This window comes from Spinacia oleracea, chromosome 4 (assembly GCF_020520425.1).
Source record: "Spinacia oleracea cultivar Varoflay chromosome 4, BTI_SOV_V1, whole genome shotgun sequence".
NCBI classification, from domain to species: Eukaryota; Viridiplantae; Streptophyta; class Magnoliopsida; order Caryophyllales; family Amaranthaceae; genus Spinacia; species Spinacia oleracea.
Genome location: NC_079490.1, coordinates 15,424,050 through 15,496,138, shown reverse-complemented (window position 1 = coordinate 15,496,138; position 72,089 = coordinate 15,424,050). Strand labels below are relative to the sequence as shown.

General features: G+C 37.4%; 3 protein-coding genes and 1 long non-coding RNA gene across 6 annotated transcripts in view; 3 read left to right on the top strand and 1 right to left on the bottom strand.

Annotated features, from left to right (window-relative positions):
- The window catches only part of LOC110775911 (uncharacterized), a 4,041-nt gene extending 2,945 nt beyond the window's left edge, over positions 1-1,096 (bottom strand). For 2 of the 3 annotated variants that reach the window (XM_021980507.2, XM_021980508.2), the window contains exon 1: positions 923-1,096. The gene's annotated coding sequence lies outside the window, so the exon portion shown is untranslated. The remainder of the gene's footprint in view (positions 1-922) is intronic. The other variant, XM_021980506.2, reaches the window with a different exon arrangement.
- A 10,027-nt stretch (positions 1,097-11,123) lies between these two features.
- On the top strand, positions 11,124-13,294 carry LOC110775916 (uncharacterized). Its single transcript, XM_021980514.2, has 2 exons — positions 11,124-11,195; positions 12,444-13,294. The coding sequence occupies exon 2, from the start codon at positions 12,449-12,451 to the stop codon at positions 13,292-13,294; it is 846 nt and encodes a 281-aa protein (XP_021836206.2). The 5' UTR covers positions 11,124-11,195; positions 12,444-12,448.
- A 32,485-nt stretch (positions 13,295-45,779) lies between these two features.
- Positions 45,780-49,793, top strand: LOC110797576 (uncharacterized). Its single transcript, XM_022002695.2, has one exon. It carries the CDS (start codon positions 45,780-45,782, stop codon positions 49,791-49,793), a length of 4,014 nt encoding a protein of 1,337 aa, XP_021858387.2.
- Positions 49,794-55,398: 5,605 nt separating this feature from the next.
- On the top strand, positions 55,399-57,097 carry LOC130459369 (uncharacterized). Its single transcript, XR_008918735.1, has 2 exons — positions 55,399-55,635; positions 55,728-57,097. It is a non-coding gene; the product is annotated as an uncharacterized lncRNA (long non-coding RNA).
- The last annotated feature ends 14,992 nt before the right edge of the window (positions 57,098-72,089 follow it).

Genomic DNA, 72,089 nt, shown 5'->3' with positions numbered 1-72,089 from the left:
CTCATTTCCTAGGAAGTGAAGTGTAACTTCCTAGGAAGTTCTACTTCCCCCAAAATGGGGGGAAGTTGCTTACCTAGTTCCTGTAGAACTTTCCATCGGAATTCTAACTTCCTAACTCAACCAAACAAAAACTCTCAATTCCTAGGAAGTTAAAACACATGGGAATTACAAATACAAGGGAAATATAACTTCCCATGTGTAACCAAACATCACCTTATTATTTTCTTTCAAAAGTTCCATGACCTATAATTTACAACAAAAACACAACCAAACATACAAAAACAAAAAACAAAGAAAGTTGAGAATAAACGCTTCCGTTGATTGTTAAAACTACTTAAGCTTCTGAAATTTGCAAATCCATTATACACCCAGCAAAATACAGCCTTGGTGTGTAATTGGCACTGTCAATAGCATAGTAACCAAATAACTAGAAACATAATTAAGGGAGATAAACCCCTCAAACTCCAAACTCTGTTTCATTCAATCACGGAATGCCGGATTATAGTTTATCTCCTGAAAAGAGCAATAATTAGAAATAGATCCCATTCTTATAACTAAAGCCTTCCAGAAATCATAAACCTTACAATCATGCCCGCCCCTGAGGCAGGGCAGGACGAGGAGAGCTGAACGGTGATTGTCAAAAAAAATGGAATCGTATTAATAAGGTCAAGTATACGAATTTCAAGTAGAATTTCTCATGAAAAACACCAAAACAAACCCAACAAAATATATTTAACAATTTGAAACACACCATATCAGAAAAATCGAAACATATCAAAAATTATATTACGAATTTCACAACAAAGGACAAAGCTAACAAAAAGACCTACAGGATTTATTTAACAATTTAGAAAATTACATCTTTGAATTAAGAGAAAAAAATCAACAGAAAAATCGATACAAAATACTTGTAGATAATTACCGAGAATAGCAGCAGAGGAGAGGTGGTTGGCAGAGGCGGCGCCGACTACAACTACAAGAGGCTGCTTTTGTTGTTAGGGTTTTAAGAGGAGGAGGTAGGAGATGAAGAGAACGAGTTTGAGGAGAGAGAAAACTATTATAACATGGACACTAATTTACTTTTATTTTTTAACAAAAATAAAAAAAAGATGCAGAGCTCCTAAAAATAATCTATTTTCCCAATATTGTTATTTGTGTTAAATATGGTATAGGACGGTGCATATAGTGAATGTCCTACAATCAATGGTAGCTCCCCATATTTGACAAATTAATGACAATTCATATTGTTTCATCTACAACCTTTTAAAAGTGTGGAGTTGAACTTCACTATTCATGCAATAGTCCCCTGACTATTTTACCCCCATCTATATCCCTTTACTACTCATTTGCCCTTTTTCCTAGATCATGCCACGTGCGTCCCTTTCTCCCTCTTCAGTGTTCACTGCTTCCCCTTTTTTTAGGGTTTTTCCCTTTCTTTCTCGCCCTCGATGCCTCCTTCACTGATCTTCCCTTCCCAGTTTCTTTTTCAACGCCATTCGTTTGATTCTCAAAGGTGAGTATCTCTCTTTTATTTTATTTGTGAAATCTTACTCCGAATTTTCAAAATGTAGATCTAATTGTGGAAGTAATTACCCTATTTCGTTGCTTTTTAGTTTAATTGGGTGTTTGAATTTGCAGGGTTTAATTGAGGGTTTGGAATCAAAGGATTTGATTAAGGTATACGGAAATTCATGAATCGGTGATCCATCTCTCCATTCGCGATCCATCTTTTTTATAATTCACAGTGATCTTGGTGAAATAAAAATGGGATCGTTGAAAAGCGAGGAAGAAATTGGAGTGATTAAAGCGAAAGAATCAAATGAAGCTATAATTTACATCAATGGTGTTCGGAAAGTAATTCCTGATGGTTTAGCTCACCTGACCCTCCTTCCTTTAATATCTTCGAGTTACTTTGATTATTATTATTTCTCCTTAATTTCTATTTTTAATTTGTGGTTTTATTTGTTTTTTATTTTACTGGGTTGAAAATATTGTTTTCTTATGAATTTTTTTGAGGCTAGGGTTTTCAATTTTAACCCCACTTGATGATTTTGCTGAATTGTGTGGCTACAAATTGAAAATTTGGAAATTGCCTATTTATTGATTTTGGATGAATTATTTAGGTTTTTATTTTTATTTGAGTTTGTAGAATTATGCTCTTTTGTTGAATTTTTGATTCGCCTTTCTTCTCCTGGAATCTGATAGAATTTGGAACTAGGGTTTGTTACTGTGTTTTAATTATTTCTGGTTTTTCCAATAACTTTTGTTCAGTTTGCAATGTTCCTACGGTAAATGTCAGTCTTGATGATGATTTGTTCTATTGAACTCCAATGAATTAAGTGATAATGACTTTACTGAACATTATTGAATATAGGAAGCCTGATGAAGTCATGATATTCTTTGATTAGTGGAGTAGTTCATTCTTACAAGTGAATGTCTGATTCCTCATTTAACTTGTTTCCGCCTCTTATTCGATTTTGAAGTTATAATACATTTACACTATCTCTGAATTTAATATAATACTGAATGGTTTAGTACGGAGTAGATCATGGTAGTGATGTCGGGTGCAAAATTATGGCATCTAAATTGTCCATGTACTCTGAATCGGTCAAGGACATGGCTGTAATATCTCTATCCTCGTTATTACTTTGATTTGAACTTGGAGTAATGATGCGGGATTCCATTGTACACCCTTAATTCAAGGTGAAAATGATCAATTGGGGACAAGTTGTCCTTCGGTATTGGGATGAATTTTTACCTTATTTTATTTAGAAGGCTGAGTTCAAGTGCAATAAAAACATTTTTTGTATTGGTCTATGCAAACATGACACAATTGATAGCATTCTTGTGATTTTGCTCTGTAATATACTTTTATCTTCTGATTAATAGCTCTTATGTTTGTTTACCTTTTTTTTCGCAGTGCCGAAATAGATGGAACTTATGGTGATTCAGAGGGCCCTAAGGAGAACAACTCAAAACAGAGGTATGCTTTAAGTTCTCTTTCGTGTTTTGTAGATTTAGCATCCTTAGATTTCTTTGATTGATTGTCTACAGTTGCTGATTTTTTGGAAAATAGTTCAACAGAGTTGATTGACTGGGAACACTATACAAAAAGTGCTAAGTTGTTGATAATGGATGGATTTACCTGCAGAACCTTTGTCCTTGGGTTGTGAGTGATTGTGGCTTTGTTGATTTGCAAGACATTAATAGTAGGATAATAATAAATTGAGTATCAAATTCCTTATTGAGGTAGGGGAGTGATATAAAGTTATACAAAATCCGGAGTATATTGCTTGCCCTGTATAGTATATTCAATTTGTTTTCCCTATGAACTCATTGTGTTTATCTACCGAGGGAATGTTGTTGTAGTGAGTTATTAACGGAGTGCTGCATCATATCCTGTTCCCGAGTCCTAAGCTTTCTTTTTACGCATTGTAGGGGGAGATCCTAATCATCTGCTCCATCTAGGTCCAAAGCTTGCAGGGAGAAGGCACACAGGGACCAACTTAATGACAAGTAGTTCTCTTTCCTTTCACCTATGTTGGTTATGTTAGATTTACCAGTTTCTACTGGTTAGAGATACAACTATATATTCTTGTTGATGTCTATGTTACATGCAGCTGGTGGTGCTGGTTGAGGTTGGGGAGTTTGAGTGATGATTTTAGAACCTGAAAATCCGGGGAAGGCCTTTTTCAAGTTGCGCCTGTAGCCTGTAGGAGTTTCTGGTGCTACTCACAATAGGGTGGAGGGTGCCAATGGTAAATATATTGCAATGGAGCCACGGAGGGAGGGAGTGGAGATAAGCTGGTGGCTTCTGAAGAGATTCTAACCTAACATCGGTTCCCGAAAAGGGTATACTATTTTTACTTTTGCAATTTCTATGCGTTCCTTTGTTTTTATGTTTATAATCTTCTGAGCTATATTTTGGTAAGGGTGCCTTCTTCTATTGTAAGATCTTTGGTCACTCTTTCATTGGTATATTTGTTTTCATTGAACATGTTATTTTATTATTTGGGTCATTAACTATGACTTCTTTTAGCTTAAGCTATCCTGAAAAAATAGTATAGGACTCATATCGAATGCCTTTACAAAACCTGAAAAAGAATATATTGCTGAATGCCTTTTTGCTGTCCCTCTCAACTCTCACCCCACCTCAATTTTTCAGAACTATGGGTTTTGAGTGTCTTTTTTTTAGTAAATCAGTGACAATGAGTTGGTATAGTGCTCGATTGTTTATTGTGCGGAGTGATTTGTAGTTTTTGGTGTTTGATATATCTTTCTGAATGATTGTAACGGGTTAGGTTTCTCACCAAAATATATCATCCCAACATCAATAACGTGAAGCAAAATCTTTCTTGTATTCTTTGTAATATAGGTCTCTAATTATGGTTATGTGCCAATCTCGATGGTTAGATTGTGCATTTGGTATCCTTTGAATGTAGAAACAATAGAATATTGGGCACCAAATGGAATATTCAATTCCGCGTTTTTGGAGGGGAAAAGTATGTTGGTTTTAAAGATATAATTAATGCATTATGTTTTGTGCCTCAGTGGCTTTTGAAAGGGTTAACCATCACATTTTTTTTATTCCCTTGACTTTCCTTTGGGGCTTGGGGTTTTGTGTGTGTTTTTCCATGAGTGGTTGCTATTTTGGTGAAGTTGCAAGATCCGTTTGCTTCTTTTTGTAAATAGTATCTATCTCTTTTTATCACGATTTTGAGGATAATATCTATCTATCTCTTTTTATCTCTTTTTGTGGGAATAGAATTATGCACTTCACAACATTCTTTTCATTAATTAGCGGTTTATTATGATTCATATTAGAGGTTGTTGCGGATGTGTAGGATCAACATCTTCATTAGGTAAAGGTCTTCGTGTGTTTGTGATTAAAGCAGCCGACCAATTAGGTTTTCTCCTTTTGTTATCTGTTAAAATCGTTACTTCCGTTGTTCCTTACATTTAACCATTCTCAGTTGATGTTTGTATAAAATAGTTGAATATGGTTGTATTGATCTGTAGTAATATTGGTGTGGCTGCTGTTAGCCTGATGCTTGTTAGTTAATTAAAAGGTGAGAAATTGGGCTTTTATTTATCTTCTCATGCGTGTTTCTCTACTCTTCTGCTAATTGATTTTGATTTTTTTATGGTGGTGGAAACTATGGGTGTTTCATGCAAGTATGTGTAGACTACTCAAACTATTTGCCTACGTATGTCTTAGTCTCAAAAACCATTTCAAAGGGTACGTGAGTAATTTGAATAAGTTTCGCTCCTCAAGAAAGACATTTGTGTAGCATCCATGTAGCGGAAATAGGGAAAGCCTTTGAATTTTAATGCATTGGGCTGTGGTTTTCTGTATCTAAGCTTTTATGCCTTTGAAATAGTTTAGATAGTGATGGAGCTCTTTCTGAGGTACTGCATTGGGCTGTGGTTTTCTGTATCTAAGCTTTTATGTCTTATCTCTTTTGTTTTAATGTTCATAATTAAATAAACAGGATTCAAGTTGCTTATATGCTGGTGAAAGTGAAACGGAGCTTCATTCTGAGTTGTTGCACTCACTGCTGGAGTGCTGGTTCAAATGTGACCCTTCTTGCTGACCAGGTGATCAGTCTATCAATATTGTGGATCATAGTTGCCTGTTGCCATTTTCCTTTTCTGTTAATTCCTCCTACTTGATATAGTTGCTTCCTTCATTTCTTGGTGCATGAATCCTTGGTGAAGTAAATTCAGACAAGGCATGGTGACAGTTTAGTGTTATTGTAGTGTTACATTAGAATTTCATGCCATAGCATATCCATGCATTTTTAGATGAATTGCACATAGTAGTTAGACCACTTCTCCGTATTTTTGTAATTTGTTACTTCTTCTACTCATTGGATTCCGTTTCTTTTCTTTGTCGTGGTTAACCATTCCTTTGTTATCTGACATTGCCGAAATCCATGTATCATATATTAAAGGTCGTCTTGGGACCATTAGGTTGGATTTAATTTCGTATCGAGTTTAATGATATAGGATATATTAGCGGGGTCCACATTTTGAACGGTTATATGGAGGTGAGAGATGAAAGTGGATGTTTGTGGAAGTTTATTTGTGAGCCTGACACCTTTCATTAGAAAAATTATAAGAGGCTCAGTGCTGTAAAAAAATCCTGAAAAAATACTAGAAATTTAGGAAAGAAACAGAAATTGTAAGTCTCATGTAGCGATAACCGTTAGGTGGATTGCCAAAAAAATTGGAACAAAAAGTGCTAATGTGTACGAGACTAAGGTTACTAAATGGGTATTTTAACAAAATCTCCTTGCCATGTAATAATTTCTGGACACTCTGGTGACTGGAGGACATATTTAATTAACTCCGGAGATCTATAGATATACGTTCTTTCGTGCCCTTTATCTACTTTTAAATTATGTCTTTGTCTTTTTGTGGGTTAATTTCAGGAACCTGATACAACTGATTAGAAAACTGATACTAACATAGGTTGCCCAATCTGTTATGACTTATGAACAACACAAGGTGGTGATTCGAGTTTATCAGTGTAGGTTATTCTGCTTATTTCTAGGTTATAATTAATGTAACATTATATCTCAAGTCTCTAATAGAAGATTTTCTTAACATTTAGGTTTCCTAAGGAAATTAGCATTAACATGACCATCTTAGACGAGCTGTACATAATGCACGTAGTCATTCCAATGCACCACCTTACGGTGCAATACCTGAAGAAAGATGTACTATAAAAATGGATCCAGTTTTAATCTTCTTGAATAGGTGAGATTTTTAACTTTTTTCTTCTGGATTGATCCATTTTTCAAAGAGAAAAAGTCTGAAATGAACTGTGGAGACCTGACAATAAAAAAACTTGAAGAAAACAAAGCTCCTGAAATAATAATTTGTTTATCCTTCACACCCCTCCTGAAATTAAGAAAACAAATTCCCATATAGGTGAAGTCCTGTGACATCACTGGATCATCCAACTGAGTAGTATCAACAAGAATTGATATATACACTTACTTACTTGTAAACTGTAACATTCCAGAATAACAAGGGATTTTAAAGCCCGAGCCGTGTTTTTAACTCAACACTTACTCACCTGTGGCAACGTGCTAGGAATCGGGATATTTATTACTCAGCCAACTCAATCCACTCAATTATAGAAAATTAGCATAGAAGAAAAAGGAAGAATAAGAACAAGAAAATGCAAAAGAATCAATCAGGGAAGAGTAGCAGGAGACATGAATGTATTAATGTCAAACAAAGTGACTAAGCACTAATAATATAAGCTTTGCCAACATTTGAGAGGTTGCTGCTCTCCTAGACTACAATTAGTGAATGCAACTTTTCTGAATAATGGACTATGCTGAATCAATGACGCCAGTAACATAGTTTTTCAGGTGCTATAAATGTTTGTGCTCATTACTTACAACTTTGCTGTTTTTATTGCAGTTTAAGGCGTATATTAATAAAATAAATTGTGTCTTTGTACAACACTCCTTTATGTCATATCTGTATGAGAGAGGTTGGTTCCAAAATTTTGGGCTTGGTGGTTACCTTGTCCATGATAGAGAGAACGAGAGATGATCTCATCACCTTTTATGTATTATTTTTCATGTTTTAGTCCTAGAAACTTTACTTTAATGTGTTCTGATTCTGTTGAGTTTATTTCATCATGCTTTAGCTTTGCAAGTTTTTGATACATGCAACATGCCTTTTTGTTTCTTCTATCTCTAGAAAGTAGTCTGTATCTTTGTGATACTCTTTGCTGAAGTTTGAAGAGTGTCTTATTGATGGCTTCAATATATTGATCTTGATCTCTTGGTTGCAGTTTGAAAATGGCCAAAAAAATACTTTTAAGTCTGTTTTAGGTGGAAACATTGTTGCTGCTAGCTACCGAAGTTGATTGTTTGAGGCTTTTTTCCAAGAGTGGGCTGGTTATTCCAAAAGAACCAGTTTTGTGATCTTATCTGACTTCCATTTTGCTGAAACAAGTCTAATATTAAGACGTGGGGTGTATTTTCACATGTACACAAACTCTAGCAGATGACCCTTTTGTTGTTGATCATATTTCCACATGTATGATGCATATTGTGAAAAGTTTGTTGTGGAGATGTTCTAAATTTGTTTAACCTTGTAGATATCACAATTTGAAATTCAAGCCTCCCTGACACAAATATGCCCTCGAAGTTATATCGTATCATACACAATAGCATGGTACGTATGCAATACAAGTATACAATGTTTAAAATGGTGAAATGGCTGGTGTACCTAAGTACACTAATCTATTTCAGAAGTGTTTTCTCTTGCGACTACGAGCATAAATTTTAACAAATTATACCTATAACCTTTTCACAATATTTGTTTTAATACCTTGCGGGACGGAACAACTATGAACGGGAAAAATGGGGTTTCTATTTCTTGGGTTGTATCTTGCATTATCTGACAGTTTTAGGTAAATGTTCGCTTTTCTGTCACCTTTCAGTTTGGAGTTTTTAGGTACTCTGCATGCTTCTTTTGCAGGTTTACATTTAAATCAAGGAAAAATGGATGTAAAGACAGTTCTAACTATGGGAGTTATGGAAGATGCTAGCATTTCCCTCCAGCCTGTCGAAGGTAACTATAACTTGCAATCGTATCATCAATTTACTTAATATAGTTTGGCTTTTTAAGAGATAAAACTGCTCAAGTTGCTTTGTGCTGCCATCTCCCGCTTATTTGCGGCTTCAACCCTAAATTTTATTGGTAGTCCAGTGATATGGTGGCTTCAATATATCAGACGGATTTAGGACAAGATACCTTTCTTCTCTTGAACCTAGGGCCTAAGCTTGAATGGAATCTTCAAGTTGCCTCAGAAGCTTGGCCATTTACTATCCTAGATTGTGACCAAATTACCAAATTGTTTGGCTTCTGTTATTACGTTATTTAGGTTTCCCAGTTGGTTCAACTCCGTCACTTGGTAGAAAACTAGAGATAGTGGTGATCATTGTGTAACAACATATACGATATTTGTTAGATGAGATGTTTCAAAATTGGAATCTGTCTAATTTCCATTTGTTTACTATGTTTCTTTTTCTTTAACACCCAAGATAAGATATTGTGATAATGCTCTATATAGTCTTCTAATTGACGAACGTTGGCCATAACTATTGATTTACTGTGGTTGTATTTACATTTGCAGTATAAGAAGTGGTCTGTTGTCAGGTCTGATCGGAAGGTACTATTCTGTTGCTTTGGAAATCACTTCAACCCCCCCCCCTCCCCCCTTATTGCCCATGTGATATTCATACGACATTCCTTCTCATTTAGTTAGTTCATACTATAATGAAATAGTTAATGCTTTACGTTCTGCAGGTTGGAGCGAAATGTGTGCCGTCTGATTAACAATATTTAAAGCCATGCTTTTGTAGGGTTCATTCAATAAGAAAGTTACCAGCCTTCTTTGTGTCAACTACCTCAACTGGTTGAGGTGTATCGCTCCCACTTGAGTCATTGATTGAGCTTTTTTTCCTGGTTCATGTTAGAGATTTCACTTACTGGAGATTTGAACAATATAGTTTCACTTCAGGGAGTGCTGACACCCTTCAATATCTGCGAGGTATATATAGGACTTGGTCCTTAAAAGTATTTGAAGTCCCAAGTTCTTCTTCTCACTTCATCTGGAGTTCTGGACACCAATCACTACCTTAATACAACTACATAGTTTGGCATGCATTCTGTCTGTTTTGCTTTTTATCTGGTCTTCCTGTTTTCTACAATCAACGTGAGCATAAACGCTTTGGTGATGAAATAAATCCCCATTATTTTAGTTAAGAGTAAAAGAAACTAAACAAATTAGGAGTGACATTTCCTACTGGATGTATGCGGCACACCAATTCCTAGATCCATTTGCTGTTTATTAGAGTTTTTAGTAATTGGCTGTGTGATTAGTCTTTGTTCTTCAAGTTATATAGCTGAATTTCTTCTTCTTTTACAACTTTTCATTAATGATCAGAAACCCAGAAAACATGTTGGTCCACTACTTCACTTGGCTTAATTGCTCGGTTAGGTTGCTAAAGAAATGAACCTGATGGTGTGGTTCTTCTTTTATTTGTTACCTGATTTTTATAATGGTAGGTTCTCTTATTAGGATATTAGGAGAGCTAAAGTGTGGGTTAGGAAGTTTGGAAAAGGGGCTTTATCACTTGCAATTCTCTGGACGGATGTCAATTTTCTAGATGGATGCCTCTGAATGTTGATCGCTTTGTGTGCTGCAGAACCCTACTCGATTCCTCTGAATTGGTCGCTCGTGTTTCCCTTGTCAGTGCAACATTCATCAGACCTGATGGCTAACTTTCTATGCTCTATGTTTTTTCTTTTCGGATAACATGTGTCTACGTTGGTACTCATGTATGTCTTGCTGCTAATTGTTGTTTATTCTCCATGGATATCAGATAAGCTGCTGCTAAGCCAGTCCTCACCTGTAGCTCGGCGAAGTAAACGGTTGAGAATAACTCAAGCCTTGTCACACACCAGTTCTCACATGTAATCCCATTTTATACACTTCTGTTTATTAGTGAAGCCTAGACCTGTCCTTATGAAACAAGACTATTCATCGGTTGTGCAATGCATAGTGAATCGTCTGCCAGTGGACCATCATATATAACCAGAATGGTTTGTCAACTCTTGTATTAAGAATGGGTATTGCCACTATAGGAGGCTTGCCAGTGGTAAGAGTTTTTTTTCCTGGCAGAGATGACATGGATATGTGTCAACAGATTGATATTACAAAAGGCAAGAAACCAGGAGGCTTGATACTACATTACTACAGGAGCCTGCCATTGCTTAATATTCTACTACTGTTATTTTGAATTTGTAGGTAGTATTAATTAGTTCATGTATTGTTCAAAGTTAGTTTGCAATCAAACATGTCCTCGTCTATTTCTATGTAATAATTATGCTCGGGATTTGCTTCGCGTTTTGGTAATTATTTTCCGTAACTTGGGGGACCGTGCGCGCTAGCGCACGGGCCAACAACTAGTTGTAGTAAAAGTCAAATGTGTCATACTTCAATAGTAACTAAGTTTCCCTATAAATACTTACATTCAAGTTGTAAATTTCACCGAGCAACTCAATACAAATATATATCTGAGTTTTGCTTATCTGTTAGTAAAATCATTCGGTTTCTTTCTATTACCTCACAACACGTTATCAGCACCAATTTTCCTCAGGTATATTTTTTACCTGTTACTCAAACATTTTATAAAATATAGTATATATTCTTAACAAAATATTTTGAGGAGTATGCTCTATAGTTGCCCATATTTGGGATCCTCTATATCAGAAACTCTAAACACCCGTTTTAATCATAAAAGAGAGTTCACATTGCTACCGGTATTATGATCAACTTGGTAAAAGGAGAATATGCTTGTGTACTACATTTATGACACTTGGTTGTTTTTTTTTCTCATTCATGCATAGTTGTATATATGCACTCTTACGTACTACCTGCATGCATAGTAATATTAGCCATGCATTATCATTACATATATATATACTATTCCTTTGCATGCCTACATGCATATAGCTAGACTACACTTAAAATAAAATAATTTTTTTTTTGGTAAAAACGATGTAGCCTTTATTTTCAGCTACATCTTTATTTTTGTTTTTCGAACCCACGATCTCTTAAACAGACTAGGGTTCTCGGACCATTACGGCTTGCATCCCGGGGATATCTTTTTACCATTTTAATTCTATATATCCATTATTTCTTTTCAAATCCACAGTGATATTTTTTTTGGTAGTAAGTAATAAAACTATTAACCTCTTTAGACTATAATATACCAGTTTACTGTAACAAATTGTATAATACAATCATGATTTATCCCCTATAAAAGGGGATTACCCGTCCCATTTTCACCACACAACATCTTATCCCCTTCTTACTTTTTATCCAAAACCACACAAAATTTTCCTCCTCCAATTTTCCGATCAAACATGTTTCCGGCCGGCAACCCCGACCCTCCACACGTCTTCACCTTCGAGTAAGATTTAAGAAAATTAAAACAATATTTTGTTTTAATGATGGCCTTAGTAGTCCTTCTTATGGCATTAATGATTTTCATAATTTTCAACAAATGAAGATCTCCATTTTTTTTGTTTATTTCCGGCAAGTAAGAACAAAATGCATAATTTTTTTTGTAGTACTTCATTCTCCATTTTGATGTATTAATTGCATTTTGTCGCATTTATAAATTTTTTTTAACCATATGTATAATATTATTATTAATGTTATCATTATTTTTTTTCGCTTTTAATTAACGTCATTACCATGAATTATTTGATTTATTTATGTGGGATTCATAATAATAAACTAAGGGGGAGAAGAAAACATAAAATTTTAATAGTTAATTATTATGAATATGATTAATTAATTATAATCTTGATTACTAAGTTTAATGATTATTTGATTGTAGTTAAAATGGGAGATTTGATGAAAAGACAATTCAATGTGCTAGACTTGTCTGGGCACAATTTTCTGGAATGGACTGTTGATGCACAGATGAACTTAAAGGCCCAAGGACTGGATCATACCATAAAAGATATAATGGTTCCAGGCACCACAGAAATCAAAACTGCCACCGAGCAGGAAAAGGCCAAAGCCACAGTCCTCTTAAGGCATCATTTACATGATAGCCTGAAAACTGAATATCTGATGGTGGAGAATCCCAAAGAGTTGTGGGATAGTCTTAAAGAAAGATATGGACACCATAAAAGGGTGCTCCTGCCAAAGGCTCAATTTGACTGGACTAATCTGAGGTTCCAGGATTTTAAATGTGTTAGTGAATATAATTCCACGTTATTCAAAATTGTATCATTGCTGAGATACTGTGATCAAGCGGTCACAGAAGATCAAATGATAGAGAAAACCCTCTCCACCTTTCATGCGAATAATATTCTATTGCAACAGCAATACCGAGAGAGGGGCTTTAAGAGATATTCTGAGCTGATTTCTCTATGGTTGGTTGCTGAACAGAATAATGATCTTCTGTTAAAGAACCATAATCTTAGACCAACTGGGTCTATGACATTCAATGAAGCGAATGCCGTTGAAAGCTCAAACCCACCTGAGGAAAATGTTGCGCATAGAGGTGGACGTGGAAGATTTAACCACCGCGGTAGAGGACGCGGAAACCACCGTGGCCGTGGTCGTGGTCGTGGCAGGGGTTATTTGGACCCTAGAAATAATAATCACAAAGGGCATCAACAGGGAAATCAAAAGCACAGCCCCTCAAAAGAGAAGACACATGTTTTAGATGTGGCATGACTGGCCATTGGGGGAAAACATGTCGTACTGCAAAACATTTGGTAGATCTGTACCAAGCCTCCATAAAAGGCAAAGGAAAAGTTGCCGAGGCAAATTATGTAGATGAGGAAAATCCCTTAGGGCCAAGCTTTGATGTATCTGATTTCTTCAATGATAACCCTGACAGTGGCAATGATCTGATATTTGGGGATAATAGTAACATATAAATACCCCATCTAAACTATGTCATGTATCGTTTTTATATATTTTCTTATGTATTTTTCAATTACCTTGTTATGAATTTCTAATTTTCATGAATAAAGTATTTTATTATAATCGTTTCTCTAAACTAATTGCATATTTATTTATGAAGATATGAATCTACCTGAAGTTGATTCCAAGTACCAATGTCTTCTGGACAGTGCAGCAACACATACTATCTTAAAGGATAGGAAGTATTTTTCAAAACTAACAATGTACCAAGAAAATGTCAATACAATTTCCGGGACAGAAAAGCTAATAGAAGGATCTGGAAAAGCTTGCATTGTGCTCACAAATGGAACAAAATTGACTATTAATGACGCTTTATATTCGAGTAAATCTCGAAGAAATCTCTTAAGTTTCAAAGATGTGCGTTAAAATGGATATCATCTAGAAACAATGACAGTGGATCAAAAAGAATATTTATGCCTCACAGCAGAAAAATGTGGCAAGAAACATATTTATGAGAAATTGCCAGCATACTCTTCAGGGCTATATCGTATGGATATACGGCCAATTGAAATAAATATGATATCTAACAAGAAGTTAGATAACAAGAATTTGCTTACATTATGGCATGACCGTTTCGGTCATCCTGGAACAGGAATAATGCACAAGATTGTAGCAAATTCAATCGGGCATTCAATAAGGAATGTTAAAATACCCCGATCAAATGAATTGACATGCTCTGCATGCTCGCTTGGCAAACTGATTATAAGGCCATCCAAAAACAAAATTGCCACTGAATCTCCATCATTTTTAGAAAGAATTCAGGGAGACATCTGCGGCCCAATTAATCCTGCAAGTGGACCATTCAGATATTTTATGGTATTGATCGATGCTTCAACACGATGGTCACATGTGAGTCTCTTGTCAAGTAGAAATGTTGCATTTGCAATTCTACTTGCCCAGATCACCAAATTACGAAATCAATTCCTAGACCACACAATAAAGAAAATAAGACTCGACAATGCTGGGGAATTTACATCCCAAACTTTTAACGATTATTGCATGTCGATTGGGATTGTTGTTGAACATCCAGTGGCTCATGTACATACACAAAATGGTCTCGCTGAGTCACTGATCAAGAGGCTACAATGGATTGCAAGACCATTGTTAATGCAATCAAAATTACCATCATCTGCTTGGGGCCATGCTATTTTACACGCGGCAGCATTAATAAGATTGAGACCGACAGCTTATCATGAGTTCTCACCTCTACAGTTGGTATATGGTCGAGAACCAAATGTCTCACATCTAAAAATATTTGGTTGTGCCGTGTATGTTCCCATTGCTCCACCCCAACGCACAAAAATGGGTCCACAAAGAAGGCTGGGAATTTATGTTGCGTATGAGTCCCCATCCATAATTAGATACCTTGAGCCAATGACTGGCGATTTATTTAAGGCAAGGTTTGCTGACTGTCATTTTAATGAGTCAGTATTCCCAGCCTTAGGGGGAGAGAAAGTGGACCCACGGAAAATGGAGATTGAAATCATATGGAACGCAACACAACTATCAATATTTGATCCACGAACAAATTCATGTGAACAAGAAGTCAAGAAAATTGTTCATTTACAAAGTGTTGCAAATCAATTGCCTGATGCATTCACGGATACAAAGAAAGTGACAAAGTCACATATTCCAGCAGAGAATGCACCTGCACCCATTGAAATTCCCACTGATAATAAGGCCATTGAAAATGAGTCTATGGCACGACGAAAACGTGGAAGGCCATTTGGTTCAAAAGATTCTAAGCCAAGAAAAGTAAAGAGGCCTGATGGAGTAACAAATGAAATCAATATTGATCCTACAAAAGAAGGTCATGAAAGACCAAATGAAGAGGAAAACATTGATAAAGATGATCCTCCTAAAGAGGAGGAAGAAAAACATAAAGAAGTCGATAACGATGAAATTTCAATGAACTATGTTTCAACCAAGAAACATTACAACCAGAAAAATGTTATCGTTGATCAAATATTTGCTTACTCCATTGCAATTGAATTGATATCTGATAATGATGACCCTGAACCAAAAACAGTGGATGAATGTCGTCGCAGACATTATTGGCCAAAATGGAAAGAGGCAATTCAGGCAGAATTGAAATCCCTTGAAAAACGAGAAGTTTTTGGGAAAATATCCACTACACCAAAGGGTGTAAAGCCTGTCGGACACAAATGGGTATTTGTGAGAAAAAGGAATGAGAACAATAAGGTTACAAGATACAAGGCAAGGCTAGTTGCCCAAGGTTTCTCTCAAATACCAGGGATTGATTATGAAGAGACATACTCTCCAGTAGTTGATGCTACTACACTAAGATTTCTGGTAAGTTTGACAGTTTCAAAAGAACTACAAATGCGATTAATGGACGTTGTGACCGCATATTTATATGGGTCACTTGACGCAGACATTTATATGAAAGTCCCTGAAGGACTAAAATTACCAGAAAACCACAAACCTAAAGAAATGCTTTCCATAAAGCTGAAAAGGTCACTTTATGGGCTAAAACAATCTGGAAGAATGTGGTATGATCGTCTTAGTGAATACCTTGGGAAAGAAGGATTCAAAAACAACCAAATCAGTCCCTGCGTTTTTATTAAGCGATCCCAGTCAGGATTCGCTATCATTGCAGTATATGTGGATGATTTAAATATCATTGGAACTCCACGAGAACTTGAACAAACTGCAAAATACTTGATGAAAGAATTTGAAATGAAAGATCTTGGAAAAACCAAATTTTGTCTTGGACTACAAATTGAGCACTTGAAAGAGGGAATTTTTGTCCATCAATCAAATTACACAGAAAGGGTACTAAAACGCTTTTACATGGACAAATCACATCCAATGAATTCCCCTATGATCGTTCGGTCTTTGAATATGAAAGATGATCCATTCAGACCTCGAGAAGAAAATGAAGAAATTCTTGGTCCTGAAGTACCATATCTAAGTGCAATTGGCGCTTTAATGTATTTAGCTAACAATACTAGACCCGATATTGCTTTTTCTGTGAACTTGTTAGCCAGGTATAGCCATTCGCCAACAAAGAGACATTGGAATGGAATAAGGCATCTATTCCGTTATCTACGAGGAAAACTAGATCTTGGTCTACTCTATCAGTCAAGAAAAGATGCCACCCTCATTGGATATGCAGATGCTGGATACTTATCAGATCCACAGAAGGCCAAGTCACAAACCGGATATTTGTTCACTTATGGAGGTACTGCAATATCCTGGAAATCGACAAAACAAACATTGACAGCTACATCATCAAACCATGCAGAATTGATTGCTCTTTATGAAGCTGGACGAGAATGTGTATGGCTCAGGTCAATGATCAGTAATATCCAAGAAGAATGTGGAATGAACTCGGTAACAGAAAATCCAACTGTCATCTACGAAGACAATACTGCATGCATCGCACAAGTAACTGAAGGATACATCAAAGGTGATCGAACAAAACACATATCCCCAAAGTTGTTCTTCACACACGATCTCCAGAAAGAAGGAAAGATAAACGTCCAACAAATTCAATCGTGTGACAATCTTGCTGATCTGTTTACCAAATCTCTTCCTTCAAAGAGGTTTGAGCAGTTGGTACATAAAATTGGAATGCGTCGTCTTCGTGAGCTATATTAATTTGAGGGGGAGTATTATATGCACTGCACTCTTTTTCCCTTCGATCAGGTTTTTATCCCACTGGGTTTTTCCTGACAAGGTTTTTAACGAGGCAGTATACAAATGCATATAATCACAAAACTAGTACATCATTAGGGATGGACATTCAAGGGGGAGTGTTAAATATGGTATAGGACGGTGCATATAGTGAATGTCCTACAATCAATGGTAGCTCCCCATATTTGACAAATCAATGACAATTCATATTGTTTCATTGTAGTAAAAGTCAAATGTGTCATACTTCAATAGTAACTAAGCTTCCCTATAAATACTTACATTCAAGTTATAAATTTCACCGAGCAACTCAATACAAATATATATCTGAGTTTTGCTTATCTGTTAGTAAAATCATTCGGTTTCTTTCTATTACGTCACAACAATTTGCAATTTTTTTTATTTTTTTATTTTTTTGGCAGAAATTACAAACAAGCAAAAGTTTACAAGAACCCACACTTCCTAGCTTGAGTAGCCAGACTGCCAGAGTATGGGCTTTTCTAATATTGTCCCTACTACATTTAACAATAGTACAATTCACAAAAGCGTTTGCTAGCCAAATGATTTCACTACAGATACTAGTCAATTCCAGTTTGCAGCTTGGGAAATCCTGTAGGGCTTTCACAATATTACTACAATATGTGAGTATTAGGATGGACGGTAGATTGATGGCAATGGCTTTTCTAACACCCTGAAGCACAACCTTGGCTTCCGTTTGTTCCGCAGATAAAGCTTGAACTCTCATTCCTCCACTTTCTATATCCCTGCCTTGGATACAAATATTCCAACCCACTGCTGACATGGCATAACTTTTCTTTCTAACCTTCTTCCAAGCCCCATCAACCATAACATTAGCATCATTACTGTTATAAGCCCCCTTTATACAGACCTTCTCCACACGTAAAAGATTGCTAGAATTTCCACTTTTTGCCTTTTCCTTACACCATGGCAGATTCCTAATACTAGCAGCTTCCATTGCTCTTTTCTCAAAACTTTGTTGCATAGCCATAATCTCTACTGGGTTAGGGGAAATATTTTTGAAAACAATAGCGTTTCTGTGTATCCAAATCGCCCATAGAACTGCAACAAATGATCTAACCCTCGGACTATCATGCCCATCCTCTTTCCAAAACAGGTTGAAGAAGTTCGTTATCCATTTAGGAGCATCTATATGATTGGAACTGTATACAGAGATTCCTAAAAAACAGGCTTTTCATATTCTGGAAACAATTGAACAGTCTCTAAATAAATGGTTATAGTTTTCCTCCATCTGATTGCAGAACAAGCATTTTGATTCAGTGCATATTCCTCTTCTTTGTATATTCACTTTGGTTGCAAGGGCATTGTGCATTATTTTCCATAAGAAGATTTTCCATTAGGAAATATTGTAGCTTTCCAAAGGTTCTTCCAAAACCTTATTGTTCTTGTTTCTTCCTTTGTCTGTGACATCACATCCCTGGACAGGATCAAATGATTATACACAGCTTTTACTGAAGCCTTACCTTTTCTATTTGACACCCATTGAAATTGGTCCTCCTTTTCTTCACTTGGTAGTTCTATGCTTGCTATGTCTTTGGCTGTTTCTAGAGAAAAGAACTACCAAACTCTATGCATATCCCACCTTCTGGTACCTGGTTTGAATAAGTCTTTTACGAATTCTTGTTGGTGGGTTAAATTTTGCCTTCTCTCCTTGAAATTACATTTTCCCGAGGGAAGCCATCTCTCATTCATAATTCTTGTGTTCCCTCTGAATATGGCTTTCCCAAAACCTTCCTTCGCAGCTTGAACACTTTTACACATTCCTCTAAATCCACATGAAGCTTGTCTAGGTATGGAGTCAGTAAGTGCCGCCTCAATAGGAGAGTTTTTGTATGCTCCATACATGACTTTATGTAACAAAGAAGATGGGGCATTATGTATTCTCATAGCTTGTTTCACCAGAAAGGCTTTATTGTACAGACCCACATTACGAAGACCAATCCCTCCTAATCCTTTTGGTAACTCCAATTTATCTCTTTTTATCCAGCATAATCCTTTTGTTTTAGGAATTCATTTCCACCAGGAATGCATTAAAATGGAGTCAATTTGCTTAGAAACCTTTTGTGGGAGCAGAAATACTGCCATAACATTAGCACACAGGGTTGCTAGAATAGCATTGATAAGAAGTAATGTTCCTGCCTGAGATAGACATAAAAATTTCCAAGATAAAATCCGCTTTTGTACCTTTTCTATCAATGGTAGTAAAGTTGTTGTGGAGCGCCCATCTACTCCCACATCACAACCTAAATACCTCCCCAACTTATTTGTGCATGGTGTTCCTAGAATTTTCTTTAATCTCTCCTTTTCCTCCATCGGTGTATTAGGGCTAAAAATTACATTTGATTTTTTGAAGTTAATTGCCTCACCAGATATATGACAGAAATTATCTATCGTTTCTCTTATCATCCTACGTGAATCTTCGGTTTCCTTAAAACAGAATAAAGAGTCATCAGCAAAAAAAACAAGTGTGATATGGAAGGTGCTGACCTTGCAATTTTCACTCCCCTGATCTTCTTTTCTCGCTCTAGTTTGCTGATCATATTGGAGAGGAATTCCATAACTAGAATAAATAGGTATGGGGAAATTGGATCCCCTTGTCTCAGACCACATTTTGGTTTCAATGGATGCGTCGGTTCACTATTCACCAGTATAGAGTAGGAAACCGTTGTTACACACTGCATTATCCAATGCCCCCAAGTAGGGGGAAATGCATTTTGTTTAATAGCCATTTGATAAATTCCCACCTAACACGATCATATGCTTTATTCATATCAATCTTGAGGACTGCATACCGGTCAAGGCCTTTCTTTTTCCTCTTGACATAGGTTAAAATTTCATGGGCCAAAAGGCAGTTGTCACCCATATACCTTTTCGGAACAAAAGCATTTTGTAACGGCCCTACCACGTCTTGGAGTATAGGCTTCAGTCTGTTCATCATGCATTTAGAAATAATCTTATATATAACATTACATAGACTGATTGGTCTTAACTGGGAGGCTTTCTCGGGGTTGTCCACCTTCGGATTAAGGGCTATAAGAGTTTGATTCCATTCTTTTAAGAGGTACCCCGTTCTAAAAAAATGTTGCACTGCATTCGTGACGTCTCTCCCTATCGTATCCCATGCCTTGTGGTAAAAAAGTGCTGGAATGCCATTTACACTTGGTGCCTTAAGACCGCCCATTTGAAAAATTGCTTGCTTGATTTCTTGTTCATCTATGTCCCTTTGCAGTTGATGGATGTGAGAATCTGACAATCTAACAATGGCAGAGTCATCAATATCTGGTGGAGTCAAAGAGGAAGTGGCATCCTCATTGGCCCTGAAGAGCTCCTTAAAGTGTTTAATAAGGACATCTTTAACTTGATCATTATCCGCAGTCCATTCTTCATCATTGATTTGAAGCATTCGTATCTCGTTTTTACTCTTACGAGCTTTAACACTTCTATAGAAAAACGGCATGTTAGTATCACCAAAGGCATGCCACTTACCTTTTGCAAGCTGCTTCCAGTATGACAACTTAAGCAGCAGTTGGTCCAGTGCTTCTTTCCGTTGATCCTTGTCCATCACCATGTCTTCATTGTCTTCTATACTCTCTTGTAAGTTTGCACACTTGCCCACAAAATCATCTCATACTATGTTGTTCATCATCCGGTATTCCCTACACCACTTGGAAAGACTATGGCGAACACGTTGTAACTTCCTTGAGCATCTATACATTGGAGACCCTTCTTGTGTGACTTGCCATTCTGTAGTCATCGGATTATTAGCTTCTTCCATCTTTAAACACCAACTTTCTAGCTTACCAACTCTTATCTTCTTCTTTTGCTCCACTTGGGTGTCCAAAATTATAGGCGAATGATCAGACACCAGAATTGGGAGGTTAAGAATGCTTGCTTCTGGATACAGGTTCATCCATTCTTCTGTAGCATATCCTCTATCAAGTTTTTCATAAACTCGATATTCACCTTCTCTATTATTACACCAAGTGAAACGTGCCCCTTTACATGATCGAGAGTTCAGTTAGTTGACATTCCATTCTCCATTTCATAAAGCTCTCCCTTCCTTGAATGTTTGTTGTTCCTCCTAACTTCTGACAGTGATATTCTACTTGATTAAAGTCTCCTATTAATAAAATTTTATTAGAATTCAATGAGTTGATGTTTCTTATACTTTCCCACACTACTTGTCTTTCTTCAATATAAGGGGAGCCATACACCAAAATAAAGATTTCATTCATTCTTTTGAGTACCGATTACATCTGCCACTTTACATTTTATAAAATTAGTGGACTTTTCAATAACAGTTAACTGCACAAAAGGTGACCAAAAAAGGCCTAAACTACCCGCATAATTAGTAGCTTCTACAAAATCAAACTTAAGCATAATTTAACGTTTTGGCCAGTCTACTAATAACTACATTATCAGCCTTAGTTTCATTCAAGAAGAAAATATGTGGAGCATACTTTCGGATGGACCAGCACAAAAAAGGAACTATAGAGCCATCCGCATCATTAACTCCTCTACAGTTCCATGCCATGATTTTCATTGTTCCCCTTGAGGCTGATCAGGCTCAGTCTCCAAGCCCTTTGACATTGAAGCAGAAACTGACGAGATCACCATACAATCCTTCTCCCCTGCAGCAGTTATCATTACACTCCTTGGTTGATCAATTATAAAACTTCCTTCATAGCAGTAGCAAAATCATTCATTACCTTTCTATACTCTTCACTCTGCATGACAGAAGAGCCAAAAACCTTACATCTCTTTGCAGCCACTGATGAGTCAGATGTCGAACTTGTAGCAAGATCCAATGGTCTCTTCCTTGCTGGTCGGCCTACCTTCTTTCGCTCATTAAAGCTTTCAGCAGCCGGTTCACGAATTTTGGTCGATGAGTTTTTCTTCCATTCCGCAGGCACCAGCTTCCCACTAGGAAAACCCTTCTTCAGTGCACAATATCTCCTTTCTTTCTTCCCCATCCTCTAAGAAATTGCCTCCTTACCGTTTCCCTCCATACTCTCAGATGTATCAGAGAAGTTGAGTGGTACTATAGAGTTCTTCCTTTGCTTATCTGCCTCCAAATTCACAATTTCAATTCCTCGAACTTCATCCTCCATGAGAGCATTGAAAATCTTAAGATTTTCAAATTCCTCTCGAGGGATATCCCTTGCTTGAGAGTGGTAAGAGCTTGAAGATCCAGATTGAATAGATGAATGGGATCCTGGAAGTGAAGGAAATAATGCCCTTGGTCCAAGTATGCATTCAATGTTAAGTCTAATAAATGCGGTTCAGTATTAATTAACAAGTTAATAATTCAGTGAGATCAAGTGAGCTGAATGCCTAGCTAGAGGCCGCTTCAGTTCAAGTGGAATTAATGATATTAATCCACAGCTTACTCTTGACTGAACCCGTAGGGTCACACAAATAGTACGTAAACGGATCAAGTATTTAATGGCATTAAATACTCCATCTATGGATATTCGGAATCGACGGATCTTGGTTTCAGTGGGAGCTGAGATCGTCACAGGCAAGAAATGAATACTCCGGAAACGATGATATTGCCGAAAACGGAAATATGGATCGTATCGAAAATATAAATATTATCCAAGTCGTAGATGTTGCCGGAAACGGAAACATGGTACGTATCGGAAAATATTATCGGAAATGGAAATATTGCCGGAATCGGAAATGGAAATATTGCCGGAATCGGAAATATTGCCGGAAACGGAAATATTGTCAGAATCGGAAATATTATCGGAATCGGAAAATAATTCCGGAAACGGAAATATTAAATATTTGTTCGAAACGGAAATTAATTCCGGAATCGGAAATATTAAATATTGTTCGTATCGGAAATGAATTCCGGAATCGAGAATTTAATCGGAAGGGTATCGTACGAATTAGCATCGGACGAGGCCTGCCAGACGAAGGCCCAGCACGAAGCCGGGCCATCGCCCAGCAAGCCAAGCGCAACAACCACACGCCAAGCATGCGACCAGGCCCAGCGCAAAAGCCAGGCCCAGCCGAAGCTTGGGCGCGCGCGGGGCTGCGACGAGTGGGCTGGCGCTGTGCGTGGGCCGCAAGGCCTGCGTGCGGTGCTAGCGTATTACTCGAAGTGTGTTACTCGAATCCTAAGGCTACCGGGATTCGTCATATGATTAAATCTAAAAGATTTAGTTTATTTAATTAGAGTCCTAGTAGGATTTGAAGGAAATAATGCCCTTGGTCCAAGTATGCATTCTATGTTAAGTCTAATAAATGCGGTTCAGTATTAATTAACAAGTTAATAATTCAGTGAGATCAAGTGAGCTGAATGCCTAGCTAGAGGCCGCTTCAGTTCAAGTGGAATTAATGATATTAATCCACAGCTTACTCTTGACTGAACCCGTAGGGTCACACAAATAGTACGTAAACGAATCAAGTATTTAATGGCATTAAATACTCCATCTATGGATATTCGGAATCGACGGATCTTGGTTTCAGTGGGAGCTGAGATCGTCACAGGCAAGAAATGAATACTCCGGAAACGATGATATTGCCGGAAACGGAAATATGGATCGTATCGGAAATATAAATATTATCCAAGTCGTAGATGTTGCCGGAAACGGAAACATGGTACGTATCGGGAAATATTATCGGAAATGGAAATATTGCCGGAATCGGAAATATTGCCGGAAACGGAAATATTGTCAGAATCGGAAATATTATCGGAATCGGAAAATAATTCCGGAAACGGAAATATTAAATATTTGTTCGAAACGGAAATTAATTCCGGAATCGAAAATATTAAATATTGTTCGTATCGGAAATATATTCCGGAATCGGGAATTTAATCGGAAGCGTATCGTACGAATAAGCATCGGACGAGGCCTGCCGGACGAGGCCCCAGCACGAAGCCAGGCCATCGCCCAGCAAGCCAAGCGCGCCACACGAACAGCCAAGGCCCTGCCAGGCCCAGCGCAAGGCCAGGCCCAGCAGGCCGTGGCAGCGCGCACAGCGCGCGCAGCGCCCGCAGCTACGAGCAGTGGGCTGCGAGCATTGCTGCAGCTCGCGTGGGCTTGTAGCTCGCGTGGGTCGTGCGGCCGTGTGGGCTGTGCGCGGGCATGGCCTGCACGCTTGCGGGTCATGCTCGCGTAAGTGTTTGTGTTCGCATACGAAACCTAAAACGTGCAGAATTCGTTTAATGATTAAATTCCTAATTCTATTTGATAAATTAATTAAATAAGAGTTTTATTATAATTCTAATTTAATTAATTCGTATCCTAATAGGATTCCAATTCTCTTTCCATACCCCTATAAATATGTGGCCTGGGTTCACAATTTATAACGAGTTATTCAAGTATTCAAAGTGAGTTTTTGAGAGAAAAATTCAGTCACACATCTTGCTCAAAAGTGCCGAAAATTTATAGTACCTTAGGGGCGATTCTAGTTGGTCAATCTTAAGGCGGATCCGGACGTGCTGTGGACTATCTACGGAGGGACGACACTTGGAGTCCTAAAGACTTGTTCTTGTTCGGTTCGGGCGCAGCTAGGGAAGGCACGCAACAAAGAGTATGCATCTAAACTATGCTAAATGATTATGTGTAAATAATATGTATTCCTGGCTTAATGGTTGTTTCCGCATGATTTATGAATTGTCATATGTATCATAACCTAACAGTGGTATCACGAGGCTCTTATTATTTTCATAATCTAAATTGCATGAACATGGTTAAATATTACAAATTTGCAAGAATTAAAAGGGGTGATTAATTTTCGTAATTGTTAATTAATTGCAAATTGCGTTTATTTAATTATACGTACGCAGTTTTTCGGCAGTTTCTTCGTTACTCATCCAAATCGAGTGATTTTTGTGTCAATTCCGCATGTAAAAGGCATTCTAAAATTTTGACAAAAATAATGTTTTTCTGCCGAACCCAGAATTCTCAAATTCGAAGCCTAACTATGAATTTTCGAAGGTTTTAGTTTTTCGAATGCAAAATTTCGTAAATTTAAGATGTTAAATTAAATATTTGCGATTCTTGTTGATAAATCTTGAATTTTTGATTGACCTACTGTATATGTTTAACAAGTTTGAATGCCTAGCCTTGTTAATTATGCAATCTAATTTGTAATTATGATTAATTAGTTGAAAATTAGAATAATTTAGAATTAATTTGATTTTCATAATTAATTATAATTTAATTAGAAACCTATGATTAAAAACCACCATAAAAATTGTAAATTTATGATAAATTTTAAATTTTTATAACCTAGGCTTGAATCCATGATAATCGGAAATCAATTGAATAATAAATTTTCGATTTTTCGCCCTAAAATTATGAAATTAATATAAATTTATTAATTTGTCATTAATTTTAAATATAAATTTTAAATTTTTATGCGATTCGTTCATATAACTTGCACGCACAAAGCAATGGACGCTTCGTGTTACCCTTAAGGGGTGTTGTATAGTGCGGGCATGCGACGACGAGCAAGGGAGCTCGTCGCCCGTGCGGCACGAATGCAATGAGCAAGGGCATGGTGCACGAGCACAAGGCAGCAGCCCTGCCTTGTGTCGTGGGCCACGAGCTATGGACGAATGGGCATGGGCGAAGGCAAGGTACGGCAGTCGCGTGTGGGCAGCAAGCGAGCTGCGCCACAACGCGCACTGCCTCGCGCAAGCACGCGCAGCCTCGCGCGCAGCGAGCGCAAGCTCGCGTGCCACGAGCGCTGCGCCCAGCGTCGATCGCGCGCAGCGTGCAATTGCTCGCGCACAGCGAGCGATGGCTCGCGCACAGCGAGCGATGGCTCGCGTGCATCGAGCGCTGGAGCGCGCGCAGCAAGCGCTGGCGAGCGCGCACAGCGAGCGATGGCTCGCGTGCATCGAGCGCTGGAGCGCGCGCAGCGAGCACCAACTTGTGCGATGGCTTGCGATGGGTAGATGCAGCAGCTATGCGACGAGCGCATGGGCTGCGCGCACATGGCCAGCAATGGCTGTGTGCGTGTGGCCCATGGGCGTGCGATGCGTAGGGTGTTTGCATTACGATTAGATCGTTTTGAATGTTTAATTTGAAATTTTCAGTTTACGTAATTTTAATTAATTTTAAAATTAATAATTTAAATTATTTTCTTGGATTTTAATTTTGAATATTGTAATTATAATAAATTTTATTTATTCTAATTATTTTACTAAAATTAAAATCATGAATTAATTTAAATACGACTGAAATTAAATTAAACTTTTTGGATTCAATTATAAATTTATATGAGCTTTAAATTTTAATTAAATTTGTATGTTTCCGGTTAGACTTGAAATACATTTTTATGTTTAAAATTAGTAAAGCATATGAATTTATTGGTTTAAGTGGGAGCGCTTTTTAGTCATAAACTCTTGATTAGGTCTACGAATCCTTAAGGTTAAAACAACTTGATTATAATTAATAAGGACTGAATAATTGGTAGATTATTGGTGCCCTTGATTAATTGCTACAAATGTTTACGTGATGCATAATGTGTTTTACTAACCAGCTATGTGGGCCATTCATGATAATGAATGGGTGAATGGTTTCTATTGTATATGTACTGTTTTGCAGGTTATGAAGTGACTAGTATGGCCCAAATAGGATAGAAAATATGGTCTGCGTACCATTAATTTGAATGTAATTGGTCTAAAGTACCAAAATTGTTTTTCAATTCAAATATGGTCTGCGTACCATCAAATAGTTGTAATTAGTTTTAATTATAGCTTATCCTATTTGAAGAAAATGGTGCCTCCCACGGAGATTTTCAGACGGACTTTGAAGTCAAAGCTTCAAGATGAAGTCGGGCCATACTAGGTCACATTTATCTTATGCATGCTTTAAGTTATTTATTGCTTTAAATATGTCTTAATTATGCATAAGATTGTGGCTTGATTATGTTGCATGATTAAGGATTTTAGTTCACTTAAAATCTAACCAACATAGTAAGAGCCTTAAGTTCCAAACTTAAAAATTTAGTTAAAAGGTGCCATGCCAAAATATACACTTGCTTGGATATCCTTTACATCAATCTAGTAATAGTTTTCGCTCAGCGAGGTGTTACTTATTGGTCCTAAAGGGGCAAGGTACACAAATAATTGTGAGTACATGTTAGTTTTGGTGAAACTCAACGATATAAGTAAGGAGTCCTTTTATGTCGTGGCAAAATCGATAGGTTTACCTAATAAGTTCTTAGACGTACCTATCAACCAAGAATAGTTTCTAGACTATTAGCAAAAGGCTTTTGCTTACCTAAGATGTTTTAGGATTAAGTCGACAAACTGTGCTTAGTTCTTCAATGATTTTAGGATCTTGGAATCATTTTATTCACACCTGCCGGAACACATAACTTGAATAAAATGCTTAATAAACATTGAATTATGCATGTATGCTAGAATTTAAGTTTATTAAGAGAAACTGTGAATGGTTATTTATTTGTTTATTCTTTTCAATTGTAGTTTTTAATATGGCAAACAACAATTCTATCAACATTCGATCAATTCTCGAAAAGGAGAAGTTGAACGGGAAAAACTTCCTTGACTGGCAAAGGAACTTGCAAATAGTTCTTATGCAGGAAGAAAATGAGTATGTCCTAGATGAGGCGATGCCCGAAGCCGCAGGCGACGGGGTCACTCAGGCAGCCCTCAATCGTTGGATTGATGCCAACAAGGATGTGAAATGTCTAATGCTCGCCACCATGAGTGCGGATCTGCAGAAAACGTTCATCAACTCAGATGCTTTCACAATCATCAGTGAGTTGAAGAACATGTTCCAAGATCTGGCTCGAGTCGAAAGATTCGAGACTCATAGGCAAATTCTTGAGACCAAGCTTAAGAAAGGCGAGCCCGTAAGTCCCACATGTTCTCAAAATGATTGGACTCATTGAGAATATGAGTCGGCTGGATCAGCAATTTTCTCAGGAAATGGCTATAGACACCATCCTCCATTCTCTTCATAGCGGGTATGATTAGTTCAAACTGAACTACAGTATGAATAGTCTGGACAAAACGCTCACTGAGCTTCACGGTATGCTGAAGACCGCTGAAAAGACGCTCAAAAGTGATAAGCAGGATGTGCTTATGGTGCGTGGGGGCAAGTTCAAGAAATCTGGAAAGAAGAGGAATGCTAAGAAAGGTGGCAACAAGGCCAGCCCAACTAAGCAAACTGGCGCCAAATCTGTAAAGAGGAAGGTCAGTCAACCCACTTCTGAATCCGAATGCTTCTACTGCAAGAAGAAGGGGCATTGGAAGAGAGATTGCTTGAAGCTAAAGGAAGATCAGAAGAACGGAACAGTCGTTCCATCTTCAGGTATTTTCGTTATAGACTGTATACTTGCTAATTCAACTTCTTGGGTATTAGATACAGGTTGTGGCTCACACTTATGTTCCAATCCACAGGGACTAAGAAGAAGTAGAAAGTTAAGCAAGGGTGAAGTCGACCTACGAGTGGGAAATGGAGCACGGATTGCTGCATTAGCTGTAGGAACTTACTATTTGTCGTTGCCCTCCGGGCTAGTTTTGGAACTGGAAGAATGTTTCCATGTTCCTGTAGACACCAAATTTTGATCCCCAATTTTTGTATGATCCTCTGTCAAGGAAAATATTTTTTTTTAGTATAATTTTTGCTCGAGTTTCTTTGTTCATTACCTCGGCGGTAATGGTAAGACGATTTAAGGAGTAACAACGGTAGTAATTAAAAGTCCGAAGATATTAACAATAAAACAAAGACGTTTTATTTAAATGCCCAAAATCCTTACAATGTGTACTTCTAATCTACCAAAATAGCAAAAAAAAATCGAAGTACAAATCGAATCGTGCGCATTTCGTGCCGGAAACCTCCAAGCTTCACTTGTTCATAATTATGAAAACCACGAGCGCCACTAGTAGCACAAATAACGCCATGAGCAAGTTCAAATACAAAGTTAGCATCCGAAAATGCTCGTCGAAAGGAGAAGGAGGTGGTTGATCTTGGTTGTTGGGAGCCATGGGTGCCGTAAAAATGGAGGATTTTGATATTTTTGGATAAGGTGGAGATAAGAAATAAGTGGTGAGTGGTGAATTGGATAGGGGTAATCTCCTTTTATAAAGGAGTACTCCGTATTTCGTATTGTATAATACACCTTGATTCCACCGTATAATACGTCAACACGCTAACAATAACTTAATTCAAGTTTGTTATGCGTAGCGACACACAAAAATTTCCGTGTCTATCCCTTATCCAATATCACTACTTAAGGTGTTTTCTGTAAATGTCTAGGGTCATACAAATTTATATGTTACTATGAGTTTGTACCCGAAAAAGATAAAAACTCCAATTCATAGGACCCGGAATAATAACGTACTATGACCGGGTTAACATTACTTACTACTAACGTAACACTACCAACATACGAGACCGACTAATTACGACAAAGCAAAGAAAAAATACTAACCTATATCCCTAAGAAACCCACGTACCCCCCAAATATTAAAAAAGAAAAAAGAAAAAGGAAATCCTAAACTAAGACCCAAAACTCACGTGAAGGTTTGTTTGGAAAATGACAATCAACTAAAGTTAAAAATTGAGGTAATGGAAGTTAATGCCTTTGAATTGTCTTTCAAAGCTTCCACGACGTACTACAGTGTGCATGCATTGGCCAGGTAAGTTTTATAACTGAATGATCTGTTTACTTCACGAACCTCATCAGTCGGAATCTTTCTAATTTACTTTTATTTTCACCAATTTTATTCCACCATGCAATGGACACGAGTCATGCAACTTTCTCTTTATAATAAAACCAACTGATTGTAAGGTCATTCAAACAGTCCGATATCGAAACCCAATTCTTATTTATCAGTTTTGAATAAACCTAACTGATAAAAATCCCTCTTATCCAATCACGAAAATAATATATTTTACGACCACTAGTCTCCCTACTACTAATATGGGATGTATTAGGTGCTTTCATAAAAAGATAGGTATCCATATCGGAAAATAACCCTGAGAAGTAATACTTCTAAAATAGTGCTTCCCGAGAAGTACTATATCCCAAAACACTATTACTATTAAGAGGGGGCATAATACGTCATTGTTCTAACAATGTGACGACGACCTTGTTAATATGCAGTATTAAAAGAGCCCTCGGGTAAATGACGTACGAATAATTTTTCATATGACGCCCTCTTCGTAATAATGGGCCTACATTTGTAACGCCCGACTTTTTTTTTAAAACGAACGATAACCTCTTTCCAAAATGATCATCTTATTTCTGATCTATCATGACCCAAAAATACATTCTTTAGCCGACGACGCTAATGGTCTTTATTTTTCTCTAAGACGCGTACCTTGTTCAGCCCGTTTGAGCTCAAGGACAGTATAACTTATCAGTTTAGCAAATAAAACAAAAGCAGTTATGGGTTAATCAAGTCATGATTACTCAAATTTGCTTATTTATTTTCAAAATCCTCCTACTTATCTATTTTTATTTCGTATAACCTTCAACTATTGTTTATTTGCAACTTAGTCCCTTCCACCCCTATAAATACTATCATCTTTTCTCACTTAAAAGGGCCCCAATACCCATCATTCTAAGCTCTCTAAAAAAAAGCTCTCATTCACTCACTTGCTTTTTAAGTTTCTCTAAAAAATCAGTAAGAAAAAAAAATAGTTTCATTCAAGTCAAAAAATAGTTTTAGTTAAAGTAAAATCAAAAAAAATCAAAAAAGAAGTTATTCAATTTTCTTGGACAATTCACTTTGCAGTCACTTTTTTATTTCGATTGATCATTTGGACTAATCTCTCAAACATTGCTAGTCAGAGCCAAAGGTAATATTCTTGTTCCTTTTATTTTTGTGAATTCCAATTATTTTTCATACATTACTAACCTCTTTTCTTATGTGTGCTCTATAACCTGTTAGGGCACTATACGTGCCGGTCACCTAATTTGAAAACCAACTAGAATTTGACCGACCACGGGCGAGATTCGAGAGTGAGTGTACGTGAAGTGTGTTTTTATTTATGTATGTTGATCACCAAAAAAAAAAATATTTTTCTCAAAATGAAGTTAAAGTGAGAAGGTGCATAAGAAAATTCAAGAGAAAGATGGTGGAATTATAGTACTAGCCAATTTCTTCATTTTCCATTTTTTTGTCAATTTGGTTGATAATTATATAAAATATCTTCACTTTTCAAAATTCACAAAACAATTTTTTTTACAGAAACTTGAAGTATTTATAGACCACGACATTTGGAATTTTTCAAAAATAAGTTTTAGAAAAATCACAATAAATCCTAAACTTCAGATTAGAAAAACTGTCTTTTTCAGGTTCCGATTTCTTATTTGGTGAAATTCGACCAGGTTAAATTATTATTTTCGAAAATCTCAAAGAATATCATAGAAAGACAAAATACTAAGCTTTCTAAATTGAACTCTCTCACCTCCACACGATTTTTATTCAATTTTATAGAATATTTTCAAAAACAGAAATCTAGGAAGACAGTTTCTTGAAAATGACAGTTTCAAATAAATGAGTTTTATTTTATTAAGAATATTAAATAAACTTTAAAATCTGAGATTTTTATACACATGACTCTAAAATGTTTCTAAAGTCCATTTTAAAAATAAAAACGTGATTTTGTTTTCCAACAATTAATTTATAATTTAATTTGACTTCAAGGTCTCAAAAAAGGAGCAGCTTTAAAGAAAAATTATTTGTAAATTATTTACTTTTTATTTTGAATCCATTTTTTAACACGTTAAATAAAAATCTTATATCTTTCCAAAAAAGTATTAAACGCTCAAATCCGAGTTCTGGAGGTCATGGTACCAAATTTAAAGTTCAACGAGATGTAATTTTCTCAACAGTTTTTTTTTTTTTTTTTTTTAAAGGAAAATTGGTTTTCTCTTATAAAATTCGATTTCCCCCAAAATAAAATTCTATTTTTCTTAAATAACAGATTATGTATTTTTAAAATACTCCAAACCCTTTACCACTTCGTTATACTTACCTAAAATCAATTTAGGTTGAGTTAAGTAAAGTGGAAAATTCTAAATAAATCAAAATATAGGTTTTGTTTACTTAGATCCCTACTTTCCAAACATCCAAAGCGAAGAAATATGAAGACTAATCAAGGCAACATGGTTCAAGGCGAAGGGATCAAGACTTGAAGCTGTTCATTAGATAGGAACTATGATTATTGTAACATTTATTGTACTTATGGCAATTGTAAACTAAAGTTCCACCATCAAATTAATAAAACAATAAAGGAATTATCTTATGCACACTTCTTAATAATAAATTATTCGAGTGTTTTTTATATTAAATTGGTTAAATCACTTTGCATGCTTGATCCATATATCATTTCGCATTTGCATGAGATAAACCTAGCGACTTATGGTTTATGACCTTGAATTGAATAAACGGGTCAAATTGGAAATTTAGTCATATAGGATTGTGAAGTGATTCACCCACCTATAAAACCTATCATCATCAAGTCTTGTTACCTATAATGAATCACTCTCAATCTAGTATGACATGATTTCTATTATGAAACTATTATTCAATTTTAGGCCATATCAAGTGTCCCAACTTATCTGGTCAATTTTATAAACCCAAACACATTACCTCAAAACCCATTCAAATAGTACACATTACTATCCATCCTCAATAGAGTGAAGTTCAACCCAAAATGAGCAAATCACCAAGTTTAAAACAACTTTCTTTTCAGAAACAAGTCAATCCAAAAGTCGTCAATCGGGACGCATTTTATTGTTGAATTGTCTTTCACAGAAGACTTTTATGGTGTCACTAATCGGGGTGATTTCCACAACCTTAATGGAGCGATTTGATTCCCAAAAGCAAGTCAGTTAAAGACCTATTACCAACCTTGTCTTGAGTTATCCAACACTCTATTTCCCTTCACCCATTGGAATTGACCACATAGGAAGGGACACCTGTCAGAACTACGTAGGGTTTTGATCCGGGAGTGGATTAAAATCCCACAATGAACGGTACGTAGGGCAACTTTAATGCTCAAACCCACCATACGTCACCAGATTTATCTCATCATATATTATATCATATTGCATCCGAGTGTGTTTGACTACTTGCAAATTATGTGACATTATGCATTAAATCAATAACATTGTGAATGATCATAACCAATTATTGTAAGAAAAATAGGGACAACATATTAGTAGGAGCCTGTTTTAGAACAGAGGGAGAGACGAGTTCCAGACGTTCGATCTTCCTAACTTATACCCCGGACCTTAATCTTTGATTTCAAAAGACCAGATCTCATAGGAAAAAAGCCTTTTATTTTATGGAGCCATCATTGTTTTCGGAAATTTATTTTTTATTAAATAATTATTTTTCCCCTGAAAATGATGATTTCAAAAATCCGGTCCCTATCGGATAAAATAGGGTGGCGACTCCAAACTTTTAAACATTACAAGCCCAACAGTTGGCTTATGTGAGATTCTGACCGTAATCTAGGACAGTCGAGAATCGGGTCCCACAGGCTGGCGACTCCACTGTGGATTTTTATTTTTATTTTAAAAAATAAACTTTGAGGTATAGACCCAAAAATATGTTTTACCCTCTTAGGAAACAAACAACTATCCCAATTGGTTATGATCATTCACGTGAAATGTTTAAACTTTTTGTATGAATCATGTTTATGTGAAATTACGTGTGTTTGGGTTTGCTTATGTGAAATTCGGTCCGCACACACGCACTGGTACTATCATAACCTAGGCCCTGACCTGCTAATTTGCGGGATTCAGGGAGTTTAGATAATTATAATGAATTTAAGGACGTAAACCTGTATCCGCGCGTTATTTACAACCGGCTATGCAGGACCGTCCAACCCCGTATGGGGCCACTCGAACAATTATTTCCTTAATTGAACAAACCCTTGTAGTTAACGTGTTAGGACACATGGACCAACGCATGCTTGCTTTTTATTTATGTTGTTAATTGTCTGTCCTAACTAATTTAATTCACGTGCTTTTATTTCTTTTCTTTATATATTCGCGATGACTTTTTCCTTTTAACCTTTTCTTTTTTCTCGCTTTAAAATTTTGGCTTGTAATATTTTCAAAACAAAAAGAAATTTCCTAGTCTAATTAATCGCGTTTTATTCTCAAAATCATTTTAACTTTTCACAAAGAAATTTCACTTCAAAACAAAAGCGAACAAAGAATTTCTCACAATGTCGTGATTAATTCTTAATCACTATTCAAAGTTTCTCATGAACCAAGTCAAAAATCAATGCCAAAATTCAGTCGACTTCATTAACTTAAAAATCCCATAAAAATCTCCATAAAATGCGAATGATTCTAATGCTCCAAAACCAAATCGGATCTTTCTAAAGAAATTTTTTCTACAGAATGGCTCTCCTGCTTTTGAAACCCGTTTTTCGGAAACTTATACTTCACTTTACTGCTGGTCAACTTTTTATGATGATTTTTGGAAGAGAAACCCTTTTCTCAAAATAGACTTATAATATCACCAAGATACTTTTCTATTTCCCGCCATTTTACTCCATTTTATTGAATTCTCGATATCAATACTAATATCATGCTTGTTTGAAATGACAGGTACTTCACTTATACTTAATCAAGTCCTTAAAACAATATGATTTCCGCAAAGCCAAGATACGAAGCTGGAAGTAAGAGGGGCCGCTGGAGGTCAATAAGTCAGATTTATTCCGAAAAGAGTGAACCTTTAGCTGTTATATACCACCGGCTGAAGTTGCAAGGATTCCTTGAGCCAAAACAAATCAATTATTCCATGCCTTCTCCCGCGGCAGACATGGCGAAGTATTGCAGTTACTGCCATGACTATGGACACGATATAGAATCCTATTCGGATACAAGACATGCTATACAACAACTTATTGACGACGGAAAAATTCCAGTTCCAAAGGCTTGGATTCCCCCTACCATATCGTTCAACGATACAGATTTTCCGGAGGTCATTAATCACAATCAACCTTTATGCATCACCTTAGGATACACTTGTTACTTAATCTCGGGTATCTGGATTGATAGTGGGTCAGCTTTCAATGTTTGTTCAAAAGGAATTTTGAATGCAGTGGGACACGGAAACACACTTTAAGATATTCCGGTAAAATTTTAACTGCGTACGATAACATCCCAAGAAAGTCAATTGGGACCATCACCTTGAAATTAGGGCACAAGAGTTGGGAATGTGATGTGGAATTTCAGGTGATCGAAGCTCCTACGCAATTTCCCTTTCTACTTGGGAAACCGTGGCTTCATGACACACGGGCTATTGCATCTACCCTTCATCAGAAAGTAAAAATCCCAACACCAAGGGGAATAATGACCATCCATGGGGACATGGTTGTTCCAAAAGTATCATTAATGTCTTGCCACATGATTGGTTCTGGAGAAGGTTCAACCTCCGAACATGCTCCGCCTAGGTTAGGAAATAAGGATGATAAAGCATCATTATGGGACTTGATATCAAAATCTCAAATGTATCAAGAAGCCTTCATCAACTACCTCAAGAGAACTGCGATTGACGTCACGACCCCAGCCAAGGACCTGATAAATATGTTCGAACTCGATTGGCAACTTGTCATGAAAGATTTGGTTGAGAAGGAATTCCTAGAAGACAGATTGGAGCATACAATGATCTGTGACAACAAGGAGTACCGCGGTGTTTTGGTGGAGGGAGGATGTCCCATCAATGTATGCCCCTATAAGACCTTCATTAAGTGGGGATATGAGCGAGAAGAACTTGAATCAGCAACCTGTGAAGATCTTGGCGATGACTATACAAGTGGAGAAGTATGGGGTAAACTGAGCACTAACGTTGACTATAAGGGTATATCATTTACCACAGAGTTCATAGTTGTCAATATCCCCTCACTCTATGACATAAAGCTCGGCCAACCATGGATGTACAAAATCCATGCTATTCTCGCCACCCAGTCAGAGGGTTCATTATGGTCACAATGTCCTCCTTTGTTTCCAGAAGATGATAGCCAATCTAAGGTTTCAAATAAGGCTAAGGTCTTCGAAGTCTCCACCATCACTCAGGAGGTTCCATCAATAGAACAGGAAGTTGTGAATCTGGACCTTTTACTGTCATATGAGAACATGGGGATAGAAGAAAAGACCATGATACCCGTAACTCTTGATCAACTGACTTACTTGGCTGACACATACCCTTCTTATGTCAAAGCACCATTGGGATCTTCGGTCTCATGGATTGATCTCCGTAAAATTTCCCGAGATGACCCGCATCGGAATAATAGACTAGACTTCACAAACGATGATTTGCCTCCACATCCATATCATAATCATGCATTGTACATAACCTTGTTACATAGCAGCGGCTACATAGATAATATTCTGGTTGATAATGGATCGGCGATCAACATAACTTCACGAGACTTCCTTTACGAACTAGGTTATGAGGCAAACCAAATAACTCATTACTCGGGCTTATCTTTTGGTTTTGATAATACTCCAAGGGAGATAACGGGAACCATATTATTGACTTTGAAGTACGGACCAGTCGTGTATGAGGTGAATTTCCGTGTGATAGACTGCGAGACTTCATACAATCTCTTGTTGGGACGACCGTGGTTACATGAGAATCAGATGGTTGCGTCAACATTGCACCAGAAAGTTAGAGGAATGCTATGTTTCCCATTAGGGGGATACGTGATTCCAGGAGATGTAAGAGATGGAACGACCCAATATGCCAGTACAAGTCAGTTTGGGGAGATGAATCTCGTCGAAAGCGAGGAAGGTTACTTTCCTAACAATGAGATCACAATAAGGCCAACGCCGGTAATGAAGCTGACCCGCATGTACTGGCCCATTTCGGAGTCAGAACGCGACCATCCAACTTGGATGCCAGATAAAATCAAGGAACGAAGGCTGCGTGAACGACTTGGGTGGCTTTACAATCAGGAACATGCGGTACAATGTGAAGGAATAATGACATCGGCTAATGAGGTGGCCTCCATCGTGTCAATTATGGAGCCTCATATTTTCCTACGCAAGATTGATCCCGTGACTTTAGCTTCGTGTCAATTGGTATGCAAGGCCTGGGCATCATGGATCCTAGATCGAGAAGACAACCCCTTGTATGTTGCCAAGCGCAAAGAAGATTGGGAACAACGCCTGGAGACCGGAGAATTCGTTACTTGGCGTTACGATTAAGGATTACACGTCTCTACCGGTTCAAGATGCCTCATCACCACTCACCTGTAGCCTATGCATTGCGTTCTTTATTTTTCCTATGTTAAAAAAAAAAAAGATAGAAATTTTAGAACTACGTGCGACTTGATCCCCCCTTTCTCTTTTAATTAATTAAAAAAAAAAAAACAAAAATCATCATCATGTATGTTTGCATCATTTCACACCACTTTTGCAAAGGGGTACGTAGGCAGCTCACTTTGAGTTCAGTCGCAAAATAAATATTTTCTTTCTTTATTGTCATTTTTGGAACTACGTTGGGTCTGATTCCCTGTAAACACTCTTACACCATCAAGCACCTATGCACCCAGGGATACGTAGGCAGCCTTCAGGCACGACCCCTATATTTAACAATTTGTTTTTGATGCTTCAAGGAACGCAGGTAATCAAGCATCTAAAGCGGTGTCATCACTATTTTAGCAGGGACACAGGCCCCATCTCTTTATTCTCTTCCCTTACTTTATCATTCAATACTTTTGTAAGGCGGGAAATGGAAAAGTAAAAAGTGATAGTTATCTTTGAGAATTTGGTCTTGCAAAATAATAAATAACTTATCTTTCAAATAACTTATTTTTCTTCATTCTCTCTCCATTTCGCAAAAATAGTTTTCAATTTTGTTGAAAGTCCTGAATTTTCGAATTTAACCCCTAAATTACGCCAAAATCATGCAAAAGCTCTAATTCGTGCTTGAACAAACCAATCATGATAAGTGAAATACTCTTTCAACCAACATACACAAACTCCTTATTTATTTATTTACTTCCAAAGTACGATCACAACAAGTATAAAATGTACAATTTTCAATACTGGGCGAGTAATATCTCAGGAATTGGTGGAACTTCGAACTCCTCTGAATGACCCCATGGAAACCTTTGGCAAAAGTCTACGATAAGCATAGCCCCTTTGAGGCTTTCCTGTGGAAGATGGCGGATACTGACTTCCCACCCAGGGAATCGCATTAATTGCATTATACCGTATAATTCGCGCTCGGGAGCAGTTCTGGAGATGTCTAGCTTAGCCAAGGCTAGAGTATGGAGTTCGACGTCCACCAATACTTCCAACTGTTTCACTTGCAACATCCTAGCTTTCTGCAAGCCTCTTTGCAAAATAGATAATACAAAAGAGGAGAGGCTTTGCCCTTGAACCTTAGAAGCAAAACCGGCCACCCAGTTCTGTCTTGGGTCCCGCACTATAAACCCACCCCTACACTTATGTGACCCATCAGACATGACAACAAATGAGAGAGTATGTGGCTTAGAACGTTGCCAAGGGCCGGAAGACAAGGCTTTAGTAAACCCATCTACTAATATAAAGAGACCCTTTTGACTTATTGACCATAAAGTCTCAGGAATGGCAAATGAGGAAAGCCTAGAAGGAGGAATCTTCCGAAGGAAGTCTTCTTTAGAACTTTGGTAACTAGAAGGACCACCCATCGCCATTTGTAAACGATCTAGTGATGAAAATTCAAATAGACTCAACCATGGACGATTAGCCGTGCTTTGGCGCGGGCCCTGCCTCTCATGTACCAGAATTCTTGTGGGGATAGCCTGTGGTGAAACATAGACCGATAAAGTGATTGACTCTGCAGCCAATTGTGTCACAGAAAAGAAACAAGTGTCGTTCCAAAAAAATAATATGGGTGGAAATGAACCAGACCCAGGGAGGATACCAAAGGTCTTAATACCCAAGCCCCTAGCCACTTCTTCACCGATCTTCGAGTCAGAAAGAAGTAATACGAAGCAAGTAGGTTGGTATATTTTGGATAACATGACGAGATGACCAAGGAGACGAGATGTTGACTGATCCCTGACATCCCACATTAACAACCTAAGTGTACTACGGTTTGGAAGATTAAAGGACAAATTGGTTGATGAGCTAGAACTTTCTGTGCGATCATTCGAAAAAGGAAACCTTTGCTGGTTTATAGCGGCCGAAATAAAGTAAGACAAACTTAGAGGAAAGTATAGACAAAGAGACATGGCGAATACCATAGAATCAGCCACAAACAAAAATAGGGAATTCGAAGGGTCGCATATGCGGAAGAACTGAGAAAAGTTACCCACTAAAACAGGCCTTACCAAGGGAGTAGGAGAAGTAGTAGTAGGAAGAATTTGGTTTGAAAACCCTGTAGAGGAGTCAACGACAAGTCGGTCCTCTAAGGACATGGAAGCAAGAATCGCCTCACGCCCTCTATCTCGTATTTCCTGAAGGGAAGAAGTAGGATTCTCAGAGAAGAATTGGATCAACTCTCGCACATTGGAGGATGAAGAAGCTTCAAATGGAATATTAAGATCCATATGATTCTTTAAGGGAGAATAGCTTTAGAAGAAAGGAATTTGGTTATTCGTAGCTTGAAGAAAATTCAAATCGAGTCTAAGTTTTTATAGACCAACAACCATGAGGGTTCCACCTATGGCGTGTCACAAAACTCGAGACGCATAGGGTCATAAAGAATCTGAAACTTGCGACATACACAATCCTTCAAACTTCCCAAAGAAGCCTAAATACCCGTAAAATCTTAAGGATGCAATAAAAGTTTTTTTTATAAGTCACTTCAATAAGACACAAAGTTCCGAATCTCTCGAAATCTGTTCAAAAATCGGCGTTCATCTCCTTAAGGATAAAAATAAAATCAATATCATTATGTATATCCGATGATTATTTTTTATTTTATGTTATTTTTATCTGTTTTTACTTTCCACTTTAAACATCATATTCAAGTGAGTACTTACAATGGCTATTTTTGTTTTTCTGTCAGGAGTTGCACCTGGACCCGTGCTGGATCTAGGCTCATTCGCCGCACTTCATTCCATAGCAAGAGATCTCTATCTGCAGAATTTTCTCCTTGCCCTACATCGGCAATATTCTCATCCCCTAGTTGTAGCAATATGGCTCAGACCCCCAACAATGATCAACAGAATTCAAGCCTCCATCCGGATCCTTTATCTGAACTTAAAGGGATGATGCAGTCCATAATAGATCGCCAAAACACCGTTGAGCAGACTGTGGTTAATTTCATAAGATAGAACGTGCAAGCTCACCCACCATCTCCTGACTAAGAGGTCGCATCACCATTTCATCTTGAGCAAGGTAATCATGACAATGAACTCCCGACCAAACTCGAAGAGGAGATTTCTAAGTTGAAAGAAGTATTGAAAGGCATGACCCAAGCTGAGCCGTGGATGGATATCCATGGGTTGACTCTTTTTCCCAAGGCGCGCCTTCCCATTGGGTTCAAAATGCCTGTCCTCGCGCGGTTCGATGGAACAGGAAGTCCCACAAATTTCTTGAAACTTTATGTTGGTGCTATGAGTCCATGGGGAGTGGAAGAGCCATTGATGGCTCAATTATTTCAGCAATATTTGGATGGAGCTGCCTCGCATTGGTTTCTGAACTTAGAGAACTCGAAGAAATCAACCTGGGCTGATATTGTGAGAGAATTTTCGAACCAGTATAAGTACAATGAGGAGATTGATGTCACAAGAAGGGATTTGGAGACCACGGCTCAAAATGCAAATGAGACATTCTCATCTTTCATCACAAGGTGGAGAAATAAAGCGGCAAAAATGATAAATAGGCCGAATGAAGAGGAGCAGTTGCAAATGATTGTCAAGAACCTCCTCCCGGTATACCAGAAACAAATGGCTTATCAATATTTCCCATCGTTCAAGGCCTTGATTTCAAACGGATCTTTGATTGAAGATGCCATAAAAAAGGGAGATATTAAAAGAGAAGAGTTTAACAATAATACTTCGTACAACCCAAGATACGGAGGAAATAAGAAGGTTGTTAACAACGATGCATCTCCTTCAAAACTAACGAATATGATCCATAACATCGGTACAGCATCTGCGTTTCAACTTCGACCTCAACGGAACTTCACCCCTTTGAACATGAGTTACGCCCAAGCCTTCTCAAAGCTTAAAAAGGCCAACCTAGTCCAACCCTTGAACCCGAGGGGACCACCAAGGAATCCACCCCCCAGCTATAACCCAAACAAGCACTGTGAATATCACCAGGGGCAGGGACATGACATTGAAAGTTGTGCAGCTTTCAAGCATCGTGTACAGGACTTGATAGATGAGGGAAAGCTTTCTGTTGGAACCTCATCCAATAAAGCCAAAAATTCTCAACCAAACATCACAGATAATCCCCTCCCGAATCACAAGTCATCTGTTTCCATAAACATGATTTCCACCACTATCGACGATTTCGACCCAACCACGCTGATCACTAGAGATAGTCCCTGTGTGTATGAGACACTTTTGTCAGAAAATTATAAATGTATAATGTATTATTTCTCGACCAAGGAAAAGGTTAAAATAACACCTTGCAAAGACCTCAGCTTCACCCTCACCAAAGATCCCTTTAGTGACATGTGTGGAACGCTGGGGTATGATGGAGCATTTTTCATTCTAGACTGTGATGAAGATGAAGATGAAGATTCCACTTCTGCTATGACTATTGTTGAAAATAATAACGTGGTCCATCCCACCACAACGAATGACTACGGGCGTCCTATATGCCTTGATGATCTCAGCGATGATGAGGTAGTAGAAGTAAGTCATTTGACCCGAGCAGGACGTCACTTCAAACCTTCTTATCTAGAAGATGACAACCCGTTAGAAGCTTTACGGAAGAAGGATAAGGGAAAAGAGCTAATGACCGAGGAAGACGGTGCAGTGGATGATGCTATCAAGCGCATGAAAGAGGTCAACGCAAATATTTCTATATGGAATTTACTCTGGCATTCGGGACCCCACAGAACCGCCGTGATTAAACACCTAGAGGAAGCTTCGATCAATCCTTCCATTACCCCAGATCAAATTGTAGGACTCATCCATGGTGTGGACCGCACTCTTATGTTCACAGATGATGATCTGCCCGAGAATCCTAATCATAACAACTCTTTGCATATCACGGTAAGATGTAATGGATGGAATATACAGAAAGTATTGGTCGACAATGGGTCTGCTATCAATGTGTGCCCTTATCGACTTCTAGCTAAACTCGGGCACTCTAAAACCGATTTATCACTATCAAGCCAGATAGTCCGTGCGTACGACAATGCAAAACGAGAAGTGTTGGGTTGCATAGATTTATTCATTGAGTGTGGTCCTGTGGTCAGGGAAGTGAACTTCACGGTTATTGACATTCAAGCATGTTTCAATCTGCTGTTAGGACGACCTTGGTTACATGACAATAAGGCGGTGGCTTCAACGTTACATCAAAAGGTGAAATTACTTACAGATCATGGAGTAGTCACTATCGAGGGCGATTTGGCAGATGCGAATGTTTTCTCTGTCGAAAAATCCGTGCTCCAGCTAGATGAGGAAGAAGGGACTCGTTTGGATGGATTCAATATATATTGCATTCGCACCGACTCTGATCATGGGAGGATAGATATCTCTGGCGATGAGAATATACACGACGAATCAGAAGATCCAGATGAAGACCCAGAAGAAGACGAGGAAGGACCAACACATAATGAAACGGATGAAGATGAATTAAGAACTCCAGATGTTGGGATAAACAACGAGCAACCAGAACAACCAGGTGAATCTTGGAATAGTAGCAATTCTCATGAAGATAGCATTGAAGGCTGTCATGACCGATCAAAAGATGACGACTATGATCTAGATCTCAATATTACGAGTTCCCGTTTTAAAATCCGCACAAAAGCATTAGTCTCCTTCCCAGAGTACAGGTATGATGCCCAGTATCAAGAACTTCCGGTATTGGAAAAAACAGATGGAACTGATGATCCAGTAATACATTTATACAAGTTTGCCAATGTTTTAATTCCCTTGGGCATTCCGGAAGAACATCTCCCTAAGTTGTTTGATCGTAGTTTAAAAGGACCAGCGTTGTCATGGTACTGCACTCTGAACCCACTTATTAGACAAGAATGGGAAAAGGTGGCACAAGCTTTCGTTGATTGGTCTCGCGAGTTCAGGCAGACGGATACCGAGAAACACGCGTTGATTGCAACGAGACAGACGAATAATGAGACGTTTTCTCATTTCTGCTCTAGATGTTCCCAGAAAAGATCTAAGCTCCGACACTCCATTACCGATAGAGAGTTCATGCTGATAATCTTAAGGAACCTTAATGATTACTATTATCGTCGCATGGTCACGATAAGATATGGTGATCTCAGTCATATGGAACAACACGGCTTTGATATTGACAGTTACAAGCTACTTGACAAAAGACCAAAGGTGAACCCGTATACCGAGTCGTCAAGCAACAGAGTGTTTTCTCAAATTGACGAACCTTTAAGTGTGGTGTATAGCCGGTTACGCAAACAAGGAGTTCTCCAAATAAAAGGATATGTACATGCCTTACCTCCACTTGAAACGAATATGGAGAAATATTGTGATTATTGCAATCAATATGGTCACATAACTGACTTATGTTATGATCTCCGGTGTGAAATTCAAGACCTCATTGATCGTGGAATTATTGATTCTGTCCATGCAAGACCCAGACAGAGGGAGATTAACTCTCAACTTACAAGACCTGGTCGAAGAGAAACCCACTTCCAACCTCTTTCATCACGACGTTGGTCGTCTCCGTCAGAAATTTTTCGAGGACTCCTTGACAAAGGAATTATCAAACCACTTCCTCGTCGCCCAGGAGCTGACCCCATTGGACCTGATCTCCATAAATATTGCCACTATCATCAACTCCATGGGCATGACACTGACAAATGCCACGCTCTTCGTCTGCGCATCAATCGGATTACTAAAATATCACACCTGAGTCATAAAGAATCAGTCTCCATAAATGTTTTGTCGACTTGTTCAAATGAAGACGATCCCATTGAGCTTGTGACACGTGAACCAATCAGTGAAAAGATGGGACGACTGGCTTTGGCAGAATCAAGTGATCCTCCACCCCGATATTGCAGATCAATCAACCAGTGTATTCCCATTTGGATGGATGACGAGAACTTAGCCGTGAATAGTAACAACGAGGAGACGCCCACGACTATTGTGGCCTCCATCCAATCAATTATGGAACCACATATCTTCCTGAATAGAATTGACAAAGATACTAAGAAGGCATGTGCTCAGGTCTGCAAAACATGGGCGAAATGGTTATACGCTCTTGAATTTGATGGATACAAAGAAAAGGTCGGCGAAGGTTCATCTAAGGTCTAAGACACTAGGGAAAGAAGGAAGGAATATTGTTATGCGTTTCCTTTTTGAAAGAAGCTAAGGCGTTGTAATAAAAAAAAAAAAAAACAAAAAAAAAAAAAACAAAAAAAAAACTACAAAAGCCAAAAACCACAAAAATCGTTATCCCCCATTTGAGAACTACGTGCAGCTTGATCCCCTAAAATCCCTCATTTCAAACACCCTTCATATTTCTTTTTTTCTTCCTTTGACACTTCCCACCTATATCGTTGGGGGTACGTAGGCAACTCAAATTATGAGTTCAGCTGCTTAAATAAACCAAAACAATACTTTTATTTAGTACAGAACTACGACGGGTCTGATTCTCTGCTTATCACATGCACAAATACTCATAAGACTTTATTCAAAATGACTACACACGTGGAGATACGTAGGCAACCTTCGGGTGCGACCCTAAACAACTGACAATTTTTTTCTTTCAACAGGAAAAGAGCCCTTACCAAAGCTCTTAAGATACGGGAGAACTCTACTTGACTCACAAGGGCATGTTAGCACAAACAACATGAGTGCATAATTCTATCACGAAACACACGTTCAACATGGAAGAAATGTGTAAAAGGGATACAGGCCCTACTCTTTTATTTTATTTTATTTTCCCTATTATTGATGTTAGGAGTAAGAAGTAATCATTCGGATACCATAAGTGGAATGGAGATGAACGCCCCAAAAAAAAAAAAAACAGCAAAACGATGTGTTACTATCCAACAAATAAAAGAAACAACTGTGATCCTCTAACAATCACCTATCTAATCTAACAGAGTCAAATTCCAACAATCTTTCTGGTTCCGTAGAAGTATTTTATTTTTCTTTTCAAAAGTATGACGTTATTTTAAAAAAAAAAAGTCAAATTTTCAAATCAATAAGTCGTGTACTTTCTCTTCCTGCATTCACATTCTTTTATTATTATTTCTATTTTTCTTTTTCCTATCTTCTTTCTCTCATGATTTTGACCTTGGGTATCCTGTGTTTAGGTGAAAACCTTGAAGTGCATATCACCTTGAATTGAAGCCTCAATCCCCCGCTAAATGACATACCACCCCCTACACCCAAATATTTCAAGCCAAGACCCAAAAACAAATACCTTTCAACCCCTCACCAAAGGCCTTCAATTGATGATGAAGATGGGATATATCCCAGGCGAAGGTTTAGGTCGTGACGGCAAAGGCATGAAACATCCAATCCCCATTATGGAGAAGCAAAATCGCTATGGTTTGGGGTATGATCCAAGCAAGGACCGCCACGTCATTAAGAAACCATCTCTCACATTGAATGGGCAATTTGTATTACAACACGATACCGAGCCCTACTACGAATTTCCTAAACCATGGTATGACCCAGTTAAGAAGCAGAGACTTCCAGGACTAGAAATCTTCTTTGCTGAAGCTAGAGATGAGGAATTAATCAAAAAATGGTTATACAAGGAACCTAAGCCTAAAGAGAACATTGATTGGATCGAATATTTGAAGCAAGGAGTTTTGAGGCAATTATTTACGAACTTTGGAAATGAAGGAAATCTTGATCCAATGGCGCTTACTCTACCGGTTAATACAAGGATTGAGCGTGAAGGCAATGTCCACCTCAAGAACAAAGAAGCTTACATTCCACCCGTTTTAGGTGATCAAATCCCCAAGCATCTTTCAAATCCACACCTTACCCACTCCTCCGCCTCGGAAGGTTACGAAACTAATAGTTCATCGTCTAGCCAATCATCCCATCATACCCAGTCTTATTATTCTGAAAATGAAGACCTTGAGTGTGTTAATAAACCTAAATATATTTGCATGCAAGAAGTTAATTTTGATCATAATGAATTATCTGATAATGAATCTTTCGATGAGCCTAAGTCATGCATGATGCCCATAGAAGAGTCAATAGTTGTAAACATTGGCACTGATAGTAGTGTAAAAGAAGTAAAAATAGGATCCTCACTTTCCCCTGAGGAACAAACTGCATTCATTGCATTGCTTAGGGAGTACGTAGATGTATTTGCATGGTCATATGCAGATATGCCAGGTGTTGACCGTAACATTGCCGAACATCGCATTCCTCTTTATCCCAACAGCAAGCCGAAGCAACAAAAGCTCCGAAGGATGAAACCGGAAGTTAGTCTAAAAGTCAAAGAAGAAATCCAGAAACAACTCGACGCCAATTTTATTAAACCAATCAAACACCGTGAATGGTTGGCTAACATAGTGGTAGTTCCCAAAAAAGACGGAAGGGTCATAGTATGTATCGACTTCAGGGATCTAAACGCTGCATCACCAAAAGATTACTTCCCTTTGCCTCACATTGACGTACTGGTGGATAGTACCGCGGGGCACGCCATGTTCTCATTTATGGACGGATTCTCGGGCTATAATCAAATACTCATGGCAGAAGACGATATGCCAAAGACGTCATTCATCACCCCATGGGGAACATTTTGTTACCAAGCAATGCCGTTCGGTTTAAAAAACGCAGGGGCCACTTATCAACGAGCTGCAACAACAATTCTACATGACCTTATTCATGATACGGTTGAATTATACGTGGATGATATGATTGTCAAAAGCCACGATCGAGGCGAGCACATAAGTGCATTAAAGTCATTTTTTGACAGGATTAGAAAATATAATTTGAGATTGAATCCTCAAAAATGCATATTCGGAGTTACTTCTGGAAAACTATTGGGCTTTATTGTCAGCAAAGATGGGATCAAAGTCGATTCCGATAAAGTGAAAGCCATTCAAGAACTTCCTCCACCAAGAACGGAAAAAGAAATTCGGGGATTCCTAGGAAGAATTCAATACATTAGCAGGTTCATATCGCAACTGAGCACTCGATGCGAACCGATTTTCAAGCTGTTGAGGAAAAATGTTCCAAAAAAGTGGAATGAAGAATGCCAAGCCTCATTTGACTCAATGAAGGAATATCTCTCTAATCCTCCAGTATTAATGCCACCCAAGCCGGGAGAGCCTTTGATTTTATATCTCACAGTCACAGAAACTGCCATGGGAGCGTTATTGGCTCAATACCAAGAAGGCACCAAAAGAGAAATTGCCATCTACTACCTCAGCAAAAAGTTTTTGGATTATGAAACCAGATACAATCCTTTAGAAAAAGCTTGCATCGCCCTCATATATGCCACTAAGAAGCTACGACATTATCTACAGGCTCATACAACTTTCCTTATCTCAAGACTAGATCCTATCAAGTACATTTTTGAGAGACCAATTCTCACTGAGAGGTTCGCGAGATGGCATGCAATGCTTTCAGAATTTGATATTCAATGTGTAAAGCAGAAATCCGTTAAAGGAAGGGCGATATCCGAAGCATTGGTTGATGGACCAATCTCAGGAGATGAAGTTGATGACGATTTTCCGGATGAACATTTACTCAACATTGGGATATCTAGGTGGAAAATGTACTTTGACGGAGCATCTAATAGAAGGGGAAATGGCGCGGGTGTTCTGCTCGTTGATCCTTATGGAACTCATATCCCTTTTGCTGTGAAACTGAGTTTTTCAACGACTAATAACACGGCGGAGTACGAAGCCTGCATTTATGGAGTAAAGGCAGCCTTAGCGGCAGGGGCAAAATACCTCACAATATATGGAGATTCTAACCTCATTATCTCTCAAACAATTGGAGTATGGAGAGTCCGAGATGAGAGATTGCAGATGTATACCGAGTATCTTCAACAGTTCATTCCGTACTTCGAAGATATTGACTTCAAGCATCTTCTCCGAGAGCAAAACAGTTTTACGGATGCGCTAGCGAACTTAGCGGTGAATTTAACATGGGAAAACAACGTAAAAATTCGAGCTGTGACTATTGAGGAAAATGATTCACCGGTAGTCAATCTTGAACATATGATTGCTGCATTGACTTTGCAAGATGATAAAGATGCCTGGTATGCTGATATTAAAAAATTTCTAATCACCGGTCAATATCCTGAAGAGAGCCATAAAAAAGACCAACTGGCAATCCGGCGATTGGCAGCTCACTTTGTAATACTAAAAGATAGATTGTACCGCAAGGGTTTTGATGGAACTCTACAATTGTGTATTGACGGAGAAGAAATACAAAAGATCATGGGAGAAATCCATGGTGGTGAATGTGGTCCGCACATGATTGGCAGGATGCTAGCTCGAAAAATCTTGCGAGCAGGTTATTATTGGACCACTTTAGAAAGCGATTATGTCCATTTTGTGAGGACTTGCAAGAAATGTCAATTTTTCGCAAATCTCAATCACATGCCACCTACCTCATTACATAATCTCACTTCCCCATGGCCGTTTTCAAGTTGGGGTATAGATATAATCGGACAAATTCACCCAAAAGCCTCGAACGGGCATCAATACATTCTGGTTGCTATTGACTATTTCTCGAAATGGATTGAAGCCGCGTCATATGCAAAGCTAGGGGCAAAGCAAGTCTCCAAGTTTGTGATCAACAACATAATATGTCGTTACGGAGTGCCTTTTGAAATTATGTCTGACAACGGCTCTCACTTCGAAGGGCACTTAAAAGAAACTCTTGAGAAATATAAGGTCAGACATCATCAGTCTTCCCCTTATCGTCCTCAGACCAATGGAGCAGTTGAAGCCGCCAACAAAACCATTCGAACGATAATTGCAAAAATGACCGAGAAAACCCGGGAATGGCCTGACAAATTGCCATATGCCCTTTGGGGGTATAGAATTTCTATTCGGACTCCGACAAGGACTACTCCGTATTCTCTAGTATATGGAATGGAACCTGTCCTTCCCGTCGAAATCGAAATTCAATCACTCCGGGTTATGAATGAAAGCGAGATATCCGAAGATCAATGGTTCAAGGTTCGGTACGACGAACTGGCCCTAGCAGACGAACGAAGATTGGAAGCCCTAAACAACATCCAACTTTATCAACGACGTATCGCGCGAGCTTTCAATAAAAGAGTGCGAGATAGGGGCATTCGAGAAGGAGATTTGGTCTTGAAAGAGAATCGGGCTCCAATACATGATCCTCGTGGGAAATTTAAGCCTAACTGGTCAGGCCCATTTCTGGTCAAACACATCACCTCAGCAGGGGCAGTGAAACTGGTTGATCTTAACGGCGACGAATTCCTCCATTTTACCAACCTTGACCAGCTTAAGAAATATTACGTCTAGTATTTTGATGATCGTATGATCCATGATGTATCCTAGTATGAGTAAGATAGCTTTCAGATATATTAGTTAGAAAAGCAAGCCTCGTAATATCCTGAACTACGCTTTGACCTGATTCCCTTATCATGGGATACGTAGGCAATCCACATGGATTCGGTCAAAAATAAAGGTGAAATCCATTACATATTCACTTATTTTTTTTTTAAGCTGAAAAGGCACTGGCCCAGCCATTGGAGAGAAGGCCAATGCGTTAGTCAAGGGGCAATTAGCTCACCTGATGTATGCCACTTAACTCTCAAGATCCGTTAGGCCAAAAAAAAAAAAGGGCATAAAAGGAGAGTAATAGAAAAGAAATGAGAGAAAAAGGCCTAAGCAATAAATGGATCATAAGAAAAGAATAGAGAGAAGTCCAAAAAAAAAAAAAAGTGATGCTTGTGTATATATGTATGTATATACATACACATATATATGTTGTATGTATATGTGTATTTCCAAATCTTATCATCATAATATGTTCAAAATTTACCATGTGTAAATCTTTATAAGTTCTATGCATTACTAGAGTAATTTAGTGTCATCGTTTGCGTGAATATTTTGTTTTGCATCCATGGTCATAAGTGCATGTTTGGGCTTATCATGTGAGGATTCAATATTAGAGACTAACAAGTCATTATAGTCTTAATTAAATCATGCAACGCATATTTCTTTTTAGAAAAAATAACATTCTCAATGGCTTCATTTTATTTCATCAAATTCTCACATTACATTGATTTTTTTTTCTCCCCAAATTACCTTAAGCCTAATACTTAAACACACTACAAAGCTTGCTAGGGCAGTCCCTAAACAAGTATTACATCCATAGGAAATACAATTTCAAAACAAGAAAAACAAACAAACAAACAACCATTAGGAAGCCATTTATTTTTTTTTTATTTTTTTTTTCTATCATCACTCCTCCTTCTTTATCTTCTTGATGACCCTACTTGAAGACTCAGCCTCCGTTTTAGGCCTCTTATAGATTCCCACATCTCCACGACGCCACCTTTCATAGCAAGCATCAACTATTGGGTACCTTAAAACGGGAAGGAATGGAATTTTCTTTGTTCGCTCCCAAGCAATAAGCAATTGTCGTAGCGATTTATCATCAATCCAATGAGTTGTGCAGTCGTCGGTTGGAAGGTCTCTAATGAAAGCTTGCCGCTGCCCAATTTGCCTAAGACACCTCCATGGATAATAGAAGGTGATCTTCTTGATACTCGGAAGAACTACACCCCTCTTATTGGCAGTACTATACACGATTTCCTTGATAACTAAATGTGGAGTCACCCATTCCTTTTCCCCTGAGAGCGCTAAACTCCACTTGTTATTATCCCTCACTTCACGATATAGATTGGAGCAGCCTCTGGAAAGGATGATTTTAGGATGATAAGCAAGTGCTCTCAAAGGATTCACCAACTTAAACTTCTCCATTAACACAAATGAAGCACTAGCGGACTCCCTTTCATGAAAGAGAACGGTTTTTCCTTTTGTTGATCAAGGCTTAGGACTAATTCTCCCAATATTATTGGTCCTAGCCTACACCCATTAGTCACCTGGGGTACATAACCAGCCACATTTTCGTCACATAGCCCAAGATCCTCTTTGAACAACAAAAGACCCATAAGAGCAATCATGCATGCTTTAACTCTAGCCGAGCCATAAGAAACAACAAGTTCGAGATTAGTACCCTTGGCTCTAAAAGGTTCAAGAACACAATTAATAAGAATGGAATATTCATGATGGAAATTCATACCATCATAGTGGGAAAGACCTAAAACCTGACGCAGATAACCAGTTAAGGAGCTACATTTTGTCGTGATAACTAACGGCTTGTCCGCCTTTTTGAAACATAGTAGGCCCTCGATTCCCTCCACCATGGGAACCATCTCTTCACCGTTAAAGTTAAAAACGTGTTTTTTCTCATCCCAACACCTAGTGGATGCATAAATAAGATCATAGCAAAGAGGGAGTTTTAGAAGAGGAAGAAGGGAATCAAAGAATATCTTGGTATCGCCAGATTGCCCGTCAGCAACCTCCTTTCCCATGGAATACAAGAGATCCTTATAATCTACTTCATTAATATCACTTAGGTTACTGGGAAACTTAGCATTCATGGCCATGATTACAAGAATATGTATTGAAAAGGGGGCAGGAGGAGAAGGAACACTCAAAATGCACTCAAAGTGTTTGAATTACAAGGAGGTAAAAGATTTGATTTTCATGCTTAGCCAAGCCACGACTTATATACTAATGTTCATGTCTTCAAAGCCTCTTAAAAATACAAACAAACCAGAAATATTGACCCTCCCCATAGGCCATGACAATCTTACAAGAAAGCCATGCAACCAGTCAAGCCAAGCCACGTCAAATTCGTCTTTTTCTTAAAATTTTCTTTTATGATTCCCAAAAATCCTTTCCCATTCTGATCCCATATTGTAAAATTATGTTAATGAGGAGGATATATCTTCAATCCCATCTTTAATACACCATTAAAGCTTGTTAGTCCTAAACCGGGTCATGCCAGGTCGAATCTGCATGTTTTTGTCTTCCTGTTTTCCAAATTGTTTTTGCATTGAGTTTACCTTTATTAATCATTTAATATACATTTATTAAATGAAATGAAACATTTTAAAAACTTTATTTGCTAGAACAAACACAAAATTCACAAGCTGAAAACGCTGTCTTAAGCCCGTTTTCGCCTGAAAGTCAAAATTTTCAAATTTTCGACCTTTTTTTAAAAAAAAAAAAACACAATCATGTTTTCTTTTTATATGGATGTCATTTTGACTCTCATCGTAATCACTAACACATCCAGTCTCATGCAAGCGTCGGACCAAATATCTGACGTTTTGCCCAAATCAGCATGTCAGAAGGGATTTCGCTCAAAACGTGGCCTCGTACAAGCCATTTAGTCATGGATTTCCTTAATTCCTTCAATCCATTCTGAATTTATCAAGTTAAAAACCCCTCGATTTTAAATCCGAACATCATAGTCGAGCTTTGACCAACTAAACACAATTCTCGAGATTAAGCGAACTCATCCAACTTTTCAGTTGCGACATTTCAAGCCAACTTTTCAGTTGCAATGTTTCGGGATGAATAACTCTATTCTTCTTGGACCTATCATGTGGTTTTTCAACCACACATAAGGAAATGATTAAGTAATTAATCAGTCCTTTACAAGCCGGTTTTTCAACCGCCATATTAAGTCTCACTAATTGAGATTTTCTAAGCCAGTTCTTTTCAACTGCATTGATCAAGTCTCATTAATTTAAACATTAATTGAGATCTTTCAAGCCGGTTTCTTTTTCAACCGCAACAAACCAATGATTGGATCTCATTGTTTTGATTAAAGCCAGTTTTCTTTCAACTGCAATTAGAGCAGACAATTGGCTCGCACCTATTCGGAGTCCATTCGAGCTGGTTCTTCAACCAGTATCAAGCACTTGTTACCTCAAAACTTTCCTTCTAGGTCAAAATTTTGCGTCTTTTTATCAAACATTGATCATCGTTTGTTCCAAACTCGATCAATGAGGGGCATTCTGTAGACACCAAATTTTGATCCCCAATTTTTGTATGATCCTCTGTCAAGGAAAATATTTTTTTTTAGTATAATTTTTGCTCGAGTTTCTTTGTTCATTACCTCGGCGGTAATGGTAAGACGATTTAAGGAGTAACAACGGTAGTAATTAAAAGTCCGAAGATATTAACAATAAAACAAAGACGTTTTATTTAAATGCCCAAAATCCTTACAATGTGTACTTCTAATCTACCAAAATAGCAAAAAAAAATCGAAGTACAAATCGAATCGTGCGCATTTCGTGCCGGAAACCTCCAAGCTTCACTTGTTCATAATTATGAAAACCACGAGCGCCACTAGTAGCACAAATAACGCCATGAGCAAGTTCAAATACAAAGTTAGCATCCGAAAATGCTCGTCGAAAGGAGAAGGAGGTGGTTGATCTTGGTTGTTGGGAGCCATGGGTGCCGTAAAAATGGAGGATTTTGATATTTTTGGATAAGGTGGAGATAAGAAATAAGTGGTGAGTGGTGAATTGGATAGGGGTAATCTCCTTTTATAAAGGAGTACTCCGTATTTCGTATTGTATAATACACCTTGATTCCACCGTATAATACGTCAACACGCTAACAATAACTTAATTCAAGTTTGTTATGCGTAGCGACACACAAAAATTTCCGTGTCTATCCCTTATCCAATATCACTACTTAAGGTGTTTTCTGTAAATGTCTAGGGTCATACAAATTTATATGTTACTATGAGTTTGTACCCGAAAAAGATAAAAACTCCAATTCATAGGACCCGGAATAATAACGTACTATGACCGGGTTAACATTACTTACTACTAACGTAACACTACCAACATACGAGACCGACTAATTACGACAAAGCAAAGCAAAAATACTAACCTATATCCCTAAGAAACCCACGTACCCCCCAAATATTAAAAAAAAAAAAAAAAAAAAAGGAAATCCTAAACTAAGACCCAAAACTCACGTGAAGGTTTGTTTGGAAAATGACAATCAACTAAAGTTAAAAATTGAGGTAATGGAAGTTAATGCCTTTGAATTGTCTTTCAAAGCTTCCACGACGTACTACAGTGTGCATGCATTGGTCAGGTAAGTTTTATAACTGAATGATCTGTTTACTTCACGAACCTCATCAGTCCGAATCTTTCTAATTTACTTTTATTTTCACCAATTTTATTCCACCATGCAATGGACACGAGTCATGCAACTTTCTCTTTATGATAAAACCAACTGATTGTAAGGTCATTCAAACAGTCCGATATCGAAACCCAATTCTTATTTATCAGTTTTGAATAAACCTAACTGATAAAAATCCCTCTTATCCAATCACGAAACTAATATATTTTACGACCACTAGTCTCCCTACTACTAATATGGGATGTATTAGGTGCTTTCATAAAAAGATAGGTATCCATATCGGAAAATAACCCTGAGAAGTAATACTTCTAAAATAGTGCTTCCCGAGAAGTACTATATCCCAAAAACACTATTACTATTAAGAGGGGGCATAATACGTCATTGTTCTAACAATGTGACGACGACCTTGTTAATATGCAGTATTAAAAGAGCCCTCGGGTAAATGACGTACGAATAATTTTTCATATGACGCCCTCTTCGTAATAATGGGCCTACATTTGTAACGCCCGACTTTTTTTTTTAAAACGAACGATAACCTCTTTCCAAAATGATCATCTTATTTCTGATCTATCATGACCCAAAAATACATTCTTTAGCCGACGACGCTAATGGTCTTTATTTTTCTCTAAGACGCGTACCTTGTTCAGCCCGTTTGAGCTCAAGGACAGTATAACTTATCAGTTTAGCAAATAAAACAAAAGCAGTTATGGGTCAATCAAGTCATGATTACTCAAATTTGCTTATTTATTTACAAAATCCTCCTACTTATCTATTTTTATTTCGTATAACCTTCAACTATTGTTTATTTGCAACTTAGTCCCTTCCACCCCTATAAATACTATCATCTTTTCTCACTTAAAAGGGCCCCAACACCCATCATTCTAAGCTCTCTAAAAAAAAAGCTCTCATTCACTCACTTGCTTTTTAAGTTTCTCTAAAAAATCAGTAAGAAAAAAAAATAGTTTCATTCAAGTCAAAAAATAGTTTTAGTTAAAGTAAAATAAAAAAAAATCAAAAAAGAAGTTATTCAATTTTCTTGGACAATTCACTTTGCAGTCACTTTTTTATTTCGATTGATCATTTGGACTAATCTCTCAAACATTGCTAGTCAGAGCCAAAGGTAATATTCTTGTTCCTTTTATTTTTGTGAATTCCAATTATTTTTCATACATTACTAACCTCTTTTCTTATGTGTGCTCTATAACCTGTTAGGGCACTATACGTGCCGGTTACCTAATTTGGAAACCAACTAGAATTTGACCGACCACGGGCGAGATTCGAGAGTGAGTGTACGTGAAGTGTGTTTTTATTTATGTATGTTGATCACCAAAAAAAAAATATTTTTCTCAAAATGAAGTTAAAGTGAGAAGGTGCATAAGAAAATTCAAGAGAAAGATGGTGGAATTATAGTACTAGCCAATTTCTTCATTTTCCATTTTTTTGTCAATTTGGTTGATAATTATATAAAATATCTTCACTTTTCAAAATTCACAAAACAATTTTTTTTTACAGAAACTTGAAGTATTTATAGACCACGACATTTGGAATTTTTCAAAAATAAGTTTTAGAAAAATCACAATAAATCCTAAACTTCAGATTAGAAAAACTGTTTTTTTCAGGTTCCGATTTCTTATTTGGTGAAATTCGACCAGGTTAAATTATTATTTTCGAAAATCTCAAAGAATATCATAGAAAGACAAAATACTAAGCTTTCTAAATTGACCTCTCTCACCTCCACACGATTTTTATTCAATTTTATAGAATATTTTCAAAAACAGAAATCTAGGAAGACAGTTTCTTGAAAATGACAGTTTCAAATAAATGAGTTTTATTTTATTAAGAATATTAAATAAACTTTAAAATCTGAGATTTTTATACACATGACTCTAAAATGTTTCTAAAGTCCATTTTAAAAATAAAAACGTGATTTTGTTTTCCAACAATTAATTTATAATTTAATTTGACTTCAAGGTCTCAAAAAAGGAGCAGCTTTAAAGAAAAATTATTTGTAAATTATTTACTTTTTATTTTGAATCCATTTTTTAACACGTTAAATAAAAATCTTATATCTTTCCAAAAAAGTATTAAACGCTCAAATCCGAGTTCTGGAGGTCATGGTACCAAATTTAAAGTTCAACGAGATGTAATTTTCTCAACAGTTTTTTTTTTTTTTTTTTTTTTTTTTTTTTAAAGGAAAATTGGTTTTCTCTTATAAAATTCGATTTCCCCCAAAATAAAATTCTATTTTTCTTAAATAACGGATTATGTATTTTTAAAATACTCCAAACCCTTTACCACTTCGTTATACTTACCTAAAATCAATTTAGGTTGAGTTAAGTAAAGTGGAAAATTCTAAATAAATCAAAATATAGGTTTTGTTTACTTAGATCCCTACTTTCCAAACATCCAAAGCGAAGAAATATGAAGACTAATCAAGGCAACATGGTTCAAGGCGAAGGGATCAAGACTTGAAGCTGTTCATTAGATAGGAACTATGATTATTGTAACATTTATTGTACTTATGGCAATTGTAAACTAAAGTTCCACCATCAAATTAATAAAACAATAAAGGAATTATCTTATGCACACTTCTTAATAATAAATTATTCGAGTGTTTTTTATATTAAATTGGTTAAATCACTTTGCATGCTTGATCCATATATCATTTCGCATTTGCATGAGATAAACCTAGCGACTTATGGTTTATGACCTTGAATTGAATAAACGGGTCAAATTGAAAATTTAGTCATATAGGATTGTGAAGTGATTCACCCACCTATAAAACCTATCATCATCAAGTCTTGTTACCTATAATGAATCACTCTCAATCTAGTATGACATGATTTCTATTATGAAACTATTATTCAATTTTAGGCCATATCAAGTGTCCCAACTTATCTGGTCAATTTTATAAACCCAAACACATTACCTCAAAACCCATTCAAATAGTACACATTACTATCCATCCTCAATAGAGTGAAGTTCAACCCAAAATGAGCAAATCACCAAGTCTAAAACAACTTTCTTTTCAGAAACAAGTCAATCCAAAAGTCGTCAATCGGGACGCATTTTATTGTTGAATTGTCTTTCACAGAAGACTTTTATGGTGTCACTAATCGGGGTGATTTCCACAACCTTAATGGAGCGATTTGATTCCCAAAAGCAAGTCAGTTAAAGACCTATTACCAACCTTGTCTTGAGTTATCCAACACTCTATTTCCCTTCACCCATTGTAATTGACCACATAGGAAGGGACACCTGTCAGAACTACGTAGGATTTTGATCCGGGAGTGGATTCAAATCCCACAATGAACGGTACGTAGGGCAACTTTAATGCTCAAACCCACCATACGTCACCAGATTTATCTCATCATATATTATATCATATTGCATCCGAGTGTGTTTGACTACTTGCAAATTATGTGACATTATGCATTAAATCAATAACATTGTGAATGATCATAACCAATTATTGTAAGAAAAATAGGGACAACATATTAGTAGGAGCCTGTTTTAGAACAGAGGGAGAGACGAGTTCCAGACGTTCGATCTTCCTAACTTATACCCCGGACCTTAATCTTTGATTTCAAAAGACCAGATCTCATAGGAAAAAAGCCTTTTATTTTATGGAGCCATCATTGTTTTCGGAAATTTATTTTTTATTAAATAATTATTTTTCCCCTGAAAATGATGATTTCAAAAATCCGGTCCCTATCGGATAAAATAGGGTGGCGACTCCAAACTTTTAAACATTACAAGCCCAACAGTTGGCTTATGTGGGATTCTGACCGTAATCTAGGACAGTCGAGAATCGGGTCCCACAGTTCCAAGTCTTACTAAAAACATCATTTCAGTTTCTTGCTTAGATGCTAAGGGATTTTCCTTTTTAATAAAAGACAATAGTTGTTCGTTTTATTTTAAAGAGATGTTTTATGGATCTGCTAGATTAGTCAATGGACTTTATTTATTAGATCACGACAAACAAGTATATAACATAAATACCAAAAAGGCCAAAAAGGATGATCCAGATCTCACCTATCTGTGGCATTGTCGATTAGGCCATATAAACTTGAAACGCTTAGAAAGACTTCAAAAGGAAGGAATTCTAGAACCATTTGACTTAGAGGATTATGGTAAATGCGAATCATGTTTACTTGGCAAAATGACAAAGCAACCTTTCTCTAAAGTTGGAGAAAGAGCAAATGAATTATTGGGTTTAATCCATACAGATGTATGTGGACCAATGAGTACAAATGCTAGAGGTGGTTTCAGCTACTTTATCACTTTCACTGATGACTTCAGTAGATATGGTTATGTCTACCTAATGAAGCATAAGTCTGAATCCTTTGACAAATTCAAGGAATTTCAGAGTGAAGTAGAGAATCAATTAGGCAAGAAGATTAAGGCACTGCGGTCTGATAGAGGCGGTGAATATCTGAGCTATGAATTTGATGACCATCTAAAAGAATGTGGAATTCTATCAGAATTGACTCCTCCTGGAACACCACAATGGAACGGTGTGTCGGAACGGAGGAACAGAACCTTGCTAGACATGGTCAGGTCAATGATGGGTCAGGCCGAACTTCCATTAGAATTTTGGGGACATGCACTAAATACAGCTGCACTCACTATAAATAGAGCTCCGTCTAAAGCTGTCGAAAAGACTCCATACGAAGTATGGTTTGGAAAGCCTCCAAATGTGTCTTTTCTTAAGATTTGGGGATGTGAAGTATACGTCAAACGATTAATTTCAGACAAACTTCATCCAAAATCTGACAAATGTATCCTTGTGGGCTATCCAAAGGAAACAAAGGGGTATTACTTCTACAATACATCTGAGAACAAGGTGTTTGTTGCTCGAGATGGTGTCTTTTTGGAGAAAGATCACATTTCCAAAATGACAAGTGGGAGAAAAGTAGACCTCCAAGAAATTCGAGTCGAACAACAAACTCTAGAGAATGCTCAAGATGACATTCAGGATGAAGCTCAGAGATGTTTAGAAGAATCTGGTGAGAATCATGGTCAATCTAGAAATGTTACCCCGCGTAGATCGCAAAGATATAGATCTCAACCGGAAAGGTACTTAGGTATTTTGACGAACGAGAGCTATGACGTTCTATTACTTGAAAGTGATGAACCTGCGACTTACAAACAAGCTATGACGAGCCCTAGCTCCAAGCAGTGGCAAGAAGCCATGCAATCTGAATTAGACTCCATGTCTGAAAACCAAGTATGGGATTTGGTCGATTTGCCAGATGGCTACCAAGCCATTGGAAGCAAATGGGTTTTCAAACTGAAAAAGGACAAGGATGGGAAACTTGAAGTTTTCAAAGCTAGATTGGTTGCAAAAGGTTACAGGCAAGTCCGCGGTGTGGATTACGATTAAACCTTTTCACCAGTTGCAATGCTAAAGTCTATTCGGATAATGTTAGCAATCGCTGCATATTACGATTACGAAATATGGCAGATGGATGTCAAAACTGCTTTCTTAAATGGCGTTTTAACAGAAACTGTGTTTATGACACAGCCTGAAGGTTTTGAGGATCCAAAGAATGCTAAAAAGGTATGCAAGCTAAAGAAGTCAATCTACGGATTGAAGCAGGCATCCAGGAGCTGGAATATACGTTTTGATGAAGCAGTCAGTGACTTTGGTTTCATCAAGAACGCGGACGAATCTTGTGTATACAAGAAGGTCAGTGGGAGCAAAATTGCTTTCCTAGTATTATATGTCGACGACATATTACTTATCGGAAATGACATTCCTATGTTGAACTCTGTCAAGATTTGGCTTGGGAAATGTTTTTCGATGAAAGATCTAGGAGAAGCACAATACATATTGGGCATCAAGATTTACAGAGATAGATCTAAAAATATGATTGGACTTAGTCAAAGCACTTATATCAATAAGGTGCTTGATAGGTTCAAGATGGCGTACTCCAAACGAGGCTACCTACCCATGTCTCATGGAATGACTCTAAGCAAGACTCAGTGCCCAAAAACACTTGATGAGCGTAGACGAATGAATGGGATTCCATATGCATCATTGATTGGTTCAATAATGTATGCTATGATATGTACACGCCCGGATGTTGCGTACGCACTCAATGCTACGAGCAGATACCAGTCAGACCCAGGAGAGGCGCATTGGACTGCTGCCAAGAACATTCTGAAGTACCTGAAAAGGCACAAAGATGACTTCCTGGTCTATGGTGGAGATGATGAATTAATTGTTAAAGGCTATACGGACGCAAGTTTCCAAACCGACAAAGATGATTTCAGATCACAGTCTGGGTTTGTCTTCTGCCTCAACGGAGGAGCAGTAAGCTGGAAAAGTGCTAAGCAAAGCACCATTGCGGATTCTACAACTGAAGCGGAGTACATTGCTGCACATGAAGCAGCAAAGGAAGCTATATGGCTAAGGAAGTTCATAGGTGAACTCGGTGTAGTCCCCTCCATTAAAGGACCAATAGCCCTGTATTGTGATAATAACGGAGCTATTGCACAGGCAAAGGAGCCTAGACACCACCAAAGAGTCAAGCATGTACTTCGTAGATTTCACCTTCTACGAGAGTTCGTTGAAAGAAAAGAAGTCGAGATAAGCAAAATTGGTACTGATGACACCATATCAGATCCATTAACTAAACCTCTGCCGCAGGCGAAGCACAACTCGCACACTGCAGCTATGGGAATCAAGCATATTGGAGAATGGCTTTGATGTCTCTGTTTAATGTTTTAAAGTTTTAGAGTTTAAATCTTTGTAAAACATTATTGGTTAATCATTCACAATAAATGAAAAGAATTCATTTTTCCATTTAATTTGTGGTTTATTAAATGATGAGTCCCTTCAATTTGACGATATATTCAAGATAGACTGTCAGGACCAGTCCTGTGACTAAGAAATGTCTATCAAGTGAACTTGAATGTCAAAGGTTGAAAATGGTCCCTAGTCGGAGTTTTCTATAAAATTGGACGCATAGAAAACGTTAGACGATTAGAATGCAAGATGACTAGTAGTTCTGTTTCTTGAACTATGTGGACATGGCAATGTCATAATCATTTGCATAGATACTTACTTTGGGAAGACTAGTATCGGACAAGACCTATGAAACTTTACTGTAAGAGATGAAAATCTGTCATAAGTAAATTTCATTAAAATTATTAGACACTAAATCCTCAATACCTGAGTGATTTGAGATTACTTGTTTGAGAACTGGTTGCTTTGACGTTGACCAACCGTCGCACCGTAAAAGGAGGCTATAAAGGCAACGCTCAGGTAATCACCTATCAAACGAAGTCTAATCTCAAGATCGCAAGATTGGGATTGTCCTCCCATAAATCGGGATGAGATGCTTAAAAGTTGTACAAGGCCACTCGGAGAGCTAGAAACTGTGAAATGCATGGCCGTGCTCGGATGAATCATAGGCTATGATTATCTGTTTATTTGATCAGTTGAACTCTGAAACCGAGGAACACCTCTGGACATAATAAGGATGACAACTCTTACCTTATGTTCAAGAGCAAGCATCGAGCGACAAAGGAATTAGGAAATGCACACTTGTCCCTAAGGACAAGTGGGAGACTGAAGGAAATAATGCCCTTGGTCCAAGTATGCATTCTATGTTAAGTCTAATAAATGCGGTTCAATATTAATTAACAAGTTAATAATTCAGTGAGATCAAGTGAGCTGAATGCCTAGCTAGAGGCCGCTTCAGTTCAAGTGGAATTAATGATATTAATCCACAGCTTACTCTTGACTGAACCCGTAGGGTCACACAAATATTACGTAAACGGATCAAGTATTTAATGGCATTAAATACTCCATCTATGGATATTCGGAATCGGCGGATCTTGGTTTCAGTGGGAGCTGAGATCGTCACAGGCAAGAAATGAATACTCCGGAAATGATGATATTGCCGGAAACGGAAATATGGATCGTATCGGAAATATAAATATTATCCAAGTCGTAGATGTTGCCGGAAACGGAAACATGGTACGTATCGGGAAATATTATCGGAAATGGAAATATTGCCGGAATCGGAAATATTGCCGGAAACGGAAATATTGTCAGAATCGGAAATATTATCGGAATCGGAAAATAATTCCGGAAACGGAAATATTAAATATTTGTTCGAAACGGAAATTAATTCCGGAATCGAAAATATTAAATATTGTTCGTATCGGAAATATATTCCGGAATCGGGAATTTAATCGGAAGCGTATCGTACGAATAAGCATCGGACGAGGCCTGCCGGACGAGGGCCCAGCACGAAGCCAGGCCATCGCCCAGCAAGCCAAGCGCGCCACACGAACAGCCAAGGCCACGCCAGGCCCAGCGCAAGGCCAGGCCCAGCAGGCCGTGGCAGCGCGCACAGCGCGCGCAGCTACGAGCAATGGGCTGCGAGCATTGCTGCAGCTCGCGTGGGCTTGTAGCTCGCGTGGGCCGTGCGGCCGTGTGGGCTGTGCGCGGGCATGGCCTGCACGCTTGCGGGTCATGCTCGCGTAAGTGTTTGTGTTCGCATACGAAACCTAAAACGTGCAGAATTCGTTTAATGATTAAATTCCTAATTCTATTTGATAAATTAATTAAATAAGAGTTTTATTATAATTCTAATTTAATTAATTCGTATCCTAATAGGATTCCAATTCTCTTTCCATACCCCTATAAATATGTGGCCTGGGTTCACAATTTATAACGAGTTATTCAAGTATTCAAAGTGAGTTTTTGAGAGAAAAAATCAGTCACACATCTTGCTCAAAAGTGCCGAAAATTTATAGTACCTTAGGGGCGATTCTAGTTGGTCAATCTTAAGGCGGATCCGGACGTGCTGTGGACTATCTACGGAGGGACGACACTTGGAGTCCTAAAGACTTGTTCTTGTTCGGTTCGGGCGCAGCTAGGGAAGGCACGCAACAAAGAGTATGCATCTAAATTATGCTAAATGATTATGTGTAAATAATATGTATTCCTGGCTTAATGGTTGTTTCCGCATGATTTATGAATTGTCATATGTATCATAACCTAACAGGATTATAATTAAATAAATTAGTATCCTAATAGGATTCCAAATCCTTTTCCATAACTCTATAAATAGGTGCCTAGAGTCACATATTTACAACGAGTTTTCAAGTATTCAAAGTGAGTTTTTGAGAGAAAAATTCAGTCACACAATTGCCTAAAAGTGCCGAAAATAATAGTACCTTAAGGGCGATTCTAGTTGGTCAATCTTAAAGCGGATCCGGACGTGCTGTGGACTATCTACGGAGGGACGACACTTGGAGTCCTAAAGACTTGTTCTTGTTCGGTTCGGGCGCAGCTAGGGAAGGCACGCAACAAAGAGTATGCATCTAAATTATGCTAAATGATTATGTGTAAATAATATGTATTCCTGGCTTAATGGTTGTTTCCGCATGATTTATGAATTGTCATATGTATCATAACCTAACAGTGGTATCACGAGCCTCTTATTATTTTCATAATCTAAATTGCATGAACATGGTTAAATATTACAAATTTGCAAGAATTAAAAGGGGTGATTAATTTTCGTAATTGTTAATTAATTGCAAATTGCGTTTATTTAATTATACGTACGCAGTTTTTCGGCAGTTTCTTCGTTACTCATCCAAATCGAGTGATTTTTGTGTCAATTCCGCATGTAAAAGGCATTCTAAAATTTTGACAAAAATAATATTTTTCTGCCGAACCCAGAATTCTCAAATTCGAAGCCTAACTATGACTTTTCGGAGGTTTTAGTTTTTCGAATGCAAAATTTCGTAAATTTAAGATGTTAAATTAAATATTTGCGATTCTTGTTGATAAATCTTGAATTTTTGATTGACCTACTGTATATGTTTAACAAGTTTGAATACCTAGCCTTGTTAATTATGCAATCTAATTTGTAATTATGATTAATTTGTTGAAAATTAGAATAATTTAGAATTAATTTGATTTTCTTAATTAATTATAATTTAATTAGATACCTATGATTAAAAACCACCATAAAAATTGTAAATTTATGTTAAATTTTAAATTTTTATGACCTAGACTTGAATCCATGTTAATCGGAAATCAATTGAATAATAAATTTTCGATTTTTTCGCCCTAAAATTATGAAATTAATATTATTTATTAATTTGTCATTAATTTTAAATATAAATTTTTAAATTTTATGCGATTCGCTCATATAACTTGCACGCACAAAGCAATGGACGCTACGTGTTACCCTTAAGGGGTGTTGTATAGTGCGGGCATGTGACGACGAGCAAGGGAGCTCGTCGCCCATGCGGTACGAATGCAATGAGCAAGGCCATGGTGCACGAGCACAAGGCAGCAGCCCTGCCTTGTGTCGTGGGCTGTGTGCAATGGGCGAATGGGCGAGGGCGAGAGCAAGGCCGAGCAGTCGCGTGTGGGCAGCAAGCGAGCCGCGCCACAACGCGCACTGCCTCGCGCAAGCGTGCGGAGCCTCGCGCGCAGCGAGCGCAAGCTCGCGTGCCACGAGTGCTACGCCCAGCGACGATGCCTCGCGCGCAGCGAGCGCCAGCTCGCATACTGCTGCCTCGTGCCATGAGCGCAAGCTCGCGTGCGGGAAAGGCAGGCGCGCAGCGAGCGATGGCTCGCATGGATCGAGCGCTGGCGAGCGAGCGCAGCGAGCGATGGCTCGCGTGCATCGAGCGCTGGCGCGCGCAGCGAGCACCAGCTCGCGTGAAGCCTTGCGAAGGTGAGCAGCAGCGATGCGACGCAGCGCATGGGCTGCGCGCACATGGCCAGCGATGGCTGTGTGCGTATGGCCCATGGGCGTACGTTGCGTGGGGTTGTTGCGTTACGATTAGATCGTTTTGAAATTTTAATTTGAAATTTTCAGTTTACGCAATTTTAATTAATTTTAAAATTAATAATTTAAATTATTTTCTTGGATTTGAATTTTGAATATTGTAATTATAATAAATTTTATTTATTCTAATTATTTTACTAAAATTAAAATCATGAATTAATTTAAATACGACTGAAATTAAATTAAACCTTTTGGATTCAATTATAAATTTATATGAGCTTTAAATTTTAATTAAATTTGTATGTTTCCGGTTAGACTAGAAATACATTTTTATGTTTAAAATTAGTAAAGCATATGAATTTATTGGTTTAAGTGGGAGCCCTTTTTAGTCATAAACTCTTGATTAGGTCTACAAATCCTTAAGGTTAAAACAACTTGATTAGAATTAATAAGGACTGAATAATTTGTAGATTATTGGTGCCCTTGATTAATTGCTGCAAATGTTTATGAGATGCATAATGTGTTTTACTAACTAGCTATGTGGGCCATTCATGATAATGAATGGGTGAATGGTATATATTGTATATGTACTGTTTTGCAGGTTATGAAGTGACTAGTATGGCCCAAATAGGATAGAAAATATGGTCTGCGTACCATTAATTTGAATGTAATTGGTCTAAAGTACCAAAGTTGTTTTTCAATTCAAATATGGTCTGCGTACCATCTAATAGTTGTAATTAGTTTTAATTATAGCTTATCCTATTTGAAGAAAATGGTGCCTCCCACGGAGATTTTCAAGACGGACTTTGAAGTTAAAGCTTCAAGATCAAGTCGGGCCATACTAGATCACATTTATCTTATGCATGTTTTAAGTTATTTATTGCTTTTAAATATGTCTTAATTATGCATGAGATTGTGGCTTGATTATGTTGCATGATTAAGGATTTTAGTTCACTTAAAATCTAACCAACATAGTAAGAGCCTTAAGTTCCAAACTTAAAAATTGAGTTAAAAGGTGCCATGCCAAAATATACACTTGCTTGGATATCCTTTACATCAATCTAGTAATAGTTTTCGCTCAGCGAGGTGTTACTTATTGGTCCTAAAGGGGCAAGGTACACAAATAATTGTGAGTACATGTTAGTTTTGGTGAAACTCAACGATATAAGTAAGGAGTCCTTTTATGTCGTGGCAAAATCGATAGGTTTACCTAATAAGTTCTTAGACGTACCTATCAACCAAGAATAGTTTCTAGACTATTAGCAAAAGGCTTTTGCTTACCTAAGATGTTTTAGGATTAAGTCGACAAACTGTGCTTAGTTCTTCAATGATTTTAGGATCTTGGAATCATTTTATTCACACCTGCCGGAACAATAAATTCGAATAAAATGTAATAACTTGTTTGAATTGCATGATTGCTTTAATTTTCAAGTTATTATTCATGATAAATGTTTAGACTTTGCATGCTTCAATGTATGTTTTAATTATTGTTTATAATTAAATATCTTGCACTGCGGTAAATCCTTTTAGAAAGGTAACAGTAAATTTCCTCGATTGGTAGTGAATTCAAGAACGATTCACGGAAATGAGAGAAAATGAGCGATTTAAAATGTACGTTTCTTTTAGCGACTTTTATGGTTGTTTTCGAGTATCAATGTCGAATGGCAAACCGATTGGTGCTTGTGAATTCAAAATACAATGTAGTTTTGAGATCATAAAGCATTGAGTTTAAACGCTCAGCTTTACCATTGGTTAACAACCTAAAATATTTTTTCCATTTAATTCTCGAATGAGTCTAGTCCCTAGACATTCGAGTAGATCGATGCTTAGAGAACTTTAGAAGCTTCTGGTAAGATAATCTAGTTGAAACAAAATATTCAACATAAATTAAAATGGTAAAGAACCTTGTTGGTGACATTGGACATGTCTAACAAAGTATAAAAGTCAACACTAAAGAATTCAATTCTTAAGACTATAAGAAAGGGTACAAGAAATAGGAAAACAAAGGAACAAATGAAAGGAATTTATAATTCCGTTTCTACCTATAAGTTTATGTTTAAAGAGAAGTGACCTAAGAATCAAACTTCCTTGGTATCATATACCGCTTGAGGTTCTTACTTCGGTAATAACTCAAATAATGGAAGCTAGGCTACACTAATGGCCTACAAGTGGGAAATAAAGCATGGCAATGCTACATTAGTTGTAGGGTCATCTAGTTTGTTTTAAAGGCTGGAACTAAATGGCTATTTTGTTCCATATTCAGCATACCTAAATTTCTGCTTCAAACACAGAAAGACTCACATTCAGAAGAACAAAAACAATGCTTGTTTGTTTGTTTATTTGAATGAAATGGTCAATTAAAGGTTGAGTCAATATGCTTGATTAAAACAAACAACTCTTTAAAGAACTTTACTAGGTTCAAATCAACCCCTTGATTTGAGTTCCACTAATCTTTGGCATTGTTGCTTAGACCATATCAACAAGTTAACATTCAAAAGCTCTATTTTGATGGACTTTTGAAAGTTGATTGATTTCTAGATCATTTTAAGACAACTAGTCTTACTTGTTGAAAGTAACAAAAGATATGAACTATTGTTAGAACGCCTAGACAATAGAGTTCAAAGCTAAAGAAAGATTTTATGACTTTATTATTTCACATGGATTTGAGTGAATATAGGTTTATTAACTCAAATGTGATATAAGTTGAATCTGTTTGGGTAGTTCCAAGATTCAGAAGTATAAAATCCACTTGGCAAGAAATCATAAAGATCTAGGTTAGATCATGTTGATGATTACTTGAGACCAAATATGATCATCAATGATTGTGTGTTGTAATTTCACAATCTAGCTCCATAAGATATGGCATATCTACGTTGGAATGATCGAAGTCAATTAGTACTTGATTCGATCAATGATGAATCAAAAAGACTTTTCCTATAATTTCTAAAACAAAATGCTCAACTACCACCAAACTAAACCAAATTCGTCAAAGCTATTGAAAAGTAATTTCAGAATATCTTTTCAATAATATATATATCTAAAGAGTTGCTAAACTCAGTGGGAGCTTAGTGTTTGTTATTCAACAAATTAAGGCCCAAGTATAGATATATGTTTCATTGTGATTTATTCAAATGAGACACAAAGGTATTGTTTCTACCACGAATTTTTGAGAACATAATGTTTGTTTGCTCGAAATAATGTCCTTTTGGAGATTCGTTTCCAAAATGACAAGTGGGAGAAAATAGACCTCGAAAGTCTTCGAGGCGAACAACAAACATAAACGGACATTCCGGAGGCTTTTCGAAGTGCTTTAGAAAATCCGAACTTATTCTGTAAGGACTTTACAAGTGGCTTTAAAGAATAGACATCTCTTAGAAGACTTTACAAGTGCTTCAAGGAGAACAGAATATTCAAAGGACTTTCAAGTGGCTATTGATATTCTATTGTTTGATGTTCTATACCCAAGTAGGCATAGAGTTCAAGTCACTGAAACTATGAGATTCTTCTATTAGATAGTGAAGAAACATGGAGTTCAGGTCACTGAAACTATGCAATTCTTCTATTAGATAGTGAAGAAACCTACAACTTGCAGTCAAACTATTATCATGTAGATTAATGAGTTTGTAAAGCTATGACGAAACCTAGATTCCCTAAAATGGTTAGAGGCCATATATAGACTCAAATGTTTTAAATGGTTAGAGGCCATAAAACATACTCAATGTTTTGATGACAAAATTGAAATTTTGTTGATTTGCAAGAATAGGTTCACACCTATTGGTTGCAAGTTTGTTTTAAGGATAAAAACCATCAAACATGAAATTGTGTTCACACACAAAGCGAGATTAGTTGCTAAAGGTTACAAGCAAATTCATGGTGTGAATTGTGTTGAAACCTCATGCATAATCGTAATGATCAAGTCTATAATTCAAGCAATGATTGCATATTGGTACATATAGCAATTGGATGACAAAACGTATTCCTCAATCAAATGTTGGAATAAACTATATACATGGTATGTCATAGGATTTGTGGATCCGAATAAATGCTTGAAAAAGAAAGCTAGCTTATAAAATCTAAGTACAGATTTAAGCAAGCAATTGGGAATTGGAATTATATTTTAATGAAGCTAATAAGTATTTTAGTTTCATAAAATGTACATGATTCTTATAAATATATAAGAAGTTTAGTGGGAGTACGTAAAACTTAATTGGTCCTATGTGTATCACACACATATCTCTCTATTGAGAAATAACATTCAAATGCTAATGACTTAGATTTGAGATTATTCATCAATGATGGACCATGGCGAAACTTAGTACATATTGGGTTTTAAGATCTATTTACAAAGATCTTATAATATTGTTTTGGATTAAGTAATGGCATTTACTAAATCAAACATGAAATACTCCATTGGAGATATTCGACCCACATGAATAAATCTAAGTAAAGAATGTTTGAACTATGTATAAGCATTTACTAAGTTAAAACATCAAAGGATCTAAGTGAGATTCTTAACCTATATTATATGTCAAAGAATTTAGCTGGATTCAATATCTACTGAAATTGAATGAGCTAAAGTTACATGAATAGAATTCAATTGGGAATTATTCTGCAAAAGAATTTATCATGTATGATATAATATGAGGATCGCCAAAAATGTATCGTATGACTTTAGGCATGACGAACATATACCAATCTCTATTGATCTAAGTGAAGATCAACTAGATTGAGATCAAGAACACTTATGGTACTTGAAAAGGTACATAGGAATAGTTCTTGATTCAAGGAAATAAAGATATGCTAAATATTGATGCTACACGCATAAACACTGGCAAAGGATCAAGCAAGACCCTTTGGAGTTAACCATTGACAAGGACGAGCTAAAGAGCATCGTGTTTCGAAATGGCAACATGGATTGGAGACCATGAGTTGTTGCGTGGGAAATTAAAATATTAATTTCTATGTTCTAAGATACAGCTGGAAAGTCTTCCACATATCTGTGAACTGCTTGGATAAGCAAAATCCAAACAAAGCATCACTAGCAACCTAAACAGTTGAAGTAAAAGTACTTATTGCCTAAGAAGCAATAAAACAGGGTTGTTTATGTTAAAGAGTTCTTCACTGAACTTGGGAAGATCACCTATCTGCTGGCTTGATGGTTCTTCATTGAAAAATGCGTAGAACCACTCTTGAAGCAAGAAAAAGGTCTGCTAACTTGATGGTTATTCATTGAGAAATGCGTAGAACCACCATTGTAGCGAGAAAGACTAGATCACAAAATAAACATACTCGAAAGATCTTATCATCTATCTCGAAGAACATTCGATGAAAAGGATATTAAGATTGGCAAAGCATGATAACTAAACCTATGCAACAAGTGAGAAGCAACACTTACATTGTAGCACTGGAAATCAAACATAGCTTTGAAATTCCATGAACTTTTTTAGAAGATGGGTTTGAGGCCCATGGTTGTAAAACATTGGGGTTGAACATTTATCATATATGAAATGCATTTTCATATTCCATTTAATCTTGGTATAGTATTAAATGATGAGTCCCTTCAATTTGACGATATATTCAAGATAGACTGTCAGGACCAGTCCTGTGACTAAGAAATGTCTATCAAGTGAACTTGAATGTCAAAGGTTGAAAATGGTCCCTAGTCGGAGTTTTCTATAAAATTGGACGCATAGAAAACGTTAGACGATTAGAATGCAAGATGACTAGTAGTTCTGTTTCTTGAACTATGTGGACATGGCAATGTCATAATCATTTGCATAGATACTTACTTTGGGAAGACTAGTATCGGACAAGACCTATGAAACTTTACTGTAAGAGATGAAAATCTGTCATAAGTAAATTTCATTAAAATTATTAGACACTAAATCCTCAATACCTGAGTGATTTGAGATTACTTGTTTGAGAACTGGTTGCTTTGACGTTGACCAACCGTCGCACCGTAAAAGGAGGCTATAAAGGCAACGCTCAGGTAATCACCTATCAAACGAAGTCTAATCTCAAGATCGCAAGATTGGGATTGTCCTCCCATAAATCGGGATGAGATGCTTAAAAGTTGTACAAGGCCACTCGGAGAGCTAGAAACTGTGAAATGCATGGCCGTGCTCGGATGAATCATAGGCTATGATTATCTGTTTATTTGATCAGTTGAACTTTGAAACCGAGGAACACCTCTGGACATAATAAGGATGACAACTCTTACCTTATGTTCAAGAGCAAGCATCGAGCGACAAAGGAATTAGGAAATGCACACTTGTCCCTAAGGACAAGTGGGAGACTGAAGGAAATAATGCCCTTGGTCCAAGTATGCATTCAATGTTAAGTCTAATAAATGTGGTTCAGTATTAATTAACAAGTTAATAATTCAGTGAGATCAAGTGAGCTGAATGCCTAGCTAGAGGCCGCTTCAGTTCAAGTGGAATTAATGATATTAATCCACAGCTTACTCTTGACTGAACCCATAGGGTCACACAAATAGTACGTAAACGGATCAAGTATTTAATGGCATTAAATACTCCATCTATGGATATTCGGAATCGACGGATCTTGGTTTCAGTGGGAGCTGAGATCGTCACAGGCAAGAAATGAATACTCCGGAAACGATGATATTGCCGGAAACGGAAATATGGATCGTATCGAAAATATAAATATTATCCAAGTCGTAGATGTTGCCGGAAACGGAAACATGGTACGTATCGGAAAATATTATCGGAAATGGAAATATTGCCAGAATCGGAAATATTGCCGGAAACGGAAATATTGTCAGAATCGGAAATATTATAGGAAT

Bases quoted from the DNA above. Each gene is read 5' to 3' on its own strand.
- LOC110775916 (XM_021980514.2), top strand. From the start codon at position 12,449: ATGGGAGATTTGATGAAAAGACAATTCAATGTGCTAGACTTGTCTGGG.
- LOC110797576 (XM_022002695.2), top strand. From the start codon at position 45,780: ATGGGATATATCCCAGGCGAAGGTTTAGGTCGTGACGGCAAAGGCATG.